The sequence below is a fragment of the Dama dama genome, chromosome 5 (genome assembly GCF_033118175.1).
Source record: "Dama dama isolate Ldn47 chromosome 5, ASM3311817v1, whole genome shotgun sequence".
NCBI lineage: Eukaryota > Metazoa > Chordata > Mammalia > Artiodactyla > Cervidae > Dama > Dama dama.
Window position 1 is genome coordinate 18,131,317 of NC_083685.1, and position 71,371 is coordinate 18,202,687.

The 71,371-nt window shown below is 45.9% G+C and overlaps 2 protein-coding genes across 3 annotated transcripts; one reads left to right on the top strand and one right to left on the bottom strand.

Moving 5' to 3' along the window:
- The first annotated feature begins 3,962 nt into the window (after positions 1–3,962).
- Positions 3,963–12,179, top strand: MYL2 (myosin light chain 2). Of its 2 annotated transcripts, XM_061140850.1 has the most exons (8): positions 3,963–4,160; positions 4,467–4,532; positions 5,808–5,897; positions 8,160–8,235; positions 9,318–9,422; positions 9,984–10,062; positions 10,167–10,215; positions 11,855–12,179. In XM_061140850.1, the coding sequence occupies exons 2-8, from the start codon at positions 4,530–4,532 to the stop codon at positions 11,951–11,953; spliced, it is 501 nt and encodes a 166-aa protein (XP_060996833.1). In that variant the 5' UTR covers positions 3,963–4,160; positions 4,467–4,529; the 3' UTR covers positions 11,954–12,179. The 2 variants fall into 2 exon arrangements, with proteins under 2 accessions (XP_060996833.1, XP_060996832.1); XM_061140849.1 differs by lacking the exon at positions 3,963–4,160 and having other exon boundaries at positions 4,420–4,532.
- A 1,347-nt stretch (positions 12,180–13,526) lies between these two features.
- Positions 13,527–43,119, bottom strand: CCDC63 (coiled-coil domain containing 63). Its single transcript, XM_061140851.1, has 10 exons — positions 43,045–43,119; positions 39,433–39,622; positions 32,725–32,844; positions 31,905–32,086; positions 30,639–30,820; positions 29,247–29,467; positions 24,766–24,840; positions 20,436–20,628; positions 16,083–16,286; positions 13,527–13,660 (listed from the first exon to the last, which is right to left on the bottom strand). The coding sequence occupies exons 1-10, from the start codon at positions 43,101–43,103 to the stop codon at positions 13,527–13,529; spliced, it is 1,560 nt and encodes a 519-aa protein (XP_060996834.1). The 5' UTR covers positions 43,104–43,119.
- Positions 43,120–71,371: the final 28,252 nt, after the last annotated feature.

Sequence of the window (71,371 nt, forward strand, 5' to 3'; positions counted from 1 at the left end):
TACCCAAACAAAGTTTTACTGACATACATCAAGCCCTGAGAACAGGACCCTGCACCAAGTGAGGCACCAATAAATATTTAAGTATTCATGTCCTTTGAAATTGGGGTTGATATCATTCTTGCTTTAAAACAATGTACATCCATAAGCACTACTTATGTTTTTTCCTCTCCTCATGCCTTCTTTTAAAATCATCAATGGGTAATTTTTAAAATTACCATTCGATAAAATTGACCTTTTTTCATGTACAGTTCCATGAATTTTAATACACTTAAGTTTTATTGTTGTAATTAATATTACTTAGCTGTTGCTCTGTTTCCTCGCGCTCTCACTAGATGTGGGGGGCAGTATAAACTCCTTGGAAATGTCCATGTCCCTGTAACGTGTGACTATGTTACCTTACAGGTAAGGGCGCCTGAAAAAGGGGACTTTGCAGAGGTGATGAAGAATCTGAAGTGAGGAGATGATTCCCTCACCGAGATTATCAGATTATCCAGGTGGGCCCAAATTAATCATGGGGGTCCTCAGAAGATGGAAAGAAGGCAAGAGGATCAGAGAGGTTGAAACCAAGAGTCTGGAGTGATGGTCCACGAGCCAAGGAGTGTGGGCAGGCCTTAGGAGCTGGAGAAGGCAAGGGATGGATTCTCCTTGAGACCTTCCAGAAGGAGTTAGCCCTGCATTTTCAATTGATTTCTGACCTCTAGAACCATGAAATGAATAAACTGGTGCTCTTTTAAGCCACCAAGTTTATGGTAATATTTATATAGATGCAATAAGAAACTAATCCACTAGATTCGTTTTCTGATTGTTCTGCCCGATGTTCTTCTCTCTGGCTTCTGTTCAGGTGGGCAGTTATTTTTTTCTTTGGCTCCATGGAACTTAGGTCTGGTTGCTGGACACTTCTTGACCATAGGAATCCCATCAGCAGGGGAAAGCTCTCAGGCCTGGTGGAGCTGCATTCTTAGGCAAGGTGCCTTACCCACACTAGCCTCAAGGACAGAGAAGCTTCAGCCCACTCATGAAGCTCCCTCCCCTGATATACCCTTGAGGTTGGGACTGAATCCTACCCCTGAATGTCTACACAGACCCAAACCCCAAGTCTTCTTAGACTGTCACTCCCAGGGCTCTGGGGGACTCTCCAGTGCCAGTCCAGCTCATCGACAAGAGGGGATATCTGGTTCTCCAACAACAGAACCTAAGGTCTAACACAGCCTGTGGGCACAAGTCCTGGTGGCCACATGGTGCCATAACCTACTCAAGGTGCCATGTTCCCAGGATTTTCCTGACACATATAATCTCACTTAATCCTCTCAACAGCCTTATGAAGGTGTGTGTACTATTATGGTCTCCATTTCCCAGATGAGGAAACTGAGGCCCTGAGAAACTTATCACCCTGACGGAGACCGCCCCCCCCACCCACCTTGAGTTAACAGAGCCGGAACTCTCTCCTCAGCACCTTCTCCCAAAGGCCCAGTTGAATAAAATATGTTCTTAGAGGGTCCAGCTGTACAGATGCCCATCTGGGAGGGCCTCAACCAGGGACTCTCTACCCCTACCATGCATTCTGCACATCTACTGTGGCTGCAACAAACTTTTTGTTTAGCCATTTATAGCTACCGACTGCTCACACAAGCGTTTTAATGGAAATCCATGGTGTGCCTATTAGCTCAGGAAACATTTGTTCTGGTATTGTCAGAGAATCTTGGACAGAAAAGCTCTTTTTGATCTGTCTGCGTGCAGGTACATATGTGTGTGTATGTGCACAGATGTGTGTTATTGTGTGCCTCTGTACATGTGCACAAGTGCATGGGTGGGTTTTGGCCATGTGGGCGGGCATGGGTGTGGGTGCATGTGCCCACTCAGGTGTGTGTCCCTGTGCCCGCACACATACAGGAAAATACATTTTTTGTTATTAACGATTCTCTAGAATCGGCTCCTGGGTAATTCTAACCCAGGTGTGACTGCAGAGAGGAAATAACTTACACTTTTTTTTTTTTTTTGGCCATGGCAATAAATGATTCTTGGGTTTGCACCCCCAAAAGTGAAATTATTTTTTACCTGAGAAAGGAAGTTCTGAGGACCTGCCTGGGCCTCATAGTTACTCACTCTGGAAAAATCTCATAAGGAAGGTCTTTTTATCGTTCCCACTTTATGTGCTCAGAGAGGTAAAGCCACTTGCCCGAGGTCACACAGAGCCCCCCTCAGTTCAAATGCAATTCTGTCTGACCTCCCAGCCTGAGGGCTCACTCATTCCACTCCACCGCCTCAAATTGCCTAAGGTTGAATGAAAACTTTATAACAATCCCTACTCAGGCCTTTGACAAGGGAAGCAAAGTCTGTGTTACTTGTTTCTTTAACTACCTTGTTCTTTCTTGGGGGCCAAGGATCTTCCAGTTTTCTCCAGCAATATCCACAGAGGTTTTAGCACATCAGAGCAACTGAGCACATATTGGTAGATTGATTTGGTTGATAGGATCTCCTTTGCTGGCCTTGCTCCAGTCAGAATGCCCCTGGCATGGGCAGCCTAGGCGCTGGTTCGACACAGTGTCTCCTGCTGGTGAACTCGTTATTACTCCCCTCGTTTCTGGTATGAAATTCCAAGGCCAAACCATGTGATCTGCCTTGCACACCTTGCTGTTGCCTCAACTTGTGCCCCTGGTTCCCTCACTCACTCACCTCCAGTCACATGCTCCTTCTGCTCCTCAAGATTCTCAATCTGTCCTCCTCTGAGGCTCCTGCTGTCCCCGGGGCCAGGAGCATTCTCCCCATCTCTGCTCAGCACTACAGCCTGGCACTGCCCATCTCTATTTCGTCCCTCTGTTGCATCTGTCACCACTTGAAATTCTCTGGGTTGGGCATTTGTTTCTTTTCATCCATCTACCCCTTGCACAGTTTCATGAGGGCATGCAGTTTGTTGCTAGGCAGCTGTCTCCCCTACACTGGCCCCACGCCTGGCATGCAGCGGGGCTCCATGAGAGGGTGACCACCCACCCAGCCATTGAGTCTGTTTCAAAACCACTGGGGCGGCTGAGGAGATGTTCTGCTTCTTGGACTCTGAAGCCCATCACCCACGGCCACTAAACAAGGCCAAGACTTTATTCCAAGCCTTCACTTCTTACTCCTTGGATCCCAACGCTGCCTGCAAGGCCACAGGAGGAAAACCATCCTGAGAGATTAACCACCACAGTGCCTTGAGTTCTGACAGCAAACCACCTTTCCCAAGGCCCTTTAAGAGCCTGGATTCTGGAAGCAAATGGGCCTCAGGTCCACTCCCAGCTTCTGTCTGATCCCAGGCATCTCATTTTGCCTCTCAGCCTCAGTTTCCTCATCTGTGAAATGGGGACACAGAAAACAAGGGGGTCTCTCCCACACAGGGTGATTAGATTTTAAATAGGAGCACAAAATGTATACACAGTTCCTGGCACACGGCAGGCAGTTGATGAGAGCTGTTCTTTCTTCAACCAGTTAACAGACTCGCTGAGCAGCTGCTGTGTGCTGGCCAGTCAAGAGCTTGGAGCCGAGGAGAGTGTGGTGAGGGTCTCCTGAGCGGCCCACCAAGAGTGAACAAAATAAGGGAATTGCACAGTATGTTGTTGTCCACTAGCTCAGTCGTGTCTGACTCTTTGTGACACCAAGGGCTGCAGCACGCCAGGCTTTCAGGAAGTGGTAAATGCTGGGGAGAAACACAAACCGAGAGAGGGCTCTGCAGGGCAGGGGCTCAATGGCTGTTTTTAAAAAATATTTATTTGGCTGCATCAGGTTAGTTGTGGCACTCGAGATCTTTGCATCATGCAGGATCTTTCCTCACAGTACGCAGACTCTTGAGTTACAGGAGCACTCTGTCTCTCTTGCTGTGGCCCATGGGCTCAGTAGTTGCTGCGAGCAGGCTTAGTTGCTCTGCAGCATGCAGAATCTTGGTTCCCTGACCAGGGATCGGACCCATGTCCCCTGCATTGCCAGGCAGATTCTTAACCACTGGACCTCCAGGGAAGTCCCTAAAGGGTTATTTTTAAAATAGCGTGCTGAGGAGGTCTCATTGAGAAGGTGAGCAAAGACCTGAAGAAGGTGAGGGACGGAGGTTCACAGATGTCAAATGGAAAAGCATTCCAGGCAGAGGAAACCACAGGTGCAAAGGCCCTGAGGTGGAACCCGTGACTGATAATGTAAGAGAATTTTTAAGTCTGCTCTCCCCGCCATTTTCCTCCTCAAAATTGACAAGCACAAGTGCTGACCGCCCGAGCGCTGCAGCAAGCGAGCAGCATCTCTCCCTGTGCACCAGCCGCCCGCCTCTTTAACCTTGAATGCCTTTCTGGGCCCCACGTGTCACCGGGTGGTGACTGAGCTGCCCTTACTTCAGAAGAACGGCATGGGGTGGGGGGGCCTTAGGTGGTGTCCGCCTCACCTACCACTGCCAAAAGTGGTCATGGGGTTATTTTTAAACTTAGGGAGGAAGTATTTATTGTTCCCAGGCTGAAGAGAGCCGGGCAGACTGTGGGATTCTTCTGGGAGAGCACTGCTGCGTCCTTTCCACCATGGTGAGTACTGAGGGCCCCCGGAGGAGGTAAGTGATGCTGGGTGGCAGGGAGGGGACACCACCTCCAAGCAAAGGACCAGAGGGGAGGAGGAGCACGGCAGCTCGCCGGGGCCCCAGATCCTGGAGGAAAAAGCACTGCTTGCTGCGTGCACACAGAGGAACCCCAATCAATGCCCCCGATAAGCCACAAATAACAGCAGCTCCCGGGGACTCGCAAAAACAAAATAAGAGAGTTGGCTTTTTTATGGCTTGTCTACTGACCTCTTGAGGAATCAATAACTCCCAGGGCTTGCAAAATGGGATTGAACGCTTTTAAGGATCAAATTGTAATTCTTTTCTCTTGTTCAGGCAGCTGGGGAAAAGAATCTTTTTGTTTTCACCTTTTGAACTTGCAAATTTAAAACCTCTCTCCCTCTGTTGTTTAGTTAGGTGTCCCTCTTCAGAAGCAGGAAGCCCCCAAAATCAAGATCAGTGTGAGGCTGTGGTTAGGGGCACAGGCTGTGGAGGCAGTCTGCCCAAGTTCGATACTGGCTCTGCCTTTTTGTGACTGTGTGACCTTGGGTAAGCGACCCAACCTCTCTGAGCCTCGGTTGCCTCCCCGGGAAAATGGCAATGGTAATAATAGCATCCACTTGACAGAGCAGTTATGAGGACTAAATGCAATAACATATGCAGTGTTCAAGCATTTGCTGTAACTCAAGTCAGAAGCGGGTGGGGAAATGTTAACTCACTCCCCTCGCTCTGTTTGCATGATGCAAGGACAGAACATTTAGAGAGGAGATGTTGCTGCCATTTGGATCAGGGGAAAATCGAGGGGGACAGAGCAGTTGGGTTTTAACACCCTGAAAATGTGTCATTTCATCTCGCATTCTTCATGGTTTAGTGAGCCTGACTTTTTTTTCGCCTCCAATCAATTCTCCTTCTGTGCATTACTGAACTTTTTGTGAAATGCATCAGAACAAAAGCAGCTGGGTCCTGCTGGGGCTGATCCGAAAGCCTGGCCTCCATCCCTGGAGACACACCTCTACCTCCCCTAGTTTGCAAAGGAGCTGCTGCAAGACCCACAGTCTTACAATCCACCAGAACCAGGCTGATTTTGGGAAGTCTTATTCCATGTCCTTTTATCTTTCCAGCACCTCCCTTTTGAGATGAGTGTCGGCACCATATCCCCATTTCACAGATGAGCGACTGAGGCTTACCCAGAGATGGAACCTGACCTCATTTTCTAATTCCCAGCCTCTGACTCTTTTAACTGATGTGTTTTTTTACCCTCTAGTCACCTAAGAAAGCCAAGAAGAGAGCAGAGGGAGCCAATTCCAATGTGTTCTCCATGTTTGAACAGACCCAGATCCAGGAATTTAAGGAGGTGGGTGCAGCTGGGTGGAGATTCCCACATGCTAGAAAGAGCCTTTCCCTCATTCCATATTCCCTGCAAGGACCTCTCAGTTATGTTGTCTTTGTTTTCATTCTGTTGTTGTTGGCTGTCCCATGCCACATGTGGTATCTTAGTTCCCCAACCAGGAATCGAACTCACACCCCTTGCAAAGGAAGTGCAGAGTCTTAACCCTTGGACCAGCAAGGAAGTCCTAGCTTGTCTTTATCCTCCCCAAAACACCCCAAATTTGGTCTGAACATGTGTGTGAATGACTTAAAGAAATTAACTTTTGCTGATCATCAAAACAAAGCCTAAGTCTTGTTGAAAATGTAGGAATGAATTTCAGAAATGCATGAAGAATAAAAATGACCTGACTTATAATTCCATGACCCAGAGATGATCAGTTAACATTTTGGTATATGCCCTGCCAGTGGTTTTTGTTATGCACGTATTTGCTAAACAAAGTGACCATCTTCTATGCACACTAATCTGTACCTGTTATTTTTCCTTGAGCAATTCAGCACCAACATTTTCCATCATTTATTTAAATCGCCTCCTATGGTTAGATGTTATGTTTAGAATGCTTTACTATTATAATTAACACCCTTTGCTTGTATCTCTGGTTATTTCCTTGGGGTAAATTCCTAAAAGCGGAACAGTTGGATCGAAGGAACATTTTTTTTTTTTTTTTTACAAAAGGAACTAAAACCAAGTACAACCACTGGTCCAAGCTGCCCTCCAGAAATCCTGTGTTCATTCTGACTCCCATCAGCCCCAAGAGGAGAAGGTGCCTTTCCTGCCACATCTCCATCAACACTGGGTGTTAACATCTCAAATATGATTTCTGCCAGTCGGAGAGATATCTGAGAGTATCTGAGATATTAATTTTTACCGTCTTAATTGTTGACTGCTAGCTGGGTCTGAAACCCTATCCCAGTCTATGGGGATGTGCCTTCATAAGCAAACCTAAGTACCAATTACGTAAAATTAAACCACTGCTGCAGACTCAGGATACACTGAATTAATTTTCCAGCCATCCTGATGGCTCACACTGAGTTATCTACTCTCTCACCTGGCCCTTCAGAGGAAAACACACTAAAGCTATGCTGGCGAGGCCACAGTATTTTACATGAAAGGAGAAACCACTGGGGGCTTTCAGTGGGACATGAAGACTTGCCCCTTCTGTCCCCACCAGCATTCAGATCACAGGAACATCACACCCCACAGGCTGCCAGGGAGAGAGGAATTCCTGGGATGAAATGTCACATCTGAACCTGAAATAGGTCTCTTCCCCGGAGAAGACTACATCCTCCCTCTCCCTCCCTCTGTCCCAACTTCTGGAATGAGATCAGCTGCTGGGGGCATGACCTGGGGGTGCAAATACTTTCAGGAACCAGTTGTTAAAAGAACTCAAGAAATGCAGATATGATATCTCATCGGTAAAATACCTGGGCATTCACAAAGGTCTTGGAGTTTCCCTCAGAGCCAGCTGGAAAAGATCACTGGCTTCATTTTACAGATAATGTGGGCTTGCGAGTTGGTGAGCAGACTCGTTTTTAACTCATTTTTTTTTCAACAACAGCTTGATAAAGTTATAATTCACATACCATGTATTCAGCCTTTTAAAGTAAGTGTACAATTCAGTGGTTATTTAATACAGTCACAGCATTTTGCAACCATCATCACTTATCTAATTTTAGAACATCTTCATCGCCCCCAAAAGAAACCTCATACCCATCAGCAGTCACTCCCCAGTCCCCCCTCCCCCCAGCCCCTGACAACCACTAATCTATTTTCTGTCTCTAAGGATTTGCCTGTTCTGAATGCTTCATAGAAATGGAATCGTACTCTATGTGGCCTTTTGTGTCTGGCTTCTTTCACTTAGTATCATGTTTCAGGGTTCATCCATGTTGTAGCATGTGTCGGAATTTCCTTTTTATCGTTGAATGGCATTCCACTGTGGGGAGAGACCACGTCTGTTTATCCATTTATCAGTTCGGAGCTACTGTGAATAGTGCTGATGGGGACGTTCACACACAGGTGTTTGTATGGTCACGTGTTCTCATTTCTCTTGGGAATACACGGAGGCTTGAAACTGCTGGGTCCTGTAGTAACTCCAGATCTAACACCTAATATCCCTCGATGCTCCTTGAAAACCCCAGAATCCCACTTCCCCCAGCCCTTGGCACAATCACTGGGACTCCTCCCCACAATTTCTCCTGGGCTGACCAGACAATCACCTTCCTTTCGCAGGCCTTCACCATCATGGATCAAAACAGGGATGGTTTCATCGACAAGAATGACCTGAGGGACACCTTTGCTGCTCTTGGTACGTCACCCCGCACCACCACCCAGCACCAGCTAGGAAGGTCTTCTTATCCCACTCCATGAGGGGCAGGAGGTGGGGCTATCAAAAAGGTCAAGAGCTTGTCATTTTGAAACAGCTCAACCAAGATTGGTCTTTAAGGCAAATTTCAGAGGACAGGAAAGAAGTGTTTAGTCTTTGAGTGTCTTAACGTATCTTTTTCTTTTAAAATCATTTTTATGTGGTTTTGAATACAATGGCAGTTTACAATAGAAAACTTGGAAAATTCAGAGACGTATAAAGGAGTAGACAATGTTGACCACTAGGGCATATTCTACTCTCAACATCTGAGCCTCTAATTTTTTTCCTAGGCATCTCGTGTGTGTGCATGCTTATTAGTTAGACTCATTCTATTTTGGATTCAGCTTTTAAAATTTAACATCTCAATAGGGTGATCATGAGTACATGGAACTGTTTCAAAATATAAGTGTCCAATCTGTCACCTCCTCCTCCATTCTTACCCCCAGAACTCAGGTCCATGAAGAGCTGGGCAGGTTTTGTACTGAGCAATTATACAGAGTACTATTCACATTTGTAGCCACTGTAGATTATTAATTTAAAACATAAGTTATCTCAATAAGGGGTGGCTTTTTCTCATTTATACAAATGTACTATATGGGCTTGTGACAGTGGCTAGGACAGGTATATCAGAATCTCCAAGGCTGTGTGGGTTAGAGCAGTTATAATTTGAAAAAGTTCCCTCAAATTCTGATCTGTCTCTCCCACCTCCAAGTGAGAAGGGCTAATTTTATAATATGAGGATTTCTTATTTGAGTAAAACATTAAAACATCTGTATAAAATGTTCCAGGTCCTGAAAGCACAGTTTTAAAAATAACTAAACCCTCTTTGGGTTGTTTCCAGTTGTCTGGTTATTATAAATAACACTTTTGAGAACATCTCACGTGAATCTCTGGCCCTGTCTACTCTGTCTCCGATTATTCCTAGACAAGATTCCTTGAAGTAGGATTACAAGGACAAATGCCAGTGTCCTGACAGCTGTTTCTGTCCCAGCTCAGAATCGCTGAGTGTCTGTCTCCTGCTCTAGGGCGTGTGAACGTGAAAAATGAGGAAATTGATGAAATGCTCAAGGAGGCTCCAGGTCCAATTAACTTTACTGTGTTCCTACAGATGTTTGGGGAGAAACTTAAGGGTAAGTTCATGTGTATTTCTGTTCATCTATGTCTGTATATGTATATATCTGTGTGTGTTGGTTTGTGCACCTATATGTGTCTGTCTGTGTGTGTCTTCATCTTTGGGCATCAATTAAAAGCACTAGGAGAACATACAGGAGTTGGCAGATGAAGGCAAGGTAACATAGGAGAGGGAGAGAATAAAAAGAGCAGTTAATAGTGCTCCAAGGTTTATCCTAATCCAGACCTCATACAAAGCACTTTAAATGCATTATATGCATCACCTTAGTCTAGACGTAGGTTCTCTTCTTATCCTCGTCTACAGAAGGGGAACTGAGACTCAGAGATGGAAAGTCACTTGCATGAAGCTACACGGCTAACAAATGCTGGAGTCAGGATTCAAATCCCAGTCTTTCTAAGTCTAGATCCATGCCTGACCTTGTGTTTGCTCCAGAAATAACTGGATTCTCAGCCCACGCTTTCAAAACACCAAGGCTCGGTGCTCAGAAGTGGTGAGGCCTTTCTTCCTTACCCAAGATTGTTAGCCTCCCATAGCACATCAACCCCATTTTCTGTTGCAGGAGCAGACCCCGAGGAGACCATTCTCAATGCGTTCAAAGTGTTTGACCCTGAAGGCAAAGGAGTGCTCAAGGCTGATTAGTGAGTGGGATGTGAGCGGTGGGAGGGGGGCCTGGGGGTTCCTTGCTTCTCCCCACAGCCCTCCCCACAAAGCTGGGGCAATATCTGCTTTTCTCTCTCTGCAGTGTCAAGGAGATGCTGACCACACAAGCGGAGAGGTTTTCCAAAGAGGAGGTAATAGGCCCCCTTCAGACACCCTCTGTACCCCAGTTACTGGCCTCACCTTTCTAGGGACTCCCTCTCCAGACTCTCTTACATAAAATAGCCCTGACCCCACACTGAGAGAGAATCTGCTCTCGTTTACTGAGCCCTCATCTCGTTTCATTCTCTCAATCACCCTGTGAGGTAGTGACTAGCACTATGGTCGTTTTACAGATGGTGAAACTGAGGCTCAGGGAGGCAAAGTTACTAGCTTAAAAGAACAACACTAATGGGAAATGCCGGGTCCTAGATCCAAACCTCTGTCTGACTCCAGGTTCTGCCTTCCTCATAACACACTGAGACCCGGTGACAGCATCAATTTCCTGATGGACTGAAGGTGTCATGCAGGGGGACCATGCATCGTTGTGTAGGTTGTACACTGCACAATCCACCTGGATGCCCTTAGTAATATATACTGCAGAGTATCTATTTGTTGCAAGTTTTTTCCAGCAGATGGCAGTCAAGTGTCTTGCTATAATTTTCTAAAAATCAGAACATAAGACTCTTTCTGGCAGGTGGCAGTAATATGCCTGGAAGAAGGGGCACTATTGCTATCAAAGGCCCTGTATGAACAAGCAACTGTCTTGTCAACATTGCTAATTAATCTTAATGAATCTATTTAAAATAGTCCCTTGCAGCCTCTCAGGCCTGATTCTGTGAAGTTTCACATTTTACTAAAAATTTTATTTGAATTTCCTCCTTAAAATTCAAGCAGTTGAAAGAGCCTACCTTTCAACTCCCACCATCTTCATGACTTCGGACAAGCTCCTTAACCTCACTGTGCCTCAATTTCCTCATCTGTATAGTGGGGACAATAATAGAATCTACTTCATAGTATACATGACGATTAAATGAGTTCAAATGTATAAAGTGCTGATACATGAAAAAGGTAATATGTGTTAGCTATTATTAACCCCAAATTAAAAAAACAATAATTAGCCAACATTCTTTAAGGACTTCCTGGTGGCTCAATGGTAAAGAATCCTGCCAATGCAGGAGACTCGAGTTTGATCCCTGAGTCAGGAAATCCCCTGGAGAAGGAAATGGTAACCCACTCCAATATTCTTGCCTGGGAAATCCCGTAGACAGAAGAGCCTGGTGGGCCACACTGCATAGGGTTGCAAAAGAGTCGGACACAACTTAGCAACTAAACAAACTAAAAATATTTTTAATGTAGAAATTACACATTAAAAAAAATTAAATTTCTAATTTCCCTCAAAGAATCTAATTCCTCAAGGAGTCTGACCTCCTTACCCACATGGCCACAATGGCTGGCCCTGAGGAGTTACAATCCCTGTAGACGGACTATGTCTCCATTTAACCACAGTCCCTACCAGGCCCATTGTGCTCGCCTACATAACCTGCCCGCCCCTTTGCACACACAGTTAAGTTTGCAATCCCTGCTTTCCCCATTGCAGGCTGGGTACCTAGGAACATCCCTGCAGGATGGCCCTTGGGGTCAGCACCTGGGGAAGAGCTAGGAAGGGCAAGGAAGCAGGAGGGCAGGGAGAGAGATGCCCATGACACCCCATATCCTCCAGGCCCCAGCTGCATCTCCACTTGGGCCGCCCTCCCCCCCAGATCCTCAGCATGTCTTGCTGGTTCGTTGCAGATTGACCAGATGTTTGCCGCCTTCCCCCCTGATGTGACTGGCAACTTGGACTATAAGAACCTGGTGCATATCATCACCCACGGAGAAGAGAAGGACTAAGAGAGTGGCTTGCTTTTGGGTGGGCAGATGGGGGCATCCTTGCCCTCTTCTCATTTTGCCCAGTAATGCACCACCCCCGACCCCGGCCAGTTGGTCATGTGGCTGCCTCATTTATCCACCTCCATCTTCTTTGCAGCCTGGGTGTCTTAGAGCTACCACATGACCACACAGCTGGCAGATGGAAATTCACCCAGAGTCTGTGTTCAAATAAAAAGGAGGCCGTGTATTTGTTCATGGTGTGTCCTTGAGTAAAGAAGACCCTTTGCTAGTTCCCATGAGGGCAGTCTATGAGTTAGGGACAGCCCTGCTGTCATTATTATTGAATCTTAGTGACTCTTCACTTAAAACAGATCTTTAGGGACTTGGGACTCTGCTGGTGGTCCAGTGGTCACCAGCAGTTCCTGGTTCTTGTCTATCTCTTCAGCAATCCTAGTGGAAAGAGGACACCTCTCTCTCTCTCTCTCTCTCTCTCTCTCTCTCTCTCTCTCTCTCCCCCTCTCTCCACCAGCTCCATACAAATCCCAAAACAGGGCCTATGCAATACCTGAACCAACCCTGAAACAGGTGCAGTACTCTGACTAGCAGACTTGCTCATATGATCAACCCTTGCGCGGGGGTTGAAATCAGTCCCTTCCAAACCTTACATGGCCTGAGGGTAGGAGGGGCCATTCCCAAAGGAAAGTCCAAATGTATTTTAGGAGGAAGGGGGAGTAGATGTCAGGTAGTCTAATTTTTCAAGGGAACCCCAAGAACCTGGAACCTAGCCAAAGCGAAAGATGTACTGGGAACAAAGAGATGAAGCTGGGATCAAAGTGGCAGCTGGGGTCACCTAGAGGGAATGAGAGGGTCTGGGTGGCTGGAGGAGCCAGAACTGGAGTGAGTCTTTAAGGTTCAAGAACAATAACAGAGACCCCCCGGAGGAGAAGCTCAGGGTCTGCTCCAATGACATCACCTGCTGGGAAATGGGATTCCTTTCAAGCCAGCTGAGAGGCAGGAACTCAGGACCCCCATGCCATGCCATGATGACCCTTCATGATCCACACCCTGTGATGACCCATGCCCCCCTCACATCCAGAGCCTGTGACCTGGGGCTCCTGCAGAGACAAGGCCAGGCCCAGGAGAGGCCCCAGCTCATGGCACTCAAATGGAGTTTGTATTTCAGGACAAGACATCCTGGACACAGCTCTACAGTGACACACTCATCCATGCGACCCTCCCACACACAGATATATACACAGGGTCTCCACGGCTCCCGGTTCCCACCTGTGAGTCTGCTGCACCCTATGTGGTTCAAGGACGTGAAATCAGTATTTTGGCTCCCATGTGGCCCCTACACTTCACCTGGTGAGCCGTGATGCGGGGGGTACCATCTCAAGGGTAGTCAAGGGCCACGGTGACCTCACACCACTCTTGCCACCTGTGCCAGCTTTGGATCTCCACCCTCCTGCTCCTCTACCCCATCCTGGGGAGCTGCCAGTGCCCCAGTCTCTTAGTAATGAGTGTGGAAGAGACACTGGGGCTACAGAACAAAGCATTTACTCTCTCTAGTTATGTACGAATGGCCAGAGCCGCCTTAGACTGTTACCTTCTTCTTGGACTTCACCTCGTCCCCTTTTTCAGGTATGCTGTCCCTGTTTCGAGACTCTCTTGTGGTGTAGTGGTTGAGCACCATTTGCCGAAGGCTGCTGTGGTCCAGGGGCTGCTCCACTGCACCAAAGACGGGACTCGGTGTGAGGAGTTCAAAAATCAAATCCAGCACAGCAGGGGGGTGCGCTTCCTTCCCCGGGCTAATGCCTCTTTGCCCTGTTCAAGGAACTCCAAGCCTGGTTTGGTGACCCTCCACAGCACTGGGGGTTGAAGTGTGAACATTCTCCAAGTTCAGGGAGAGGGAGGACAGGCAGAGATACACTGAGTATCCCAGAGATACTCAGGGATGGTCAGACAATAACTGTCTTTTTCTCCCAGACGAGCATGTGAAGGTGAGTTGGATTTAATATCAAAAAGACAGGGCCACCATGTGCAGTTGCTCAGGATGTAGACTGCACAAAGACACCTGTTTCTGCAGGGCTGAAACCCACCCCCCCACACACACTCACTTGATTGCCAAGCTACATGTATCCAGCAGAGGTGGCTTTTCCTAATTAATCTGCCTAGAGGGGCTTCCCTCTTCTAATTCACACATGCAAGCCATAGAGGCTAGTGGGCTAAGAGAACCCAATGTTTATCAATAGTCCCTTGAATAGAAATGAAGATATCATCTGTATATTCCTGACCTTGTGAGGACAGTGTTATCAATGGCTGTTCTCTGCCATCCTCCTCGTTTAAGAACTCAAAGGGTCAAGGGAAGCTGTGCTAAGGTGGCTGACACCAGCCCTGGTTTTCACTCCTGCTAAGTCTCAGTTGCCTTGAGTAAATCAAGCAGATGTGTGTACACCTGTGTTGCCTTGAGTAAATCAAGCAGATGTGTGTACACCTGTGCATCTCTGCATGCACACATATTGGCAGTTCTCTCCCTCCATTCTTGGCACACCTGCACACTTGAAATGCTGCTCACAGAAGAGGGGGAACTTTTCAAAAACCAATTTTTTCCCTCTGGTTACTCAAATCACACAAGGTCACTATAAAAGAAAATTCTAAGCAATGACAGAATTAATTCAGAAATACAAAGTTCTCTGCAACCCACCACCCAGAAATACCCACTGTAAGTCAGCATATACATCCTCTTCATTTTTATATGTATAATCAAGATATTTTCCTTCCCTTCCACCTCCTCCTCCTTCCTTTTCTCTCTCCCTTTCTCTCCTATGTACCAGGTTGTGAAAGGCTGTCTTGCGCACTGTAGGTTTTACATAGCATCCCTGGTCACTAGATGCCATATACACATATGTCAGTTCATAGCATTCTTTTTAGTGGCTGCATAGTATTCCATCACATGCACAGGTGAACTATAACTTATTTAACCAATCTCTAATGGGTGAGCATTTCAGTCATTTCCAGTTCGGCTGCCCTCCTACTTCCACCTTCAACCCCTGAGTAAGTTTGTCTCTGAAGGACCAATCCCCACAAGCAAGATTACAGACTCTACGCATGTATCTGAAACCCAGGGTAATTATTAGCTAAGCCCATTTCACCTGTAACCTGCCTTCACTAATCAAGATCATTTTATTGTTGGTACAAATGTCTCGCTTGTCCTCCAGACAACATGTAGCCTAAACAATGTGTCTGCCTGAGTTGTTTTCTAGGAGCTTGGGTCCAGCTGTGTCTAGTTCCAGCTGAGCAGGTTAACCTTGGATAGAATCACAATCCTTCCACTGAGCACATGCGAGAGTTGCTGGATGACATCTTGAACACACAGAAGCCCACACTGAGTTACACCTATACAGAACCAGGATCAGGGCACCATTTTCCAATCACCTTCCCCCACATGCTCCATGCCTCAGATCACCCAGCATCTTTAGTCTTTATCCTATAAACACCAGAGCCCCTTGCTTTCCGGGAGGCGGATTTTGGAGATTTGTCTCCCCGTCCCCTCTCCTTGGCTTTGCGAACTTGGGAATGAATCACCCTCTCTCTGCTGACACTTCCTGTCTTGGCCTGGCTTGCTTCGCATTGCAAAAACGCAACCTGGCTCAGTAACATAACCACTTCTCAACCTTCCCGAACATGTTGCCAAACTACCCACCAAACACCACGTGGGGCCAGACTTTACCCCCACCTTCAGAGAGAAGGGCTAGTTCCCTCAAGCCCCGCAAACAGCAGTACCACCAGCTTCTGCCTCCAAAAGCAAAGAAGGTCAATGTGCCTGTGCCCGCAGGGCCACAGTTAATCTCTGGTGTGAACCAAGTCTCAGCTGCTTCAATCATGGGGTGGGGGGACACAGATGCGGTTGGGGAAAGGAGGTCACACGTGGAGCGAGAGTCAAGAGCATACGGTGAGGGTAGGAGACGGGATCAGGGAAATCTCATCTGCTCATAACTTGCCAACTTGGAAATTTTGGCTATTTTAAGGTTCATGAAATGGTCACAGAGTAGTTGTAATTTTTTAAAGTATCTGAGATAACTAAACTTCAGAATCTGTGGCTTTGTCATCATGCTGTAGAAAGAAAATTCCAGGTAAGAAAAGAACTCACCTTCATCCAACTTGTCACTAAAGGGGTCAGCCCAGAACACTGGGGGGATGACCTTGATGGGTTCTGCAGGCTTGAGGAGGGCGGAGCCGCCCCAGAAGGGGTTGAGGAAGGATGGCTGGACCTCCGCCTCTGCCACTTCCATTTCCATAAGCCGCTTGTAGGATTCTAACACCAGCAAGTCATTGGTCTTCTTCTCAATGATGGCTGGAAAAAAGGCACAACCAAGAAGTTTGCCAGAGACCTGGGCCCTCGGGGAACTAGAGGTAGCGCTCCCTGCTGGAGAGGAAGGGAAGTAACAGGAAGCAGGCAGGTCATGAATGCCTATAAGGACAAGGGCTTTCTCTTGGGTTATATCACTCATTCCCTAGAGAGCACAATTTGGTTCTTGAGAGGCAAAACCAATCTGACTCTTTGATGTATAAGGCACGGATATACATAAAAAACATGAACAGTTATATGGTATATCAACTGTATGAAAATTCCATAAGGAAGAGCAGTTAGGAAAAGTATGTCTGAAAAGGCTCCATAGGGGACAATAATAAAAAGAAGGTTGAGGAATATTTTTTTAACACTAAAAACTGGGAGCCATGGGCAAACTCTGTCTTAAACTACTGATCTTTTCCTCAGTGCTCTGAGTTTGGGGGAACTGTCCTTCCCACTGTGTTTCATAGCCCCATGGAGTCACCAGAATAATTCATTCATTCATTCATTCATTCCACAAATGATTATTGGATGCTTATCAGACCAGGCATGGTGCCTGAGACGCCATGATGCATGGAGGGAAAACAATGACCATAAACAATAACAGAGATGCAAACCTTGTCCTGATGAAGCTCATAAGCTTCAGTGTGAATGGGAAGATGGACAGAAAGGCAAGTTCAGCAAATACACTTACTCCTCACTATCCAGATGCTTGTTATCTAAATTCAGTAACTATTGGATTTGTTTTTTTTTTTCAATTTCACATAACGCATACCGTTTCTCTTCTCTGTGAAAATCAGGGACCAAAAAGATTCACATCTGAAACTTGCTATTGGTTCTCAAGAACCTCCTCTCTTCACACAATGAGAATGACCTGTTTATAGAGACAAACTAGGCAAGGATTAAATAATAGAATTGCTATGAGAGTGAGTACCAGACCACCTGACCTGCCTCTTGAGAAATCTTTATGCAGGTCAGGAAGCAACAGTTAGAACTGGGCATGGAACAATAGGCTGGTTCCAAATAGGGAAAGGAGTATGTCAAGGGTGCTTATTTATTGTCACCCTGCTTATTTAACTTATATGCAGAGTACAGCATGAGAAAAGCTGGGCTGGATAAAGCACAAGCTGGAATCAAAATTGCCAGGAGAAATATCAATAACCTCAGATATGCAGATGACATCACCCTTATGGCAGAAAGTTAAGAACCAAAGAGCCTCTTGATGAAACTGAAAGAGGAGAGTGAAAAAGTTGGCTTAAAACTCAACATTCAGAAAACTAAGATCATGGCATCTGGTCCCATCACTTCATGGTAAATAGATGGGGAAACAATGGAAACAGTGAGAGACTTTATTTTGGGGGGCTCCAAAATCACTGCAGATGGTGACTGCAACCATGAAATTAAAAGATGCTTGCTCCTTGGAAGAAAAGCTATGACAAACCTAGACAGCATATTAAAAAGCAGAAACATTACTTTGCCAACAAAGGTCCGTCTAGTCAGAGCTATGGTTTTTCCAGTAGTCATGTATGGATGTGAGAATTGGACCATAAAGAAAGCTGAGCACTGAAGAATTGATGCTTTTGAACTGTGGTGTTAGAGAAGACTCTTGAGAGTCCCTTGGACAGCAAGGAGATCCAACCAGTCCATCCTAAAGGAAATCAGTACTGAATATTCATTAGAAGGACTGATGCTAAAGCTGAAACTCCAATACTTTGGCCACTTGATGGGAAGAGGTGACTCATTTGAAAAGTCCCTGATGCTGGGAAAGATTGAAGGCAGGAGGAGAAGGGGACGACAAAGGATGAGATAGTTGGATGGCATCACCGACTCAATGGACATGAGTTTGAATAAACTCTGGGAGTTGGTGATGGACAAGGAAGCCTGGTGTGCTGCAGTCCATGGGGTCACGAAGAGTCAGACACAACTGAGTGACTGAACTGAACTGATGAGAGTGAATAATAGTGGATACAGCAGGACCAGCCTCAGATGGAGCAGCGGAGGGGGACTTGCTGGAGAGAGGATATTTAAACTGAGATCTAAGAATGAGGAACTGGGTACGGGATGAGTATCCTAGGAACACCCCATGCAAAGGCCCTGAGGTAGAATTTGTTGGGGGAGAGATTTGGAAATACAAAGAGGAGAACAGAAAAAGTGTAAGCAAGGGGACTTCCCTGGTGGTCCACTGGTTAAGAACCCACCTGCCAATGCAGCAGACACCAGTTCGATCCCTAGTCCGGGAAGATCCTGCACGCTTGAGGCAACTCAGCCTGTGCACCACAACTACTGGGTCTGAACACCCTAGAGCCTGTGCCCCACAACAAGAGAAGCCATTGCAATGAGAAGCCCGTGTACTGCAGCTAAGAGTAGCTCCCTGCTCACCGCAAGAGGAAGCCTGCACACAGCAATGAAGACCCAGGGCAACCAAAAATAAATAATAAGTAGATGAATTTTAAAAAAATGTAAGCAGGGGCCAGGCTATAAAGAAGTTGATAGGCTGCAGGTAAGAAAGAGTTAATATGGCAAAGTTTGACTGCTCTCCTTGGAAAAGGTTGCTTAGCAGTTTGGTCCTTGGACAGTATCAGGGAACTTGGATTTCAGGAAGGTCCCCCCCACCATTAACTGTTAAGAGAGGCTCATCATGCCTTTGTTGTTCAGTCACTCAGTCATGTCCAACTCTTTGCGACCCCATGGACTGAATCACACTAGGCTTCCCCGTCCTTCACTATCTCCCAGAGTCTGCTCAAACTCATGTCCCCTGGGTCAGCGATGCCAGTATGCTTAATCTGTGTATTAAAAAATGTAGCTTATGCTATAAATACTTGCTATTCTTTCTGGGGTCTGGAACTGGGATATGTGCCAGGCTGGAGGTGTCTGTATGATCAGCCCCCATCCTAACCCTAAGCGATGAGTATCCAATGAGCTTTTCTGGTTGACACCATTTCACTTGTGTTGTCACAACTCATAGCTGGGGGAGATTAAGCACGTCCTGGGAGACGACCCTTGGAAGCTTGCTCTTGATTTCCTCCATGCTTTCCTCCAAGCTCCTTTTTCCTTTACTGATTTTGCTTTGTACCTTGTGGCTATAATAAATCATAGCCATGAGAATATAACGATATGCTGAATCCAGGAGCCCTCCTAGTGAATCCCTGAAACTGACGGGAGAGAGGCGTCTTGGGAACCTCCCAAGCACAGATGGTATTAAGAACCTTCGATTCTATTCTAAAAGCAGTGGAAGTCATTCATTCTAAACTGGCATGATCTCTGCGGGTACATCTCCCTCTCTCTCCTGAGCTCAAGGCCTAGAAATGTGTATTACAGTTAATAGGCATTTGCTACATGCCAGGCACTGCTCTGAGCACTTTCTTTCTTTCTTCCCAATCTGAATGCTTTTCATTTCCTTTTATTGCCTTACTGCATTATCGAGAACCACCAACATAATATTGAATAGGAGTTGTGAGAGCAGACATCCTTGCCTTGTTCCTGATCTTGGAAGAAAAATATTGCTTTTTTTCATCATTAACTATGAGGTTAGCTGCAGGTATTTCTGGAGATGCCTTTTATCAGGTAAGGAAGTTTCCTTCTAGTTCTAGTTTGTTGAGAGGTTTTTTTTATTATGAATGGATATTGAATTTTGTCAAATATTTCCTTCTGTATCTATTCACATGATCCTGTAACTACTTCTTTAAGAACTACTTATTTATTTAACCTTCCCAACATTTTTTAGATGAAAAAACTGAGGCACAGAGAGGTTCAGAAGATTGCCCAGAAAATTCCCTGATGGTCCAGTAGTTAAGCATCTGCTTTCCAATACAGGGGACGCAGGTTTGATGCCTGTTCGGGGAACTAGGATCCCACATGCCACGGGGCAACTAAGCACTACAACAAAGATCCCAATTGCCATAACTAAGACCCAATACAGCCAATAAAGAAATATGAAACACACAGACTTAAAAATCCATGTTTAAAAAAAAAAACAGTTGCCAAAAGTCACACAGCTAGTAAGAGTAGAACCACGGTTTGAACTCAAGCAGGTTGGCTTTAGTGCCAACAGGCTTCACCACCAGGCTCACTACCTCCAAAAGAGCAAGTCCTGGTGCCTGCTCACAGAAATCTCTGGAAATGGTTGCTAAGAGTCTAGTGGGCTTGACTCACCAAAGTACTGCGGGAAGTTGGTATCCGTGATTTTCCCCGTCTCCCCTAACTGCACCAGGATCTTGGTGGCATCACAATTTATCTTCTTAAACAGATTCTCCACTGAGGTCTTGAGATACTCCAAGGTCTTGCTGATCTCCCTGTAGTTGTTCTCGTACATGTCTGCCTCCTTCGTGGTCTTCTTCAGTTTCTCCTATGGCAGACCCCCAGTTCCCATCCAGGTCAGCCAGGTGGCCACTCTGGCTGGGCTCAGCCCTCACATGTGAGAGTCTGAAACCAGGGTCTCCAATTGCAGGTTTGCAAACCTCTAAGGGGCTTTCCTGGTGGCTCACCCAGTAAAGAATCCACCTGCGGTGCAGGAGACCCAGGTTCGACCCCTGAGTCGGGAAGATCCCCTGGAGAAGGGAATGGCAACCCACTCCAGTATTCTTACATGGAAAATTTCATGGACAGAGGAGCCTGGCAGGCTACAGTCCATGGGGTTGCAAAGAGTCAGACACGACTGAGAGACTGAACTGAACTGAACTGAGCGACTAACACTTTTCACACAAGGGGTTGCAAGAACAATTTAATGGGCCTCAATCCACATTTTTTAAGTGAAATAAAATAAATCAGAAAATAAAGGAAGAGAGGAGAAAATACTAGTATGCACTGGAAGTAGTGAGGATAGATACTGTCTAATGTAAAGATTTGTTTCACTTACATATGTGTATGTGTGTCTGCATGTCTACTGGATTGCAGCATTTTTAAAAATCTCTTGACTCTTTTTAAAAAATTAAGGCCCATGGGAAGAAATATATTTTACATTGCGGTCCAATACATTCACACACTGTTGTTCAGTCGCTAAGTTGTGTCCAACTCTTTGTGACCCCATGGACTGGAGCATATCAGGCTTCCCTGTCCTCCACCGCCTCCCAGAGTTTGCTCAAGTTCATGTGCATTGAGTCGGTGATGCCATCCAACTATCTCATCCTCTGCTGCCTTCTCCTTTTGCCTCCAATTTTACACGTGTGTATTTATAAACATTTATCTAATCAAATGAAATTAAAGTTTCACAAATCAATATTCTTATTGTGTGTTCTAACATTTTCCATTCTGTTCTGTTCTATTCCATCTTGTTATCTTTAAATGCTGGTGGCAATCCAACAAACCGATTTCATCATTCAGTTTAAATCATATTACTAGAGACCAGTGGTTCTCAAAGTGGCATCCCAGGACAAGCAGCATCAGCTCCATCAGGGAACTTGTCAGAAATGCAAGTTCCCAGGCTCCAGTCAAGACCAACTGAATCAGAGGCTCTAGGTGTAGGCTCAGCATCTGTGTTTAATGAACTTCCAGATGGTCTGATACATGGTAAAGTTTGAGAACCTCTGTGAGTCCACTGGATCACAATTTCAGTTTCACATTGGTATTACCTGGGAGCATTAAAACATTGGCTACCCAGACCCCAGCCTCAGACATTCAGACATCTTGGTCTGTAGTGCAGCCTCGGCACTGGAAACTTTAAAGCCTCCAAGGTGATTCTGACTTGCAGCCCAGACTGAGAATCGCTGCTCTAGGATAAATGCTTTGATGGTTTCCCACCTCTCTCCCTGGCACTCAGCTTGCAAAGGTGAACTGGGCCCTGGAAGGATCAGCCTTGTCCCTACCAGCTCCATATGGACCGTTCCAAATAAGGATCCCAGAGGGCCCTATTCACTCGCCCATTTCCAGGTGAGGGAACTGAGGTTCTGAGGCAAGGGAGAGGGAAGCCATGATTTGAACTGTCTCTCAACCACCATACCAGGCAGCTTCCTCTGTCCCAGTCACTGGAATATTCAGTTCCCAGGGCTGAATTTTCTCATATGTCAGCCAGAGCCCCTCCTCTCATTCTAAAGGTGCAGTAAAAGATCACATGGTTAAAAATGCTTTTTAATAGCCTGATGTGATGTTGATAACACATGTATGTGTGTGCATGCTCAGTCATGTCTGACTCTCTGTGATCCCCTAGATTGTAGCCCACCAGGCTCCTCTGTCTATGGAATTTTCCAGGCAAGAATACTGGAGTAGGTTGCCATTTCCTCCTCAGGGGATCTTCCCGACCCAGGCATCAAACCCTTGTCTTTTGTGACTCCTGCATTGGCAGGCAGATTCTTAACCACTGTGTCACCTGGAAAGCCTGATAACACATGTCCAGCATATAAAATGTTACAAGCACTTGACACACATCTTCTTAACTAATCCTCACGATTGTCCCAGTTTTCAGATGAGGAATACTGAAGTCAGAGAAGAAAAGTAAACTTGTGCTTACCTCATCTGTGTTGAGTTGTCTAAGAATCTGACTTGGGCTCTTTATTTAAGCAATTAATTAGTAACACGATGATGGTGACTTGAGGTTTTATTGACTTACAGGATAAACAACAATAATTTAGATAGTTATGTTTATAGCTCTCTGCCCTGCAGTATGCCAAGCGTGTACAGGCAGGATTTTATTCAATCTTCACAGCCCTACAAAGTGAGTGCAATTATTATTCCCATTTCACAGGTGAAACTGAGGTTCAGAGAGGTTAAATCAACTTTCTCAAAGTACTAACATCAGGAAGTAACTCTTCTGGGAATCATACCCAAGCCTTTGTTCCCAGGACCTGGATGCTTAATTTCTATGCTAAACCTCCTGTGAAAGGACTGATTCCACCACTTCCCTCAGAGGAGACAACAAATGGAAGGTAAATAGAAAGGTTCCAAGACTAAAGGAGATGGGCGTGATTTTTAGTAGGGGGTAAGAAAAGTGGGTTCTAGGTGAGCCCATTGCTATTAAGACAAATTATCTTGCTAAGAGTATCTGCATTTGAAAAGAGGCTCCAGGAAAACACAAGGAGCAAAGAGTTACTGGAGGACTTCAGACAGAGGTGGGGCCATGCTTGGGGTTGCCTGGTCAGCCTCCCCAAGCTGTATCCTCCATTAGGCCTTCAAAACCCCAAGATGCAGAGCAGCAACAGTCCCAACCCCAAGGAAGCATGTGGACACTGGGTGGCCAAGAGTCAAGGATGTGGGATGCCAAGCACTGTCCAACTTGAGGGGGGATCTCCTTGAACTTGGGCCTTGCCTGCAAGTCTACTTTCCCCATTCCCGAATCCTGGGAGAGGTTGCTGAGCCTGAGAGGTGCTTTGCTGCCCTCCAGTGGTGCATTAGAGAATGGCAGAGCCATCCCTGTCTACCACCTGCAATGCCAAGAACAGAAATCAGCTACTGAAAAATGAAGGGAAATGACCCATGAGCATGGTTCCTGGGACAGGAACTACTGGATTAGAACAGGGCTTTGCAATCAAACTCTGTAGTTCATATCTTTCTCAGACATTTGCTATCCATTCTCCCCTTATACCTTAATAACAAAATGGTTATTATTTTAGTGTAGCAATGTGCCAACTAAAAGTTGTATTTCCAACCATCCTTTGAAATAGGAGTGGCCAGTAAGACACAGATACAGATGCTATTGACTGAGAATTCAAGGAAAGAACTTTTAAGCTGACTAATCCAATTAGCAAGGCCTTTTTTTCCTTCCCTACTTTCTTTCTGCTTGGAATGTATATGCGATGGCTGGACCACAATACAAGCATGAGGCATCGTTGGGAATGTAAGCCACACACTAAAGATGGCAAAACTGGGAGGAGAAGCCTGATTTACTGATAACATCATGACCAGCCCTAAAGTGCTAATCTCCAGATTTACATTTTAACAAAGTAAATAAACTTCTATTGCATAGACCACTGTTATTTTGGGTCCCTATTATTAGCAGCTGAATGCAATGCAAAGCTCATACATTATCACAACTCCATGATGATGGGGATTGCTTCTCTGAACCTCAGTTTCTTCTTCTGTATAGTGGATCATACCACCTACTTCATAGTGTTGCTGTGAGGATTAAATGAGATAGTGCGAGCCAAGCTCTTAGCCCCGTGTCTTGTGCATAGTAATTGTTCAGGAAATATTCGTAATTACTATTATTGATTGAGAACAGGCCACAGCTAGGACAAGGGAGAGAGAGAAGTAAAGACAGAGGCAGAGATCTGTTTGGAACTCACCAGTCAGGGATGAAATTACAGGCACAAGGGCCTGGGATAGGCTTCCTGAAGTGGGAGAGTCTTTAAAATGGAAAAAGAAAGCCTTTGTCCTTTTTAGGAACAAAATTTTGCAGCAATGTCTGTAGCAGAGGCTGCCTGTGACAAGGGGTCAGAACATGTCAAGACATGACTCAGGCCAGTAGTCATAGGACAGGCATCTTACTCAACTGACAGGCCATCAGACAGACAACAGAGACTCCCATGTCCCCCCCTCCCCAGGCTGGTCTTACCTCCAGCTCTCTCAGGATGGAGTGGCTATCATCATGGGATGATTTCTGCTGGGATCGCAAGTGCAAGATCTCATTCTGCTCAGGAGAGAACCGACCATAAGGAAAAGCAGTGTCCCCCTTCCTAGCACACCTCAAAATAAGCCAGTGCCTTGAAGAGTTGATGAGGACTTATTTCATCTTTTAAAAATATCTAGAATACAATTTATTTTTAATTGGAGGATAATTGCTTTACAATTTTGTGTTTGTTTCTGCTGTATACAATGTGAATCAGCTATAAGTATATATATATATATTCCCTCCCTAGTGAGGATTTAAATTATCCATTTCAAGAAACCCCAGAACCCCTGGACCCCTCTTAGGTCCATAGAAGTTTTCTGATGCTTTTTAAATTAAAAGGAGGATGAGGGCATGAGTGGGTGGGTGGTTCATCCTTTCTGGAGAATTGTCTATAATCAATAGGATTTGCTGCAATGGTGGCCATGTTCTATCTGCACTGTCCAGTACCGCAGCCATTAGCCACACATAGGCACAGAACTCTTGCAATGCGGCTAGGACCAACGAGGAACTCATTTTCAGATTTAATTTAAATTGATTTAAATGAAACTCTCCCAAGTGGCTGGTGGCTACAGTAATGGACAGACAGCTCCAGAGCAGGGGTTCTACAACTCTACCATGAATCAGAATCACCTAGGGGTTTGTGAAAACACAGACATCTGGGCTCCACATCAGAGCTTCCGATTTAGTATGTCCGGATGAGGCCCTGTGCTATGCTATGCCTAGTCACTCAGTCATGTCCGACTCATTGCAACCCCATGGACTACAGCCTGCCAGACTCCTCTGTCCATGGGGATCCTCCAGGCAAGAATACTGAAGTGGGTTGCCATTTCCTCCTACAGCAGATCTTCCCAACCCAGGGATTGAACCCAGGTCTCCCACATTGCAGGTGGATTCTTTACTGTCTGAGCGACCAGGGAAGCCCAGGAATATGGAGTGGATGGTCTGTCCCTTCTTCAGGGGAACTTCCTGACCCAGGAATCGAACTGAGATCTCCTGCATTGCAGGTGGACTCTTTACCAGCTGAGCTACCTGGGAAGCCTGGGTGAGGCCCTAGAATGCACATTTCTCACAAGTTCCTAGGAGATGCTGCCACAGTGGTGGCCCAGGGGCCAGATCTGAGAACTCCAGGGCTAGAACAGTGTGTCCAAATGTAAAAGGCATGCACTTTTTGATGGGGCAATACCATTTCCAGGAATCTGTCCCAAGGAAATAGTAGGACACGTGGGCCAAGGTGGCCAATCAAGGCTATCCCTTGAGTTATTATTCATTATCTCCATTAGGAACAACCTGAATGTCTACTGGTTGGTGATTGGTTAAGTAAATAATGGTACATTTATATCATGGGGGGAAAGGGTCTCAAATTAAGACACAATTTAAATGCATATTCCAGGCTTATTTTCAGAGAATCTAGGTTTGCAGGTATGAGATAGGGCCTGAGGAATCTGCTTTTTTAAGAAGCATCTTGTGGTATTATTACTACAGAGCATCTAGGGAGCATCTAGGGGCCCCAGAAGCCACTACAAAGAACATAGGAATAAAAAGTTTTAAAAGATTATGTAAATTTACTTAAAATACCAGAGGAGAAAACCATAGATGATGTTGGGCAAAACTGTTGGAGGAAAAAAGTTTTTAAAACAGCAAGAACTATTTTGTTCGCTGCCACATTACCAGTGTCCTTTGGCCTTCAAAAACCTTCCCTGCGATACTGAAGATGGCCACCAGAGGGAAGTGGTGAAGCGCCTAAACAGGAGGGGGCACACTCAGAGGCCAACTGGGTTCCTCTTGCTTGAGACTGGCCTGGTCTCCTCAGAGCAAATGAGACCCCCGCTCCTCTCAGCAAAGGAGAGAGAGTGTGGTCTGACCAGTTTATAGGGGCAGTGCACTCAGCTACCTGTGAGAATGTGGACTGGAGTTGTCAGGTCTGATTTTCCTAGAGAAAGCAGAAATCCACATTTTCATGTGGAATATCCTGATTTTTAAATGTTGGCAACTCACTAATTTTAAAATTTGTGTATGAAGGAGGCCAAATAACAGAACAATGAAGGCTGCATTCATCAGTTTATGACCTGTGACCCCAGCCCTCTAGGTAAGAGTGAAGTCAGATGTTAGAATCCCAAATGTTTTTTACTTAAATCTGAACCCTACTTTGGGCAGAGCTGCCACAAGAGGGCAAAGAGATAAGGTCTCAAACACCCCCTCCAATAACTTATCTCACCTCCACCCCCTTCATCCAGAACCACTCCATTTCATCTGTTTTATATACTGATGTTTCCCCATACCCTAGTTTAAACAAAAATTTTGGTAGCTTTTAAACGAAAGCTTGGAAACTACTGCTCCAATCTAAATATGTCATTCTTGGTGGGGAAACTGAGGCCCAGAGAAGGCGAGAGTTTGGCCATCTTTCCTCAGACACACTTGTCTTCACAACAGAGACAGGCTGTGTGGCTGAAGAAGAAAGGAGAGTGCCCTCAAGGTGACTGGGAAGGTCAAGGTCAGTTACTGTTGGAGAACCACTGCTCGGGGCTTCCCACTGTGTGCAGGGCAGTCCTGGGCTTTGGGGATGAAGAGGGTACACACAATGGCCTGTCCTCTGAAAGACTGGCCTCCAGAAGAGAAACATAGGGCCATTCAAGCGCCTCTCCCCTTCGCTCTCTGGGTCACCCAGCCAAAGAGAGACCCCAGCTGCACAGTGGAAGGACAGCGAGATAGGGGGTGCTTGCCCACCCTCATGGCAGGTCATTCGTTTGGCCACTTGCCACCAGGAAAGACACACACACAGCCTTCTCCACATTCCTGTCTCCTGGTTCCAGAAGCTGCTCCCGTACCTCACCCATTCTGGAGCTCAGCTATGCTATTCTGCACATTCCCTCCTTAATTTATTTAGACCTTTGTAAAGTCTCTTTTTTAAAAGCTCACCTCTATTTACCCATTTTGGGCATGCCATCTGTTTCCTGTGACAGCCCACCTCCGTTTCCACGTGTCACCTGTACTATTATTATCTATTAGTAGCTTTCTTTAAATTGACCAAATTTTGTGTAGTTTGTTTATCATTATTTGCTTACTGTTATTATTACTACCTGGGCTTCCCAGGTGGTGCAGTGGTAAAGAACCCACCTGCCAATGCAGGAGACTCAAGAGGGGCAGGTTCAATTCCTTGATCAGGAAGATCCCTTTGCCTGAAAAATCCCATGGACAGAGGAGCCTGGCGGGCTACAATCCACAGGATCGCAAAGAGCTGGACATGACTGAGCAACTGAGCATGCACATACATTACTACTACTTACCACCCTAAGGAATCCTCTCTATAGAATCGCAATGCTCTGCAAGCTGTTCTTTCTAATCCTCATTAAAATTAAGTTCATCACTCATTTTGAAAAAATTAAAATGTTTTCCCCCGTCTTCTAGCTACTATCTACTTGCATGTGGCCCCACGTTCAGTAAATGGTGACAATGCAAAAGGAAGGGCTCCCCTAGGTTCCCACCCAGCACAGGCACCTCAGAGGGAAGAGTAATGAGTTCTCAGAGGAGGTGACATTTGTCAGGACTAATGAGTGGTATTGCATCAGAAGAAAAGTGAGAGGGGTGGGCAACAGCATGAGGAAAGTTTCAGAGAAGGGAGACACAGGGGACAGCTGGGACTGGCAGCTGACGGGAGTGCCTTGAGGGTCGTGATGAGAGCTGAGCCTGCAGGGGAAGATTGAAGCCAAATTCTGAAAGGACTGGAGTGTCATGCTAAGTTTAGACTCTCTCTGTGCACAGAGTCCCAAAAGCTGTTTATGTGTGTTCTGGGGAGTCAGCAGCTCAGGGAGTCAAGTTTGGAAAATTACAGGTTCAACAAAGGTAGTTTTTTTTACTGCAGGACTTATCAGAGCCTTTACTATGCTCACGTACATCAATTCTCTCCAAGATCAATTTACCATCTTTCCTCAATTCTACAAAGCTGCTTATTGACAGGGGTCAGCCAGCTTTTAAGGCAAAGGGCCACACAGTCAATATTTTGGGTTTTGCAAGCCACATATGGTCTGTCTTGCATATTTTTTTCCCTTACAACCCTTTAAAAATGTAAAAATCATTCTCAGCTCATGGGCTGTGCAAAAATAGGTCAAAGGCCATATTTGGCTGTGGCTATAGTTTACTGAACTCTGGATTATAAGACATATCATGCTTATTAAATGTCACTTACCGGGGTGAGGGGACATGAACCTATTAAGTGTATGTGTCAACTGAAAGATAACTACCAGTTTCAAGAAGGTTAAAATGTAGAGGGGAGAACACTGGGGGAATATAGTATTTCCCAAACTTTTTTTGACTTGAAGTCCTTTTTCTGCAGAGCAGCTCAAAGAGTGTTCTGAGGAACCTGCTTTGGGGAAGGCTACTGTGGGAACAGATGGGCCCCTGGCCTGGGAAAGGAGAGGTGCCCCGACCTGGATTCTCTCGATCTTCTTGTGCATCATCTCCATGTCGTTGTTGAGCTCTGTGACATATGTGAACCGAGCAAAGTTCTTCTCCTCCTTGGCCAGAAACTCCTCGATGAGCTGATTCAGGTTCCCAGTCTTCGTCAGTTTCAGCAGCCGGAGGTGAGCCATCTCGTAGCTCTCAAAACTCTCGCCCTTGCTCTTCTTCCCAAACTTCTTTGCCTTGAGAACTAGATAAGGAAAAAGCAGCAACTGTGAGTCTGAAAGGGAAACCATTCAGAGCAGAGCTTGGCAGAGGAAAGAGCTCCATAACATTATCACTGTGCCCCAGGGAGGGGGCTAGACTTTCCCAGGACAGGGAGGGGGAAAGTGAGAGATGGGAGCTTCTCAGAAACACACTTCTAGCCATACAGTTGCAAATGAGAAGGTAGAAAGGGACAGAAAGGGACAGATTTGACAAAATCAAATGCAGCTACACAGGGGGCTCTCTGAAGAGCTCAAATCTTTCAACATGTTCAGGAGACAGTTAACATAGCAGCCCTGAGACTGCTCTGCTTAGAAAGGTCTGTTTGCAAGGCTGGCCCTTCACCTTCATCTGGGAACTTGAATGGTGAACATTTCCCTACACTGATATAAAATTGTCCGCAAATGGTTAAGAGCGGCTCCTGTGCCCTGACTGTATGAACAGTGTGGCCTATGCTGACATCTGCCTTCCTGCTGAGAGGCTGGAATCTTGGGATGTGCTGGGGAGAGAGGGCCTTACACGACTAGCCCCCAGGAAGAATCTTGGGCATCAAGTCTCTAATGAGCTCCCCAAGTAGATGACTCTTCACATGTGTTGTCAGAATTAGAGGCTGGAGGAATCAAGCATAAGCTGTGTGACTCCACTGGGAGAAGATCCGGGGAGCTGGGCCTGGTTTCGTCTGGACCTCGCCCCATGCATCTTTTCTCCCTGCTCATGTGTCTGCATCACAGCCATATTTGCAATGATATGCTGAGTCCTGTCAGTCCTCCTTCAGAATTTCCAAACATAGATAGGGCTGCGGCAACCTCCAATAAAACAAGTTCCTCCTCTAAATAATGGAAGCAGAGCCACAAGGTGAGAACCCATCCTGTAGGTTAGCGATGGCGGATAAAATCCAACTCATCTAGTTAAATTTGAATTTCAGACAAACAATGTATTTTTAAAAGTATAAATATGTCTCAATTGGAGATAAACCACAAATAATTCTTTAGTGTAAGTATCTTTCAAATATTGCATGGGACTAAAATTTTATTCTTTATCTGCAATTGAAATTTAATGGTGTCTTGTATTTTTATTTGCTAAATTTGGCAACCTTGGTACGAGGAGACTTGGGCAGCTTCAGTTGAGAGAAAGAGGTATTCAGTGGAGAGAGATACCTTCTTCCTTTTTGGACTGCTCCTCGAATTCAAGACGGTCATTCAGCTTGACGAGCAAGAAGGACTTGAGCTTGGTTTCGTGGTCGTAGACGCGCTCCAGCTCTCGGATCTCCAGGTTGTATTGAGAGATGTCCTTCTGCTGGCGGTCCTTCATGGCGGCCATTCGGGCCATGGCTTCCAGCCTGGGTGGGGCGGGGAGCACAACACAGTCTGAGTGTCCAGAGGCTCCTTCCTTCTCCCCCCACCTTCTCCCTACCAGTCCAGCCAGACTTCATTCCTGGTCAGTGATCACCCCTTCTTTTAATCATGGAGATTTCTGGGAGTAGAGGAACCACCTTCCTCACCTGAATGACAGGAGCTCACAACCCTAGACCACCCTCAGGAAATGATTTTCTATCATCCTCTCTGTCACCATCCTTATCATCATCGTCACCATCACCACCACCATCAGCCTCATCAAACATCACCATTATCACGATTACCATCATCATCACCACTTGTCAAGTATAATACTATGCCTCAGCCACTCCCTTATATACTCATATTTTTTAATATTTATTTATTTTGGCTGCACCAGGTCTTAGTTGCCACATGCAGGATCTTCGATCTTCATGCAGGATCTTCTGAGCAGCAGCAAGCAAACTGTTAGTCTTGGCATATGGGATCTAGTTCCCTCACCAGGGATTGAACCTGGCTCCCTGCACTGGGAGTGTCTTAGCCACCAGGGAATTCCCTATACTAATGTTATTTAATCCTCACTTCCACCCAAAGAAGTCCTACAATAAATTAGTGGTGATGGAGCCAGGATTCAAACCCAGATCTCTCTGGCTCCAAAACCTGCACTCTTCACATGTAAACTGCATGCCTTTTGCCCCTCCGGGGGTGAAGCCAGGAAACAGTCCAGACTGAGAGGGGTCCCTACGACTAGAGGCAGGGACACCTGGGGGAGATGATACAGAATAGGGGTTTAAATCTCAGCTCCACCACATCTGCCACTTACCAGCATCTCAGGTAAGCATTTTGACATCTCTAAGCCTCCATTCCCTGGCCTGTAAAATTGAGATAATAACTCCTAGGGCTGTGGTGAGGGTTGATATACTACCCAGAGCACCTAGCATCATGCTTGGCAGACACACAACCAGGGCTCGGAGTCACGATGATGATGGTTTCAGGTTTCTCCACACATAAGCACAGTGGGTAGAGGAATAAGAAGCCCAACAGGTGGCTGAGACATCTTTGCCCTCAAGAGTCTCTCCCCCAGCCTACCTCTGCTCGTAGGCCTGCGCAGACTGCTCGATGGCCACATTCATTGTTTTCTTCTGCATCAACAGGCGCCGATGAAGATGCTGGTAGACATTGTCATAAGCAGCCTTCTCACACCTCAAGTCCTCGATCTCCTTCCGGAGCTTCGCGTTGGTGGTCAGCATCTGGTCAAAGTGTACAGTGACCTGCAAGGAGGGCTGTGCTTCAAAACAAGGCTCACTCCTGGGGCATGAGACAAGCTTCCAGAAGGCAGCCAGAGGGTTGAAGGTCTTCCCCTCCCCTCCCACCCCAGGCCCCCCAGAACCACGGTTGGAGCGCTGCCTGGCCTGCATGTACACCATCGTTCACCTTCTCCTGACTCAACCAATGAAATGTACGCCTGCTAATGGCTTCACAGACATCATTCTTTCCTCCTCCGAAGGGAGGGAGAGCTGTCTGCAGAGATTTTGTTTGGCCGCATTGCACTCTGTGGGATCTTAGTTCCCCATGTGTTCCAGGTGCATTCATGCACACGTGCTCAGGTGTGTCCGACTCTGTGCAACCCTATGGACCACAGTCCACCAGGCTCCTCTGTCCATGGGATTTCCAAGGCAAGAATACTGGGAAATACTGGGGTGGGTTGCAAGTTACTTCTCCAGGGGATCTTCCGGACCTAGGAATCGAACGCATGTCTCTTGCACTATAGGTGGGTTCTTTACCGCTGAGCCACAGGGAAACCACTTAGTTTCTCAACCAGGGATCAAACCCGTGCCCCCTGCAGTGGAAGCAGGGAGTCCGAACCATTGGACAGCCAGAGAATTCCCCCAGAAGACACCTTACATACAAGATTCAAACGGGTTTCCAAAACATGGATCTGTTTCTGCAATTTCCGGGGGTTATTGGCCTCCTGTATTTTTGTGAAGATCTGTCTTTGGGTTACAATTTTTTTCTCCATCTGAACAATCTGAAAAAAAGAGAGAGAGGGGAAAACCCAGCTGTGTTAACGTCTGTATGGGGACAAATGCAATAGTTCACTAACTCAAGCATGCTAAAACAGAAACTACCATGTTATTTCTTTTCCTATGAATAGAATTTTAATTTCTCTCTTGGATGTGGACTCAACTTAATCTTAGTTTGGGACAAAATGAGCAACTAAAAGTTTTTATTCTCACTTGTGTGTGTAAATTTCACTCACATAAGGGCAAAAATTTCACTTGACCCTAAAGCCACTGTTTTCCTTGAGAAATGGCATTGATCCCCCAAGAAGCCTTCTGTAACCTTGTTTTTGTTTGGTTGGCAGGTTTTTTGTTTGTTTCTTTTTCTGACTCTTACAATAATGGGGATGCTAGCGACCCTTAAAGAGCAAGTCAGGAGGTGTCACACACCCTGCAACATGTAAGACAGCACCAGACATCCAAAAATTGACCCCCATCCCTTGTGACTGTCCAGTGCGCCTTGAATGTCAGGCAAGGGAAAATCCTCTATAATCTTCTGTGCCTAGAATCAAAATGTCTTTTACATATACACACACAGCATTTTTCATTCTTTTTTTTAATTTTTGGCTGTGCTGGATCTTTGCTGCTGTGCATGGGCTTTCTCTAGTTGCAGAAAGCAGGGGCTGCTCTCTAGTTGCAGTGCACAGGCTTCTCACTGCTGTGACTTCTGCTCTGACTTCTCAGAGCACAGGCTCTAGAGTGCATGTGCTTCAGCAGTTGTGGCTCCTGGGCTGAAGAGCACAGGCTCAATAATTGAGGAGCATGGGCTTAGCTGCTCCGCAGCATGTGGGATCTTTTCCAGCCAGGGGTGAAGCCCACGTCTCCTGCGTTGGCAGGTGGATTCTTTACCACTGGACCACCAGGGAAGTCCTTTCATTCCATTTTCATAGACAAGTATCCAGGAATGGAGTCACTGTATAAATCAAGAGAATATTCATTGATTTGTCTGGAACTTAACCAAGACTTGACCATCATTTTGGAAATCTTGACACCAGCACAACCTGGAACATCTTGTGGTTTTTGTTTGGCCACGCTGGGAGGCTTGTGGGCCTTTTAGTTCCCTGACCATGGATTGAACCTGGGCCACTGAAGTGAACACAGCAACTCCTAACCACTGGATGGCCAGGGAATTCCCATGGATCATCTTCTTTGAGTTGTGGACACAAGCCCAAATCAGTCTGCAGTGTGGAATCTGGCCTACTGCCTGTTCCCATAAAGTCTTACTGGCACACAGCCATGCCCATTCTTTGCATTGTCTATGACTGCTTTCAGGCTATGAAGGCAGAATGGAAGAGCTGCAACACAGACCACACGGCCTGTAAAGCCAAAATATTTACTATCAGGCCCTCTGTGGAGCAGTTCGCCAGCCCCGTTCTAGATAAGTCAGGCCAAAACATGAACATATCGAAATACATATAATTTTAGTATAAATAGCTTTATGTTTCCTTTATATTATAGTTATAGCATCATATTGATTTAAAAGAAGAAGGGTAAAGGATTATACCATCTATGAATTTTAATTCAGGATTGTAAAGGAGGTATTATAAAATATTTGCTGTTAAAAACAGGTGCTGGCAGTTGAGTGATTCATAATTTCAAGTGTCAATGACTAGAAAATGATTAAGTTCATTTAGGCTCAGGACTTGTTAAAAATATGCTTTCCTCAGAACTTTCTCTGCTTTTATGGGCACAGATCTCAGCAGCCTCTCTTAAGGGGTAGCAGCTTGTATCAATTAGGAACACATGCAACAACAAATTACAGAAAGCCTGGCTAAATAGTGGTTTAAACAAATTATGGTTTATCTTTCTCTCATAATACATTGATGGCTTACGTTCAGTAACTGAAGGATGTGAGGACAAGATCTGTATAATTCACCTGACTTCTCCCTCAAAACATGGCTGCCATAGCACCAGCTTTCACAGTTATGTTCATGGAGGGAAACAGAGGAAGAAATATGGATGAAGGGTAGGACCTATATCTAAGACGCTTGCTCCTTCGAAGAAAAGCTATGAAAAATCTAGATATTATATTCAAAAGCAGAGACATCACTTTGCCAGCAAAAGTCTGTCTAGTCAAAGCTATGGTTTTTCCAGTAGTCATGTATGGATGTGAGAGCTGGACCATAAGGAAGGCTGAGCATGAAGAACTGATGCTTTCAAACTGTGGTGCTGGAGAAGACTCTTGAGAGTCCCTTGTACAGCAAAGAGATCAAACCAGTCATCCTAAAGGAAATCAACCCTGAATATTCATTAGAAGGACAGATGCTGAAGCTGAAGCTCCAATACTTTGGCCACCTGATGCAAAGAGCCGACAATGGAAAAGACCTTGATGCCAGGAAATATTGAGGGCAGGAGAAGGGGATGACAGAGGATGAGAAGGTTGGATGGCATCATCAACTCAGTGGACATGAGTTTGAGCAAGCTCTGGGAGATGGTGAAGGACAGGGAAGCCTGGTGTGCTTGCAGTCCATGGGGTTGCAAAGAGTTGGACACAACTGAGTGACTAAACAACAGCAAACCAGTTGGAGTCTCTGAGCTGGAGGGGCATCTGGTAGGGAAACGTCCGGAAAACGTTTCCTTATTCCTAAAGGAGAGTCATAGGAAGAGATGGTCTGTCTTCTCTTGAAGATGTTGTTCCACATGGATGTGGTGCCTGGAATTGCTGCTGCAGTCCTGCCCACAAAGGACAAATAACTTTGATAACCTAACTGAGCTGCTGAATCAACCATCCTGAAGCATGTATTATTTTTATACTTCCTGTTGGTTTTAGTCACTAAGTCGCGTCCAACTCTTTGCAACCCCATGGACTGTAGCCCTCCAGGCTCCTCTGTCCATGGGATTTCCCGGGCAAGAATGGTGGAGCATGTTGCCATTTCCTTCTCCAGGGGATCTTCCCAACCCAGAGATCAAACCCATGTTTCCTTCATTAACAAGCAGATTCTTTACAACTGAGCCACGAGGGAAGCCTGCTACTTCCTGTTAAATGAGATAAAAACATTTTCCTGTTGCCAGTACTTTACTCAGGGAAGGTGGGCTCTGCCCCCAGGCCCAAGGGATAAATCATCATCCATCTAAACCAGAGGCTGGGAATATTTTCCTAAAAGGCCAAAACAGTAAATATTTTAGGCTTCAAGGACCAAGAGACTCACATAACTCTTTTAGAGTATGTAGATACTCACATAACCATTTAAAAAGCAAACATTTAAGATGTAAAAAACATTCTTCACTGGAGGACCATAAACAAATAGACAAGACTTGGTGCTTGCACCATAATCTGCTGCCCCTGGTATACCCCAAACCAATTCTGGAAATTCCATAATTTCCCTTTACCAGTGATTGGCAAAGGAATGGACCTATACCCCAACCCTGGCCAATCAGAGAAAATCTGCTGGAGGGATTTTGTGAGTTATTCTCCCTTTCATAAGAAGAGAATATCATGGAGGAAAAACTCCCATCCATTCTTTATATTTTTGAATGCAATTAGATGAAATATTATACCAGCTAATGTATATTATATCATCATACAAGATGGCTATTTGGCAGCCATAAGGCCAAGAGAGTCTCAGAGAAAAATAAAAATCCATCATTGTAGAGCTGCTAAACCATCCCTAGGATGGCCTATTTCCAGTCAGACATCTTATTATGTGAGAAAAACAAACCTCTATTTTCCCAACTGCGTTCAGTCAGGAATTGCATTACTTGCAGCCCAACACATTTCTCAAGCAAGATGGTGGCTCAGAAGATCGGACATCAAGGGAACCAGTGGATCTCACACAAAACTGGCAAGGTATAGAAATGCTGCTTATGATTGACATCAGCCAGGTTTTGGACTTTAGCTGGAACACACTGTCTCTCTCCCCCACAAATTCCCTCAGAGCAAAATCAAATTGCTTCATTAGTGCTGACAAAGTCAGGTTCAAGTCAAGCCAGATTCCTTTTCCACTTGGCTCTCCTTTCCTGTTCTATGCACAAGGCAACATCCTCAACACAAACCCCCTCCAGCTCTCTTCTGAAATAAAACAAATAACTTGTTTTGATTTATGGGAGGGTAGCATCCTCCCCCATATATCAGGTGTGGCCTCTGCTGCTCTGAAGGGCTGCCTGTCCCTGCCTGAGCTGACCCCTAGAGTCCTCAGGCTCCAGCTCCTTGCCAAAGGAAGTTATGGCATCAGCTCTTGTGACTAAATTCAGAGCTGTATTCCCTTTGGCACCTTTATGTCAGACACTGCTTTCATGATGCTGAAAGTAATTAGGCTTCAGCCCAATGGGAGACATTACCCAAGCCTGTAGCTGAAGGGGAAATGCACGGCCTACACGAGATGCCCAGCAGGAAGGCATCAGCTTATTAATTATTCTGTGAGGCCAAGCAGGGCCCAGTGGTATCCTTGCCTCCAGTGACCCCTTGAAAGGACAAAGTTCTGGGCACTGTGCGGTGGACACAGCAGGAGGGGATCCTGGGAGCTGGGATGGAATTAGACCAAGAAGGTTTTTGTTCTGGGCAGTGAGTGCCATACTCTTTGGAGGATTAGCAAACTAAATCGCCTTTTCTAATGTTTCTGAGAATCCACATCCCTGTTTCTTTTTTCAATTTTTCTTTGTTCACTTTTTAAAGCTTTTTTTTTTCCCCTTTGATGTGCACCATTTTTAAAGTCTTTATTGAATTTGTTACAATATTATGGTTTTTTTTAATGTTTTGGTTTTTTGACCGCAAGGCATGTGGGATTTTAGCTCCCCAACCAGGGATCAAACCTGCACCATCTGCGTTGAAAAGCGAAGTTTTAATCACCGGACCACCAGGGAAGTTCCCTCTTTGTTCACATATATTGCCTTCTTCTCATACATTCATATATTCATTCATTCACTCATTCATCAATGTTTATCAAGCCACTGCTTGATGCCAGACAACAGGGGCACCAGACAGAGTGGCCCCTGCCCTCAGACAACCTACAGTCTAGGACTGGAAACAACCCAGGAAGCCTGTTGAGTTCTAGCAGAGGGGAGATAGAAGATAATCTGGACACACACAGTAGGGGCACATAGCAGAGAAAAATGAAGGGACAGCTATCCTGCATAAACAGCATTTGAGCTGAGACCCAAAGGATGAATAAGACTCCCCCAAGCAGAGAGGATGGGGCCCAGCACTCCAGGCAGAGGGAACAGCATGCGCAAAGGCAGAGATGAGAGACAGCAGTGTGGATCCATAAAGGCAGCCAGTGTGGATGGAGCACAGAGGGCAACGGGGGGGCATTTACTCCAGGATCCAGAGTGCCCTACTTCTCTGAGTACCCCAACTGAGTGTGCTATTTGTTCCTGGCCAGAAACCTAATACCAGGGGGATATACTTTAAACTGGACAGAGGCCATAGAGAAGGCCTCCCTGAGACCTGAGAAAGTCACCTTTAGGCTGAGAAACGGAGAAGGCAATGGCAGCCCACTCCGGTACTCTTGCCCGGAAAATCCCATGGACGGAGGAGCCTGGTAGGCTTCAGTCCATGGGGTCACTAAGAGTCGGACACGACTGAGCGACTTCATTTTCACTTTTCACTTTCATACACTGGAGAAGGAAATGGCAACCCACTCCAGTGTTCTTGCCTGGAGAATCCCAGAGACGCGGAGCCTGGTGGGCTGCCGCCTATGGAGTCGCACAGAGTCAGACACGACTGAAGCGACTTAGCAGCAGCAGCAGCAACAGCAGGCTGAGAAAAAGATAAGCAACTAGGGTGAGGCATTTGGGGGCAGCATATGCAAAGGCCTTGAGGTGAGAAAAGACAGCATTATTTGGGGAGGGGGGGGGGCGGAGAGAAAGTCTTTTGCAGCTGGAGTGAGAAGACTTAAGGAAGGAATAACATGGGATGATCCTAGAGGGGTAGGCAGGGGCTAGATCACATAGTGACTTTCGAACCACAGTAAGGGATGAATGCTGTCCAGCAAATGTCTCTAGCTTTTTGTTTTCTGGATCCATGAGGACTGCACTTCCTAGGCCCTTTTGTGAATGGGTAGAGTTGACTATTTTTGGATGGGTATCGGCACTGGGGGTATTTATGGGTTCTGTAGACTGTCTTGAGTCAATGGGTCATGAGCAGATGTGAGGGTGAGACCCTCACATCAATTGCCAGAGTGAGACCCTCAGGATCTCATTTTTTTCTACCTCAACCCCTGGCAGTGTCCAAGATGGGAGCTATCCCATCAGCCTGGCCCCAGGATGAGAGGATTTAAGAGCCCCTAGCCAATCTACAATAGACCATAAATCATGTATGAAAAAGAAACCTCTGTTGTTTTAAACCACTGAGTTGGGGAGAGGGAGTGTTTGTTACTGCAGCATACCTAACCTCTCCTGACTGATACAGTAAGGACTTGGACATTTATTCTAAGTATAATAGGGAGGCACTGGAGACCACAGTGGGGAAATGGATCAATAGAACTGAGAGACTGGGGTTACAATGGTGGTAGAGACAGGTTTAGAAAAGCCAGCAGTGCAGGGTATGGTGGGGAGTACACCTCCCCCACTCCTTCCCCTTGCTCAGTGTTCTGGTTAACCCTTTAAGAGAAAGACCACACCTTCTCATCCAGTTCAGCCAACAGCAGTTTCATTGATTTAATCAGGGCCTCGTAGTCCTCCTTAGTTTGCAGCAGGAAACGCAGTTCCACGTAGTTTTTCTCATTGAGATCCAGGTTCCTGGAGGACTTGATGAGATTCAAAAGCAGGGTGATCTCATCTTGCTCCTCCTGCAGGGTCTTGATTTCCTTGCTGTTGGGAAAGCAGCACATGATTAACCCTGAACCCCTGGCTTTGCCTGGATCGGACACTCCAGGCCCCTTGACCCTGAAAGGAGACTCAGAGAGGTACTTCCCAACCCAGAGAGTTGGAAGGGACTCACTCAAGGTCTCTAGTCCAGGTCCTGAACTTACATCACCTCTGACCCAGTTCACTGCAACTTCCACTGCTCTGCACCCTTCTCTGAGTGATATTTTTTTTTTTTCTCCTCAGAACAATTTGCAGCTGTGCCTGTCAAAACCCATTACCTAGACATGGTGGAAGCCCCCAAGTTTTCTTTTGCCAGCAGCTCACTGGCATCTGTCTGATTTTGCAGACTTTCTTTTCCAGCTTTCCAGCCAATTATCTCTGGTAATGACAGGCAAACCCATCAGACAGGATCTTTCGACTGTGCATCACCACAGAGCTGCAGAGGAACCTGTAACCCCCACCAGCTCCTCTATTTGGGGGCTAATGATTTATGAAATTGGCTGACATGAGTCGTCTTTCTCTCCCTTGTCTACTCTGGAGAAGAGAGGAGGTCGAGAACGTGGGCAAATGGAGATTTTGAAAAGAAAAGAAGGCTCGGGCGACTGTACAGCAATTGAACAAGGTGAAATTGGCACAGAGGCCAAACTTCTTGCAAAGTTCTTGCAGCCTATTCCCACTGCTCAGTGCGATTTGCAGGCTTGCGGCCTCAACACCCTTTGGAAGCTTGGAGAAATGCAGCACTTCAGGTCCTGACCCAGGACGTGCTGAATCAGAATCTGCTTTGCAATAAGATGCTCAAGTGACCTCTACGCACTTTAAAGTTTTGGAAGCACCACTCTAGAACAGTAAAGAACATTCAAGGGCAGGGGTCTGCAAAGACTTTTCTATAAACAGTAAAGAGTAAACATTTTAGGTTTTGTGGGCCAGAGGACCTCTGTTGCATCTATTCAACAGAGCAACCATATGAAACACAAAAATGAATAGGTGTGGCTATGTGCCAGTAAAACTTCATAAAAACAGGCCGCCAGTAAGACTTGGCTCATTAGCCACTACTGCTCTAAAGCAGCACTGTCCAGTAGATTACTCTGCAGTGATGGAAATGTTCTCTAGTTGCTCTGTCTGATAGCATCCACCAGGCACATGTGGCTACAGAGCACCTGAAATGTGGCTGGTGAAACTGAAGAACTGAATTTCTAATTTTATTTTTTGTAACTAATTACCAATGTAAATGGCCACATGCAGCTAGGGGCCACTGAGAGCACATCTAGTTCCAGAGCATCTTGTCTTCTAAACCTGGCCCTTGGGACTTCTCTGCCCCTCTTAAGCCCCTCATGGGAGGGGTCTTTGTAAAGGTACAGAGGAAAAAGAGAGAGAGCAGGATAATCCATCAAAGACAGGCTTTCAGGGTGTAGTGAGGTCAGAGAAAAGCAAAAGGAAGGTTTGCCCATCTTTAGGCAGGGCTGGGACTGCAGTGAGGGGAGTGAAGTACTTCAAAAATTAAGGAAATCTTCACTCTCAGGGTGGTATAGGTGCGAGGTCAGCACTGGGAAAAAGCACTTCCTTAAATATTGTACCCTAACTACCTCACTTACCTCAGCCCAGTTTTCCTCCTATTTGGGGGTGTTTATGTCTACTCTTCCACTCCCCTTCCCCGCTTCAGTTCCATCACAGTGAAACCAGATCAAATGGACCAGGGTAGGGCAGAGTAGGATGCAGAAGAGTAAGAAAGATTCAAGAAAAACTGAAGACACACCAAGAAGTAGGCATTTCCTGATGCCCACACCAAGGATAGGCTGTGAATCAAGATCTCCAGGCACAGAAGTGCAGGTTGTGGACTGCACAGCCCAAGGGAGCACCATCTACTTGAAAACATATCACCGATTTGCTGATTTATTGTACTTTTCTGAGAGACAGTTCAGTTCAGTTCAGTTCAGTCCAGTCGCTCAGTCATGTTAGACTCTTTGCAACCCTACGAACCACAGCACTCCAGGCCTCCCTGTCCATCACCAACTCCCGAAGTCCATCCAAACGTCCATTGAATTGGTGATGCTGTCCAACCATCTCATCCTCTGTCATCCCCTTCTCCTCCTGCCCTCAATCCTTCCCAGGATCAGGGTCTTTCCAAATGAGTCAGCTCTTCGCATAAGGTGGCCAAAGTATTGGAGTTTCAGCTTCAGCATCAGTCTTTCCAATGAATATTCAGGACTGATTTCCTTTAGGATGGACTGGTTGGATCTCCTTGCAGTACAAGGGACTCTCAAGAGCCTTCTCCAACACCACAGTTCAAAAGCATCAATTCTTCGGCACTCAGCTTTCTTTATAGTCCAACTCTCACATCCATACATGACCACTGGAAAAACCATAGCCTTGAATAGACGGACCTTTGTTGACAAAATAATGTCTCTGCTTTTCAATATGCTGTCTAGGTTGGTCATAACTTTCCTTCCAAGGAGTAAGTGTCTTTGGCCGTGTTTTAACAAAATCTCTACATAAAAATGATGTTTCCAACAGATGGCAGTAAAGAATCTTGAGAAAAGGGTGTCTTTTTCTAATTCACATAGTGATTCCATATTGACTAGCAGTGGCTCTGAGTAAGCCAATCCACGGAAAATCTAAAGAACTCCTCTAGCCTCTGAACTTCACACATCATCTAACAGTCAAATTTTCTTTTTAATAACAGGCAGTTACTGCCTGTATAAACATTTTAGATGTAAAGGAATCACCTTTCCTTGGACGGAATCTAAGAATGCCTGTTTAACGTTTGTTTCTTCAACCCCCGAGAACACCTTTCTGTTGCCCAAGGAAAACTATATATAATTTCTAGGGCAACTCAATTTCAAATATTCAGTCTTGAAGACCCCAAAAGGTCACACAAGCAGGAAATGTCCTTTGGGGTATCCACTGCCAGGTGATTTCCCCTTCTCTGGGAACTCCCCACCTTCATTGCTAGAACCACTGGGGATACCCATAGCTATTTTTTGTCCTATAGTTCAACCCCTAGGCCACAGCTGATTGGAACAGAAGCAGACACCAGACCCAAGCTGAGACAATCAGATTCTCCCTCTCCTGAGAATTCTGGGATGGATTCTCAGAATTCTGGAATTGATTAAGGACAGTCTCTCTGTGTGGCCCTTGGTAGCTCAAGAATTAGAGGAAGCCATCTCCCACCAGCCACAGCTGAGACTCAAGAGAAGAACAAAACTCATGTGTTGAAAGAAACAGGAACCAGAAATGGCTTCTAGTTTGGGTCCTTTCCTGAAACATGGGTGCTCTGCTCCCCTCAGGGTCCCTGAGACACCCTGAACTCTGAGAATTTATCTCCTTTCCCCACTGAAGCTATCCCAAATGGGTTCATGCCCCAGAGGCCACATCAGAAGGCAAGCCCCATGAAACCAAACCCCAAATTTTCTCTGACCATCACTTACTGCTGGTTTGTGATCTTCCGCTGGGAGCGGAAGTTAAAGGACTTCCGACTGTCCACCATCTTCCGGAATTGCTGCCTCAGCTTCCGAAGCTCCCCCTCAACCAGCTGCTCTTTGGTCTTCTCTGAAGGTTCCTGGGAACTTTCAGGGTCTTTTCTCCTGTACTTCTTCTGGGTGAGACAGGGTGGGTATTAAGCAACAGGTTAGGTGACTAGAAAAGCCCACATTTCAACTCAAGGATGGAAGGCAAGAAGGGTGCTTGGGGCAGAGCTAGAGTTGAAAGACCACACTTGGGTGATGTCAACTGCTTGTGTGTTATATGGAAAACCTGCCCTGGGTTGCTGGGGTGGAGAGGAGACTGGACTTCATTATTACATACTGAAGAGGTGGCCTTGCTGTGTGACCTTGGGTGAGTCACTTAACATCTCTGAGTCTCCAGTCTTTCATCTATAAAACGGGTACACACAGATTTGCTGTCAAGATTCCATGAGCTAATATGTATTTAGTGGACAGCACAATGCCTAACTCCACAGTAAAACCCTCTATACATAGGAGCTATTATTACCCACCATTGGCATCTTGAAGGAATTGTGCTTTTCCTGTGCTCAGACACCGTACCCAGGGAGGTCAAAGCCAGCAAGTCCTCTTCTCTCTCTCTGCAATGCCCTGTCCACAGTGGCAAAACAAAGAAAACTTAGGAGCCACCCCTGCTGGTGGTGCCGGACCCAGCAGCACCCTCTCCCTTCTCCACCCCCCGCAGACCTCCCTCCTCCCACAGTTTGGCACCAGAGGAGGACATGACAGATGGCTGCCCGGGTGTGAAAAGAGGCTTTTTTTTTTTTTTTTTTTAAAGCAATGTTTTCCTGAAACCTGTTCCTCTCCCAATTTATTATTAGGAGCCAGGCAGATGGTTCTGGCATGTTGGTTACCCTCTTGCTCCCTGTGTTCCCAAAGAAGAGGGGCAAAATGGCATCAAGGCAGTGTGTCCTCTGATGGGGTTACATTGAAATTCACCCAGCTTCAGCTGTGAGGACAACCTCCCCTCGCTTTTAAAAGCAGAAGCCAGCTGTACTGAGATGCATTAGGTATTCAGAGGTGCGAACAATACTAACTCTATGAACTCCATGGGGCTGTAAGATCCACTGCACCCCAACTTCCAGACTTCAGGAACTAAATCCCTAAACTAGAAACTCTGAGCTCTGCCACCCACTGAAGGGTCCTACAGTGCAGCGGTTTAAAGCATTGCTGTAGCAACCATCAAATGTCAGCAAAAATTCCTCCTTGGCCACTTGTTAACTTTGGACAAGTTATTTCAGTTTTCTGGGCCTTGATTTCCTCATCTGGAAAATAGGAGAAATTCTAGAAGCCATTTCAGGTTGTTCAGCAGGTAAGGCACTAAACCAAGCACAAAGTAAGAACTCAGTAAATGGGAGCTGTTATGATATGCTGTTATATGGGTCTTTTCATATGATGACAGTTTAGCATTAAAAAAATTTATGTGGGCTTATGGGGCATCCAGCATTCCTCTGTCTCCTGTAGCAATACCTGGAATTTCCAGTAGGAAGCTACCCTCTCTCTCTCTCACTCCTGGTCATTTCTGGATTGGAACCTGTGACTCTGGATGGGCCAATCATAGTGCCAGAACCCTGGCCAATCTGCATAATCTCAGGGCCCTGGCCCAAGTGATCAATTCTGTGATAGGTCCGTGACCCCCAGCAGAGTAAATGGTGGAATTTAAGCTTGCACAGTCAGGAAGAGAGAAATTCTGTTTCCCGCTGCACTTTAACCTGTGAATGGGGTTGGGAGTGGCTGGCAACCATCTTGCCTCTTCAGGGAGCCTAAGAATAACGCTGTCTTGGAGAACAGAAGACAAACTCAAGAGAAATTTAACCTTGGGGGAATCATCTGAGGCCCTGGATATAGCCAAGCCTGAAGATATTCTGGGTCATGTCCAATTACATGAATCGGCATACTCACTTAAAGTAATCCAAGATGAGTTTTCTGTTGCTTGCAATCAAATGAGTTCTCATGCCTGCAGTACCTAAATCTCTTTAGCACACAAACTAAGAGGCTACTGTGTGCTAAACATTGTAAGGAATTCAGGTGTAAGTCAACCTTCAAGGTGCTATGAACCCTGCCCTAGGTAAAATAGTGGGAAAAGGTGCACAAAGAAGATGATTTTCAATTTGGGTTTTGAAGGATTAATAGGAGTTCACCATGCAGAGAAGAAAAGTGGGGAAGAAATTGGGGGTAAAGACTTTCGCCCATGGCAGAATTAAGCCTAGCCTATACCAGCCTCCAGTAAACCTGCCTTATCTGCATGCAAGATGGACACGATCTGTGTTCCAATGGTATGACTATGTTGCTGCCTTGTTTATCATACTGCTTTGTGGGCCCTGCTTCCTACAATGCCTCGTGAATTTTGTAACCCAGAGGTTGATAGCATTCTCTCATGTGGGTGGCAGGAGGGCTAAGGTACAATATATCTCAATAAATGATGCTCGTTATGGAAACTAAGAGCATCAAGGGGGGGAATGAAGAAGGAATTCATAGGGCCTGGACTCCATCTCAGGCCTGTCTGTGCTGATCGTGCGCGGCCACCTCTCCAGTGGACTCTGAACTCTCTGCTTAGTGCCTGTGGGAATGACAATGGAAGGATAAGACCCCCCTCTGGGCAGGGGAATGTTGAAGAAGAGAAAACAGACACTAATCACCCCTGCCTCCCGACACTATCTATCAGAATGTAAGCACAGGCTTATCGGTTATTAACTATTTGGAATGTAACTGCGGGCTTATTGATTATTGACTGTTTGAACACATAACACGTGATTGATGGGGTTATTGTAGTTGTATTTACCCTTCCTTTGTTTATGTAAGTCTCAAGGTAGTGGGTTTGGACGCGTACACATGGGGTATAAAAGATTTTCACAAATGCTGGTCGGGGCCCTTGGCTAAGAGGAGACCCTGCCTTGGGCCCGCCAGTGTAATAAACTGCACTCCGCTATCTGCAAAAAAAAAAAAAAAAAAAGAAATTGGGGGTTAAGAGAACTGTCTGGGCAAAGGCTCAGTGGCAAGTGAATAAAAGGAGTGTTCAGAGACAAGTGTGTGCTGTAGTATAGATCGCAGCACCCACTGGGAATAGCCAAGAGGTTTGGAAAAGTCAGGATGTTCCTTAAAAGCAGGGATGTAAGATCACCCTTTAAGAGATGAGGTGATTGTCTCCCAACAACCACTTCTCCTTCATGAAGAGTTGTTGCCACAGTAGCTGCCTGACCAGGGCTTATACTTCCCAACTCCTCCTGAATCTACGCAGGCCTATGAATTCTCACCCATGGGATGTGAGCAGAGAGATGTGTTCCTTCCAGACCATGACTTTAAGAAGTGGATGTGACATTTCCATCTTCTCTTCCCTGCTCTGACATTTCTGGGAAGTGCAACCACAGATGGGCAGAGCCACAAGACAGGTTCCCTAAACCAACTTGTGGAAGAAGTCACCTGCCAACCATGAGCATCCTCATTGGACTGTTAACCAAAAAAAGAAAGTAATTTCTATTATATTAAGCCAATGAAATGTGGGAATATCTTGGTTATAGAAGCTAGCTATAACATGTTATAACTAGCATGACTCTTAGAACACCCTAAGTTCTTAACAGGACTCTGATTTTGTCCCTCCTCAATGTGCCCAGTTCTAGAGGATGAATCATGATTGGTTCCCACTAATCCTAGTAACCCTATTTCCCTTTGTCAATGATTGGTCAAAAGATGAGCATGTGACCCAGATCTGGCCAATGGAACTTCAGGAGAAGTCTATTCCTATTCCTTTATGACAAAAAGAGCTTGTCCCTAGTCCCCTTTCTTTTGCTTTTGGAGATTATTGTGAAAGAATGATAGTTGATGCTGGAGCAACCATCCTATGATCATGAGGAGAAATATCACTGTCACACTAAAGAGAGTGAAGAAGAAATATGGGGGGAAATTTAGGTCCTCACTGACACTGTTTGCCACTGCCCCATTCTTAGAACAGCCTACCTCTTGGCTTCTTGTTAAGTGAAATAGTTAAGTGTCACTACTGTTTAAGGTACCCTTATCAAGTATTTTCTTCATTGCAGCCTACAGCATTCCTGCCTTACATGACCCACTACCTTGAAAATGATTCTCAAGTTGCTGGGTGACAGGACAGTCACTGAGGCGATAGGACCTTTGACATTTCCCTAACATGTTCTAGGGGGTTTCTAGAGGGTTTGGAGACTAACTGAATTTTGGTAAATCACATCTGAAGGAAAATATCTATTTCTGGAAAATTTCCACAGACAGGGAAGTAGAGTAAAGACTAAAGTTCTATAGCTTGTTTATTTCTGGAAAAGCCCTCAACGTAGGCCTAGAGGCTATAGCAGGATTTATTAGACTGAAAAAATTTGGGCAAAGGATACTCACTTTAGGACCTCTTTAAATTATAGAATTTTGTGCAGCTCCAATTTCATATGGTCCAGGAGCTTTTCTATATCTAAAGACTCTTTTGATCCTAAGTGGATCTGTAATGCACCTTTCTAAAAGTATGACTAAAGGATATATGACATTCACTGACAATGTGATTTCTCCCTCTGATCTTCAGTCTCCTCATCTGTCGAATGGAGATACTCACCCACATCCTCAGTACAAAATAATGTATATAAAGCTCTTTGCGCAGAAGCCTAGCACATAATAGGTGCCTGATGAATGTAACTTGTCTGTGAATCAAGATTTTTAAGTATCAGTTTATCTTGCCCTTGAGCTAATTGGTTGTGTTGTATGTTTTCCCCCAAGAACTGGAGACTCCATCAACTTTTACCTTGTTGCTTGATACACATACATACACACAGAGAAAGAACCAGGCTCCTCCTGGGACACTGGCTTTTCTCCAGCTTCTAGACACCAACACAGACCCTTCTGAGCCCTCTGGGCTGGGCCCACTCTGTTCCCTGGGAAGAGATCCACCCTCATTCACACAGCTTGGACTTCAGAGAGCCCTGCAGGGTGTCCTGGCCCCTGGCACACCACCCTCTTGGTCAGGGTTCTCAAACTCAAGGCCCAAGGGGCAAATTCAACCTGCCTTCAGTTCTGGTTAGCAGGCAGTGTTTTAAAATGTGAATGTGGGTCATGCTGTCTCTCTCCTGACTACAGGCTCTATTCCTCCCCATTGCCTAACTTCTCCTCCCCTCCATTCCCACATTTCCTGTATTGGGAGCCAGCAAGAATTTGAGTATGCAATTCTTGGGAGGAATCTCAAAGCTGCCCATGCAATGGAAAGTGTTAAGAAATCCAGAGGTCCGGGTCAGGGAGCATCATGAAAGTGCCTCCAGCTCCCTGGACCTCCCGCTACCTACTACAGTATCGGTAATCCTGGGCACATGATTAGCTCTTAGCAAATACTATTGGAATGAATGAAGTCTCCTAGTGGGTGGAGACTTTATTGTCTAATATTTAATTAGTTGAGGTAGAGGGGGCAGGCTCCTCCTCTGCTGCTGAATTTTAACAATCTGCCCTTAAAAGAAAATCCTGACCCCCGGAAGGGCTCTGCAGGGCCCCTGGGACAGTTTACTATGTGGATTATAAAGGCCAAGTCTGAAAGAGAAGGATCCTACCAAAATTAAGTCAAGGCTGCATAACCTGGTGGAATGTTAAAACATGCTTGCAGCGCTAAGCGGGGCGCAGAACACAAATTTTTAAAAATTGGGATAGTTTCGGGGGGGAGTGAAAGTTTGTTGGGCTTCCTTGGAGTTATTTGACACACTGTAATTTATTTATGTTTAATTGAGGGGGGTCAGGATATTTTCCAAGTTGAGGGGCAGCTAAACCTCTGACGTCGGGGACCAGGGGCAGCCACCAGGTATTTGATTTCCCCAGCAGGGGGCGCTGTGACGCAGCAGGCGCGGCTGCAAGCGCAGAGACACTCACCAGCGGCGGCCTGCAGGACCGCTCCCACCGCGTGTCCGACGTCGGCCGCAGCTGCGTGTCGGACGGCGCTGGGAGAACTGCTAGCTGCACCGCTGTGCTGGCCCGCGCCGACCCCAAGCCCCAGGTCCGGGCGTTCTCGGGCCCCTGGAACGGCGCCTTTGTGACTCGCACAGACGGACGTTCTCCCCTGGAAGGTGCTGGGAGGGTGCAGAGCCCTGAAGTGAGAAGCAGAACAGCCCATCAGAAGAAGGGGTTTTTTCCGGAGGGCAAGAGAGGTAGCGACACTCTCCTCGGAGACACCCCTGACAGACTAATTGAACCCTCACAGCACTGCTTGACTCAATGACCGTTATCCTTCCGTGACTTGGCCACTCACACCGCCATTCAGGCTCCAATGTCCTCTCTTATTCACACGAATCTCCTCCCGCCTCACATTCGAGGTCCTTACAGCAATCCTACTGGGTGCATAATTTACATACACAAATGCAAAGGAACCCAGATCTTCCTGCTTTGGAAACAAATACCCACAAGTGCAGGGGAATTTGTCCATCAGTTTTCTTCAGGAGCACCCACCCTCATCCTCTGTGAGCTTAACATGGGGCACCCCAGTCTGATCCTGTTTACCTATGACCAGCACCATAGGTGGTCAGCATTTTTCACTGGCCTAACTGTGTTTGATTGTTTAAAGATAAACATTTCTTCATACAAATGGCCCTGAAATACAAGCCAACCACTTCCTCTGAGGCTAAACTCAAGAAGCAGCCACACTGCTGAAGGGAACAGATTACTGGTTTTCTAGGGTAATTTTGATGCTTGTGATTTCCACCTTACCTCCAGCCACTTGAATGAATGGTAGCTCAGTCTCACTAAGCTCTCCATTCTCTTATCCCTAAACTCTTGGGACAAGATGTGTTTTAGAAGTTACTGTGTTTGGGGTTTCAGAAAGGTGCTTTGGTGCACAAGGAAGCATGTTGCCCCTGATGTTGCTGGCAACCATGTAACAGTGAGGGAAGTTAGTGGGACAGTGTATATTACAAATGAGATTTGGGCAACATGTCAAAATGAAACACACTGACATTTCTGCAAGAAAACATGAATATTAATAAGAAGTAGAATAAATAAAGATCATAAGCAGCTTCATGTCAGGCCTTGATGACTCACACAAAGTGTTTTGGGACAAGTGTTACCAGTCTCATTTTACAGATGAGGAAGCTGAGGCTCAGAGAAACAGAATGACTTTTACAGTTAGTGGAGGATCCAGGATTTGAACCCAGAGCTGCCTCTAGAGACTCATGCTTCATCACAATTCTGAGTGAATCCACAGCTCCAAGCCTGAGAAGTTCTGGTAGCTGGTATCTACCATCTCTCTGATATTTAAAGGGCTGCTCTAGCCCTCAGCTCCATATATAGCCCAATGACTCATAATTTCAAGTGTCAACGACTGAAAAATGATTAAGTTCAATTAGGTTCAGGACTTGTTAAAAATAGGCTTCCCTCAGAAGAATTTACTCTCTCTGCCTTTATGGGCACAGATTTCAGCAGCCTCCATGCAGAGAAGTGCAAGGCTTTTTAAATTAGAACATGCCAGAATCAATTCTGCTAAAGGGATCTTCAGCTCCGTCAGCGGGGCTTGGAGCAGAGTGAGATGCCAACTTGCCAAAATGATGAGCCAGCGGTGAGAAGTGTTGGTGATAGCAGCATCTACAGAATGGAGGAGGAAATTAGAATCAGGCTACAGAGGGGCTAGGCAAAGGCATTTGGCCACAGACCAGGAAGCTGATTGTCCAAATGACTCTTTGACAAGGGATCAGAAACCCACCTGAAATAACTCAAAATGATATTTTTTTCTCTCCAGCATCTGCTCCCCTTCCGCCTTCCCAACAGATCCCAATTTGTTCAGGTAACCATCCCTCTCCCATTCAGCCTATGTGACCAGGAGAAATTGATTTTCGCACACATCTCCAGAATCACTCTCAATTACTCTTAGCCCGTCACAGCTATCCCATCCTCCTTGCCAATGATTGGACCTGGAAGCTAATTTTAAGCCAGTTTGTGCATAGCATTCTCCTGGAGATTGCAACTGGCCCAGGAATTGGCACATAACTGATAGTGGCCTAGTCAGACAGAAAGGAAGAATTTACAGGCCAGGGCTTTTTTTCTAGCTCCACAGATGGGAACAAGGAAGCACGTTGCCCTGCTGTTGCTGGCAGCCCTCCTGTAACCATAAGGGAAGGAAATGTGAGATCAAAGCCAACATGTTATACAGGGGGGAGCCTAAAGAGAATGGCAGAACAATGTGGCTGGAACTCCAATCATACCATACCTGAAATCTACCTTGGTTCCACACGTCTTGTTTTTGGTGTTTTTTTTTTTTTTTCTTTTTGGCCATCCCAAAAGGCATGTGGGATCTTAGTTCCCTAACCAAGGATCAAACCTGTGCCCCCGTCCTGGGAGCTCAGAGTCTTAACCACTGGACCATCATGGAAGTGCCACACTTCTTGTTAAAGAGGTTAACACATTTTTTTGTTTAAGCCAATCCAGATTTCTATTTCTTCTAGCCAAAAGTATACTAAACTATATGAATATCATGGTTATAGCATGTAAACCGGAGGCAGATCCCCATGAGGAACAAGAACCAAGAACTAGAAAGCTGTCAGAAATCAAAATAGCTCCTCTCTCCAGCCCTCTCTCTCTTTTGAATCACCTGATCTCTCAACTTGGTCTCTTATTTTTAAAGACAAATTTCTCCTCCCCTCAGCTTGCTTCTTATGAATTCCCATTTTAAAGTCCACATTAAAAGAAATCAAGGTCTTCTGAATTTCAACTTCCCAGAAAAAAGAACCCAAATCCAAACCCAGTCTGGATTTGGTGTCCACTGTTGTGGCCAGGGGGCCACTATCAGGTGACAAAACTGCCCTTCCCCAGGGACTGTGAAAATAATTCTCAAAACAGGTGAGGGCACAGTCATAAAATGGAGAGAACTCTGGACCAGGTGTTACGATATCCAGATTCTAGTCCTAGCTCTGCCATTGAAGTGTGGTATGCTCTTAGGAAAGTCAGTTGACCTCTCTGAGCCTTAATTTCTTCAGAAATTAAGAGGTTACCCCCTCCAGCCCAGCACTGCTGAGCAGCCTAATGGCCATGCTGGTGACATGTGGTGTCACCCAACCCTGCCTTCTGCTATGACGGACTGGACAAGAACCCCTCGCCCAAGTTAGACAGGATTTACACCCAAAAAAGTCCCTGGGAAACAAAAGACTGATGAATAGGGGGTGCGAGAGCCAGGAGACTGTGTGAAGTCAGGGCTGGAGCAGCCAGTTTTCCCCAAGTGTATGCACTTCTCACAAAGAGTCGGACACAACTGAAGTGACTTAGTGTGTGCGTGTGTGTGCAAGCACGCACACACACACACACACACACACACACTGCTCAGAGGCTGACTACACACAAAGCCCTTCCCTCATGTCTTCCTTGCTGACAAAATCCTGATTTGTATTCTAGAATTGAGTATAGAACACTGAATCTACAGAAGGTGAGCCCACTGAAATCTTGGGGGCAGCCAATGAGATGTGAGGGAGAGTCCACTGGGAGGTTTGGGACAGATCCAAATGCTAGCTGAACCTCCACTGCACAGAGGTGTGAGCTGAAGTGCCGGGCCCAGGGGCAGAGGGATCTGAATTGTATTCCGGCCGCAGACCTGTAAACCCACCCAAGACTCCACGACTGCCCAAATGCCTGTAATAATCTCCATGTCTCCACACACCAGCTTCTGTCATTTGCAGTCAGAAACATCATCTATCAAGAGAGTGGGCATTATTGGTATTTAAAATCTTCAGATTATTCGCTAATGGGATCCAGAACTGCCCCACTCCTGGCCTCCCTTTCACTGAAGCCAGAGTTGCCAATTATTATCTCAGTGGCAGACTTCTGAGATAAGAAACCTGTACACTCTACAGAAAGTAATGCAGTCTTATACAGCAAGACTGATAAACATGTTTATACTCTTCAACCCAGGAAACCTAAACCTGAAGATTCATCCTAAGAAAACAAGCCAATGGCAAAAAAAAAGAAAAAAAAAAATTTAAAGAAAAATCCATAGACACAAAGATGCCCATTGTAACATTATCTCTACAGGAGAATGAACCTGTGCTTTTGGGGTCAGAATCCAGGCTCTTTGGTGAAGGAGAGTTGAGCAGTGATAACTGGAAGGGGACTCAAGAGGCTTCTGGAGTGCTGGGAAAATTCTGTTTCTTGATCTGGTTACATGGATAAGCTCCCTTGTGAAAATTCATCAAGCTGTGCACTTCTGACATGTCCCTTTTATATATGTATGAAAGTGAAAGTTGCTCAGTCTATCTGACTCTTTGCAACCCTATGGACTATACAGCCCACAGAATTCTCCAGGCCAGAATACTGGAGAGGGTAGCCTTTCACTTCTCCAGGGGATCTTCCCAACCCAGAGATCGAACCGGGGTCTCCTGCCTTGCAGGCAGATTCTTTACCAGCTAAGCCACAAGGGAAACCCAAGAATACTGGAGTGGGTAGCCTATCCCTTCTCCAGCAGATCTTCCTGACCCAGGAATTGAACCAGGGTCTCCTGCATTGTAGGCGGATTCTTTACCAACTGAGCTATCTCGGAAGCCCCAATATATATGTATATTGCACTTCAGTGGGCTTCCCTGATGGCTCAGCGGGTAAAGAATCTGCCTGCAATGCAGGACACACAGGAGATTTGGGTTCAATCATCACTGGTTGGGAAGATCCCCTGGAGGAGGAAATGGCAACCCACTCCAGTATTCTGGCCTGAAAAATCCCACAGACAGAGGAGCTTGGCGGGCTACAATCCAAAGGGTTGCAAAGAGTCAGACATGACTGAGCACACACACATACACATACATACATAAACACTTCAATAAAACAGCTCTCTACAAAGAAGAACAACAGGAGGATTTTTTTGTGAGGGGAGGTGGTGACCACACCAGTTCCTTGTCTGGTTTCTTCCTGCCTTTCTGTAGTAATGGTTTCCCTCTGATGCTAATCTCTCAGAGCTTCTACCTCCCTTCTCTGGTCCCCTAACCCTGAACACTCTGACAGTAGTCCCTTCTTTAAAGTCCCTTGAGCATCTGAACTGGTTTCAGTTTTCTTGCAGGACTCTGTTGCAGCCCCCTGCCCCATCCCCTGTGACAAGGAAGTGACCTTCCTGGATGCAATGCTGCAGAAAGTTTGCCCTCCAGAGAGGATGGGAACCAGCCCAGGAGTGAAGCCAGCATTAATTTCAATTTGGCACTAGGAGCTGTGCCAAACCTTTCTATCTTTTTGAAAAAGTGAATAACTGGGCTCTCCCTGCTTCCCATATGTGCTCTCATCCTCTCCCTGCCATGGTCCCACCCCTGTGGGTGAGGCACTGAACAGGTAGGAGGCATGCTGAGCTAGGAGAGAGACACAGAGGGAAAGAGAACACGGGATGCCACTACGTTACGCTGGTGCCCCAGCAGCATACACACCCACCATGTCACTCAACTGCTCTAAGGAAAGATCATCTCTGTCTGGTCTCATCTTCATGGGGAAACTGAAGCTTCACTGTGGGAGACACTGACGTTTCCTTCCCCTTTATCTACTCTTTCTCCTTCCTTCCATTTCTACTTTTTTTAAACAAATTTTTATTTATTTACCTCTGGCTGTGCTGGGTCTTCGTTGGCTTTCGCTAGTTGCAGTGAGTAGAAGCTACTCTCTATTTACGGTGCTCAGTAGTTGGGCTACACAACTTAGTTGCCCCAAGGCATGCATGTGGAATCATCCCGGACCAGGGATCGAACTCTTGTCCCTTGCATTGGCAGGTGGATTCCTAACCAGTGGACCACCAGGGAAGTCCTCCTTCCTTCCTTTTCTTACTTTTAATGGGATAACAGCTCCCCTTGAATAGGAGTTGAGTTTGTGACTTGATTTGATCCATAGAATGCCACAGAGTGATACTGTTCCAGTTCTAGGGATAGGCCTTAAGAAGGCCTGGCAGCCTCCACTTTTACCCTGGAAGGTGTGAAAGACACTTGGTCACTCAGAGATCACCATGCTGTGAGGAAGCCCAAGCTAGCCACATGAAGAGGTCACACAGAAGAGCATCAAGGCCCTAGACATGTGAGTGAAGCTTTCTTGGATCTGCCATCCTGGTTGATCTGCCAGCTGACTGCAATAATATTGTACAGAAGATACAAAAGACACAGTTCAGCACTCTAAATAGGGCTTATATTCTAATTAGGGAAATTGATGTCTGCTGGGACAAGACTCAAGTGGTTTGCTCCAAGCACAGCCCAGTGCCCCCTTAATGTCAAGGGTGACACAGCCCTGGGTGAGCTCAGGGTCACAGGTTCCCAGACCCTGGGCATTGTCTCTCCTCCTGAGAATGCTCTCTGGGCAGATCCTGAGCCAGCCTGGGGCTGGCTGGGGTGCAGGGTGAGGCAACTAGAAGGTGAAAACCAAATGCCAAAGTCAGCAGTAGGACTGGCCAGAGAAGTGGGCTCCTGGGGCAGAATCTGGGGTTTTTTCCCAGACTGCTGAGCTCCAGAACTGGGCTGCCCTCCAGAGAGCCTGCAACCTTGAGTGGGAGGCAAGGTTTCCCAGTAAAAGCGGCTGAGCCATTTTAAATACCTGCTTTTCCTTATCTGCCCCACCTTGAGTTTCTGGAACAGGAGCAAGAAAGGCCAGCCCACAGGGTACATGGGTGGTAAATTTGGGCTTCAATCTGACAGGATCAAGTGCAAATCTCAACTTTGCCTCTTACAGCTCTATAACGTGAGGCAAGTCCCATCCCCTCTCTGAGCCTCAGTTTCTCTTCTGAGAAACAGGAGTAATAACTATACCTACCCATGGACTCTCTGAAAAGCATGCCTTAGGTTAGCACATAGTAAATGCACAATAACTTGCTAGATATTATTATTCAAGAAAATCTAGTTAAGGACCTGATAAGGGTTGACAGTGGGGAAGGAGAGCTGAGTATAGTTTTTGGGTCTTTCCAAGGACACACCAGTAGATTGTACAACTGGCCATAAATATTCACTGCCCATCCCATGTTGAACTCAGATGTGGTCATGCGACTTACTTTGGCCTATGAAATCTGGACAGAAGTGACGCATTATGTCTGGGCCGAAGCTTTAAGAGCTGGTATGTGGTCTACCAGGCTCTCTCGCCTCTGCCACAACACCTGGTGGGCTCCACCACAACTTCCAGGTGGGCTGCTCCCTTACTCTGGATCTCAGAGTAGGCATGGAGTGTGTGATCAGGGTGGCTGACAGAAAAACAGAAACCACAGCAGCCATTTTAACAGAATTAGAATGGATGTTGAAGGACAAAAAAAAAAGCAAAGGAGCGCAACTAGACAACACAGAGATGCTGACTGCAGGAAGCAGACACTCTCCCCGGGGCTGGCAGACAAAGGGTAGAGATTGGAGTGTCAGAACCCAGAGCCTTGGAGGAGAGGCCCCCTCGAGGCTGTAACTCAGACCGCCGAGTGGGGAGTGCCTGACACTTGTGGAGACATAAGGAGGCCGGTTCTAGAGGTATGTGTATAAAACCAGAGACTGGAACCACTAGCCACTGCCAGGATGCAGAAGTGTTGCTTGGATGACCTTGACCTGAACAGACAATAGAAGGAAGGAGCAAGTCACTTCTCTTTCCTCCAGCCTGCCCCCTATTGGGAGAACCTACCAGGAGCAGCTGACAAGGAAGGAAGGTGGCTGGTCTCAGCCCCAGCATCACAAAGCAAAGCATGGGAGGGGAAATTTAGAGCTGAGAGACAGCAGCTTAATAACTAACATGTGGAGTGAGAGTGAGAAATAAACACTTGTTTTAAGCCACTGAGTTCATGGGGCTCTTTGTTACTCAGCAGAGCCTAGTCCCTCCTGATTATCCTGTAGCCTAGCCCCCAAGCCTGAATCCTAAATTCCCTCCAAGTGCAATGTGGGGGCTTCCCTTCTTACTTCTTTACCTCCTCACCTGCCTCATATCAAATGTCTTCCCTTTCTAAGAAGTTCTAGAAGCCTCCAGGCTGTATACTGTCATCCTGCTTATTTAACTTATATGCAGAGTACATCATGTGAAATGCCAGACTGGATGAAGCACAAGCTGGAATCAAGATTGCCGGGAGGAATATCAATAACCTCAGATACGCAGATGACACCATCCTTATGGCAGAAAGTGAAGAACTAAAGAGCCTCTTGATGAAAGTGAAAGAGAAGAGTGAAAAAGTTGGCTTAAAACTCAACATTCAAAAAATGAAGATCATGGCATCCAGTCCCATCACTTCATGGCAAATAGATGGGGAAACAATGGAAACAGTGACAGACTTTATTTTCTTGGGCTCCAAAATCACTGCAGATGGTGACTGCAGCCATGAAATCAAAAGATGCTTGCTCCGTGGAAGAAAAGCTATGACCAATCTAGACAGCATATTAAAAAGCAGAGACATCATTTTACCAACAAAGGTTTGTCTAGTCAAAGCTATGATTTTTCCAGTATTCATGTATGGATGTGAGAGTTGGACTATAAAGAAAGCTGAGCTACTACCAAATGCAATCTACAGATTTAATGCAATCCCTATCAAATTACCAATGGCATTTTTCACAGAACTAGAACAAAAAATTTCACAATTCATATGGAAACACAAAAGACCCCAAATAGCCAAAGCAGTCTTGAGAAAGAAGAATGGAGCTGAAGGAATCAAGCTTCCTGACTTAAGGTTATACTACAAAGCTACAGTCATCAAGACAGTATGGTACTGGCACAAAAACAGAAATATAGACCAATGGAACAAGACAGGAAGCCCAGAAATAAACCCATGCACCTATGGGTACCTTATTTTTGACAAAGAAGGCAAGAATATAAAATGGGGCAAAGACAGCCTTTTCAATAAATGGTGCTGGGAAAACTGGAAAGCTACATGTAAAAGAATGAAACTAGAACACTTCCTAACACCATACACAAAGATAAATTCAAAATGGATTAAAGACCTAAATGTAAGACCAGAAACTATAAAACTCTTAAGAGGAAAACATAGGCAGAACACTCAATGACATAAATCAAAGCAAGATCCTCTATGACCCACCTCCTAGAGTTAAGAAAATAAAAACAATAGTAAACAAGTGGGACCTAATTAAACTTAAAAGCTTTTGCACAGCAAAGGAAACCATAAGCAAGGTGAAAAGAAAACCCTCAGAATGGGAGAAAATAATAGCAAACGAAACAACTGACAAAGGATTAATTTCCAAAATATACAAGCAGCTCATACAACTCAATACCAGAAAAACAAACAACCCAATCAAAAAGTGGGGGGAAAAAACCTAAACAGACATTTCTCCAAAGACATAAAGATGGCTAACAAACACATGAAAAGATGCTCACCATCGCTCATTATTAGAGAAATGCAAATCAAAACTACAAGATATGACCTCACACTGGTCAGAATGCCCCTCATCAAGAAGTCTACAAACAATAAATGCTGGAAAGGGTGTGGAGAAAAGGAACACTCTTGCACTGTTGGTGTGAGTGTAAATTGATACAGCCACTATGAAAGACGTTATGGAGATTCCTTAAAAAACTAGGAATAAAACCACCATATGACCCAGCAATCCCACTCTTAGGCATATTCCCTGAGGAAACCAAAATTGCAAGAGGCACATTGTTCATTGCAGTACTATTTACAATAGCTAGAACATGGAAGAAACCTAGATGTCCATCGACAGATGAATGGATAAAGAAGTTGTGGTATATATACACAATGGAATATTACTCAGCCATAAAAAGGAACGCATTTGAGTCAGTTCTAATGAGGTGGGTGAACCTAGAACCTATTATACAGAGTGAAGTGAGTCAGAAAGAGAAAGATAAATACCATATTCTAACACATATATATGGAATCTAGAAAAATGGTACTGAAGAATTTACTTACAGGGCAACAGTGGAGAAACAGACATAGAGAATAGATTTCTGGACATGGCGAGAGGGGAGGAGAGGATGAGATGTGTGGAAAGAGTAACATGGAAACTTACATCACCATATGTAAAACAGATAGCCAATTTGCTGCATGGCCCAGGAAACTCAATCAGGGGCTCTGTATCAACCTAGAGGGGTGGGATGGGGAAGGACACGAGAGGGAGCTTCAAAAGGGAGGGAATATATGTATACATATGGCTGATTCATGTTGAGGTTTGACAGAAAAACAGCAAAATTCTGTAAAGCAATTAACCTTCAATAAAAAATAAATTTAAAAGAAAACTGAGCGCTGAAGAATTGATGCTTTTGTACTGTGGTGTTGGAGAAGACTCTTGAGAGTCCCTTGACTGCAAGGAGATCCAACCTGTCAATCCTAAAGGAAATCAGTCCTGAATATCCATTGAAGGACTGGATGCTGAAGCTGAAACTGCAATACTTTGGCCACCTGATGCAAAGAACTGACTCATTGGAAAAGACCCTGATGCTGGGAAAGATTGAAGGTGGGAGGAGAAGGGGACGACAGAGGATGAGATGGTTGGATGGCATCACCGATGAAATGGACACGAGTTTGAGTAGGCTTCGGGAGTTGGTGATGGACAGGGAAGCCTGGCGTGCTGAAGTCCATGGGGTCACAAAGAGTCAGACACTTCTGAGCAATTGAACTGAACTGAACTGAGAAGCCTCTAAACCTCTAAACATTAAACCTTGGAGAGAGACAGAACTCCTGGCTCTTTACAAAGGAAAGGGAGGTGAAGAAACTTTTTCAAGGTCACACAGTGCACTTTGTACTCCTTAGACTTGACCCAGGATCCCTGACTCCCAAACCTGGTTGCCTAAGGAACTTGGTATTAAAAACAACAGCAACAACCACCACAGATGCCCAGACCTCAAGCCAGGAGATTCAGACTCAGGAAGTCTGAGGAGGATCTTGATGATAATCTGTTTAACAACAACAATAATACATGCAAAGATGTATATAGCATTTTCATCATACCAGGCATTGTTCTAAGTGCCTTAAGTACATGAACTCATTTGTACTTAAGGAATTCTCACCACAACCCTATGAGATCTCTATTTCTCTTTTTCCATTCTACAGATGAAGAAACAGGCATTTCTCTATAACAAGTAGGAAATGTGATGCAAAGGAATATCAGATTCTTTCATCAACTGCAAATTGTTTGGCCCACAGTGGCCAGCATTTAAAAACCAGGAGCATTCATGCAAAAGGAAATAGAGTATGGGTTCTAAGAGCAGAATATTGGAACTAGGACTGACCAGGTTTGAAGCTAGGATGATCAACAGTCCTGGTTCTCCCAGACTGAAGAGTTTCCTGGGATGTGGGCCTTCTAGTACTAAAACAAGGACAGTTGGTCACCCTACATTCCAATTCTAATATTTTCTAGTATGTAACTTTAGGGCAAATCATGTGACCCCTCAGTTTCCCCATTGGTAAAAAGGAGATAATGACAATATCTACCTTACAACATTAAGTCAACATTTAAGGTGTTTCTAACTGCCTGAGTGTTTGCCATTGATATGATTATTAAAACTTGCATTTCCAGACTTAGTTCCCTTGAAAGATTGGAAGACATGACAACTAAGAACCTATATTCTAATTTACCTATTTAGCACACATTTAATATACAGTGATTTTCACTACATACCAGGCACTGTTCTAGGCATTTACAAATGTTCATTCATTCAGAACATCTCTAAGAAATGAGTTTTTATTATTGTTCAATTTCACCAATGAGGAAACTGAGCCACAGGGAGAGGAAGTGACTTCCCCAATGTCACACAGTGAGTGGGAGGCAGAGCCAGGATCCAAATCCAGCCAGTCTGGCTCCATTCAGTGACCAACTAGCACTGGGTCTTAACTGCCCTCCGGAGAAGGGCATGAGCTCCCCGGATTTTCTATCTCCCTGGTTTTCTATCTCCATTCCTCCCAGACCTCTTTGAGTTCTGTTTTCCAGCCCCACATCCCTGGGGGTCTCAACCACAGTGGCAGCTTTTCTAAATGATCTAAGGGAAAGAGTCTGAGGTCTCTAAGTCCAGCTTTCATTTTCTGGGTCCCAGGGTTTCTTGAAAAACGTCCTCTCCTCCAAGAGATTTAGATTTAGATTAATCTTCTTAGCCAGTGGCTCAGGATCAGGCAGACAGTCGGGTCACCTGCTACAGCCTGGCCAGACCCAATTACCTGCCGTGACCCCAAAATTCACTCATGCACACCTGCTCCTGAGACATTTGCTGATTAATAACAGCAGGGGCTTTGGGGATGGTATGTTCCTCACCTTCTGGCAAACTCTTCAGCTTGAACACGGAGGCTGGCTGATGGAGGGCTGTAGATAAACACGCAGCTCTTCACCCCTCATCCTCAATCCCCCCAGCTACCCGCCCTGAATCTGCATCATTGAAAGCTCCACCAGATTCCATGTAATTTAATGTCCCAGAAAATAAAAGCTGATTGAGTCAACGGTCATCAAATTAAAGACTTTGAGAGCTGACAGAATATTCAGAAATCATCCTGGTCAGGGTCACATGATGAACGTCTGTCGAGTTTTCCTGCCTCCTTGTGGTAAGGGCATCCCAGTTTCCCTTTGCAGGTTTATCCCTTGACCCCTCTGTCTGTGAGGTTGGGGTGGGGGTGGGGGGTGCTGCCCTCATGCTGTCTGGATGCAGGCAGCCTGAATGCAGGCTGCGTCTCCCTACGTAGAGCCTGGCTCCTCAAAGCGACAGCTCTCACCAGATTCCCTCAGGCCCCAGGCTCCCTGCTCCTGCAGGTCCCACCCACTGCTGGTTCCCTTTCTCCTGCTCACAGCTGTTACAAGCCCTTCACTAATGCTCATCAGTTACCCTGTGTCCCCTGGGGGACCTTAATTGATTGATGCCCCCGCAGATGGATACACCAGTAGCCCTTTTGAGAGCTGAGTACTGCTCTCATCCCCAGGTCTATTTCCCCAGGCCCCAGGACTCATCTGCTTCCTTCTAACTAGACCTTTACTGCCACTCTCTTTAAGGTTGCTCTTCTCACACTTAGTTTCAGAGTGGGAGTCAATCTCCCAGCAGCCCTCAAGCTCACTGCCCAGAGTTACTTTCACTGGGCACCAGGCACTGTGCTCAGGATTTTCAAAGGCATGAAAATGAGTTCATTTGCTATCGATCCCTGCAGGAAAATCCATGTGAGGAAGTTACACAACTTCAGCAATCATCATACATGCTGAACTGTTTTCCAGATTTGGCAAATTGGTCATGGGCAGGAGGTCACACTGGTTACAGGCTTGGGTTGTATAGTCAGACAGACCTGAATTCAAATCCCACCTCTGCTATGAACTAGCTGTGTGATCTGGACAAACGACTTACCCTCTCTGGGCCTCTGTTCCTTCATCCAGGCAGCCAGGTGACACAGCTTGGAGAGGCAGTCACTCACATTATCACACCAGAGGGTGACAGTTTTCACAGGCTATGGAGTGAACGCTAACCCCGGAGCCCAGAAAGGAGCAGCAATGACAACACGACCTCCCTGGATTATTCTTGTCAGCAGTCACTATGGCAAGAACAAGCACTCAGCAATCCACCCAATAACCTTCCCCCATGTCACGGAAGAGGAAACCGAGGTTCAGAGAGGATAAACAATGTGTCCTAAGTCACACATTAAATAAGTGACTGAGTCAGGATTTGAATTCAGATTTCTTTTCATCCAGAGCCTGCACCTCTTTAAGTCCTCCTAAGACCTCCAGCCTGGGAAGCTACACCACACACCTTGTTCAGAGTCACAGTCCACCTCTTTCCCTTCTGGGCACCTCTACCATCTCCAACAGAAGTTTCTCTGAAGTGCAAATGGTTGTCTCCCATTTCTCCTTCCCCAACCCCAGCAGAGTTTCGTGCAGACCCTCACTTTGTTCTTAGTAGTCCACCTCTGGAATCTCAAAGGCCATTCCAAACTCCACCTTTGGCGTCCCTGACTCCAAACACAGCAAATAATGAGTTCCTCACATTGGATCCTGCAGCAGACATCACTAATCAATCCTGGAACTCTTTCCCTGCAGATCCAGGATGCCCGCAGTCCAGGCAGGCAGCCACTACCAGCTGATTCAGCATTGTCAAGAAAAAAACCACATTTGCTATTCCTCTTAGAGATTATAATCTCCTTGAGAGCAGCAGTAGAGTCTTAATCAGCTCTGCCCACTTCCTGCCCCAAAATAGTTATGTTTTCCTATATTAAGAACTCAGGAAGGTTTAATACCTTCATGTTTCTAACGTCAAATGTAAATGGAAGCTCCAAAAAATGAAGGGCCTTGTCCAAGGTCACACTGCTAGTAAGAAGGGGAACAAAATCATGTCAGAAACAAGGTCTTCACTCTGTATCATTGGACGTGTGGATCTGCGTAAAATTCTTGGCATACTGCTTGGCACCTGGTATGAAATCAATAACATCAAACTTATTTTGTATAAAAAGAAACTGGCTCTGTTCCGAGGCCACCGCCTTGTATAAACTGTTCTCAAGTGCTCTCTGGCCAGAATCTTTCCTTGATAAGAGAACACAGAAGACTCCAGAAAGCCCAGGTTATCGGCACACAGACTTATGAGAATGTACTCTCTGGAATACTGGGGCAGATCCCTGGGCTAGATTCAGGACCTGTGAGATCTTATTCTTGAGACCCCATTTACCAGCAGAGAAGCTGAGGTTGGAATGCTGATCCCAAAAGTTCCCTCTGACATTTAAAGCTGCCTTCTCCTGCTCCCTCCCCATCTCCCAAAGCAAGTGGGTAGGCAGCAATGATCTTCCCAGCCTGTTGTGCAACTCTGGGCTGCCACACAGCTGCAGGGAAGATGGGACCCACGTGGCTGGGTCTGGCTCTGAACAGGTCACAACTTCCTGTGGGACCTGACTGTCCAGGGAAGGCACAACCAGATCACTGATGGACTCTCTTTTTATTTGTTTTCTTTCTCCCTCCTTTACTCCCTTTCTTCCTTCTCTCTCTTCTTCACTTCCACCTTTCTAACTTTTCTTTTTTCCCTTCCTCCCTGCCTCTCTTCCCCTTTCTTCCTTTCTTTTCTTTTTGTTTCTGTTTCTCTTTCTTCCTTTCTCTCTCTCTCCCTCCCTTTCTTTCTTATTCTCTTTCTCTTTCTTTCTTTTCTTCCTTCTTCCTAACCTGCTCATAACCTACTTACTGAAAACATGGACCCTGGAGCCAAGGGATCAAATCCTGGCTCCATCAGTTACCAGCTCTGTGACCTTAGGCAAGTTGCTCACACTCTCTGTGCCTCAGTCTCCTCATCTGTAAAATGAGCCAACAAAAATGCTGACTCTCACAGTACAGCTTTACAGTCCTTGGGCTCTGTGAATCCACAGCCTAGGAGGGGAGATCAGCATTAAATAAATAATCATACAATTAACTGATCATTTTTCTTGCCAAAGGGCAGAGCAATCAGGGAATGTTTCCATACAATTGTAGCTTGTCTATTCATTTATTGTCTCTTCCACTAGCTTGGAAACTCCAAGAACGCTGGGGTCATGTGCATTTTGTTTACTAATGTTTACCTGGCATTCAGAGTCACTAATTAACTAGGTTTGGATCAATGGATGAATGAATATAGTGATGTTCTATTGGAGACCAGAAGGATAAGCTGAAGTAAGGAAGTGAAGAGAGTAGGTGGAAGGGCATCCTAGGCAGAAGGAATAGCATGTGCAAAGTCCCTGTGGCTGAAAGGAGATTGGAGTGTTTGAGGAAATGAAGCCAGGATGGCATGTCTGGAGCAAGCAGAGTGACAGAGTGGGGCAGGCTCCCCAGGGCCTTGGGAGTCCCATGGTGGATTTTCTCCAACAAGTGCGCAGCCAGGGCTGTAAGAGCGGCTGAGCTGGGGTGTCTGAAAGACACCCTGGCTTCAAGTCCCAGCTTCCCCACTTTCTGGATGCATGACAAGTCAACCTCCATGAGCCCTGGATCCTCATTTGCACAAGGGGCATAATAATAGTAACCTATTGCATGGGGTTTGGAAAGGATCATAGACTGTAAAGCACTTAGCACCGTGCCTGGCACACAGGTAGTGCTCCCGAAATATAGCTGTGGTCGTAAGAACATTATCACGATTGATGCAGGTTTCCTAGTTCTCTTTCACTATCCCTGAAGCTGAGTCTTCTCCCCTTAAGGAGGGTCTCCATCTCCAAACCCTCTGGGGGACATAGTTGTTCCTGCTTTCCCCACACCCCACTCCCTCAGGCCCTCCTGGGGCTGTTCTTGAAGTTCCTACAGCCAAGACTGAGGAAATGCTTCCCTTGGCTCAGGGCAAAATCTGTACCCATGTTGCTAAGCAACCAACCCCTATCCAGATGCCAGCTGCAGCCTGGGCAGAGGGATGAACGTCAGCACTCTGGGGAGGGCCTCCTGGGGTGCTGCCAGGACCACAGGCTACAACCAGCACTGAGGCAGGAGAGTGCCAAGGCAGATGGCTCACTGAGAGTCAACACACAGCAGTGGAAAGCCCATGGGGTCAAGGGCAAATCCAAATGCATTCGGACTCCAGTTTTACAGTTTACTAGTTGTGCAGTCTTGATCAAGTCAGTGAACCTCTCTAGGCCTCAGATTATTCATCTCAACAATGGGATGCAGAAGTGAAGCGAAAGTGAAAGTCACTCAGCCATGTCCGGCTCTGTGACCCCATGAACTGTAGCCTGCCAGGCTCCTCTGTCCTGGAATTCTCCAGGCAAGAATACTGAAGTGGGTAGTCATTCCCTTCTCCTAGGGATCTTCCTGACCTAGGGTTCGAACCCGGGTTTCCTGCCTTGCAGACAGATTCTTTACCATCTGAGCCACCAGGGAACCCCAATGATATGCAGACCTAACTACAAATTCATCATGAGGATTACATGGGCTGATGTATATGAAAATGCCCAGCACATGGTAGGTGCTCAAAGAATCTTGAACTATGGATGGATATACAGGGGTAAGTCCAGTAATCTTGTCACCCATCAGTGTTAATAAAATTCAAACTACTTAGCCTCCCCTTCATGGTTCCTTAACCTGATCCTCCCACTTTCTTCTGTCATCTTATTTACCTACGAGTTCAGTGTCTCGCAACCTTGGCACTACTAACGTAAAAAAACAACAACAGAAAAACAGATTTATTGGCATAATTCCTATATCTCACAATTCACCCTTTTAAAGTGTACAATTCAATGCTTTTCAGTATATCCATAGAGTTGTATAACCGATACCACAATCAATTTTAGAACATTTATATCACCCAGAAAGAAACGCCGTACCCATTAGTGGTCACTACTCATACCCTCATCCCCTAGCCCCTGGCAACCACTCATCTGCTTTCTGTCTCTATGGATTTGCCTATTCTAAAGAAGTCATATAAATGGAATCATATAGTGTGTGGTTTCCGTACCTGGCTTCTTTCCCTTAGCATAATGTATTCAAGGTTCATTCATCCTGTGATGTGTATCAGTAAGTACTTCATTCTTCTTTATGACTGAATGATATTCCATTGTAGGGATAGACTGCATTTTGTTTGTTCTTTCGTCAGTTGCTGGCCACTGGGGTTGTTCCTACTTTTTGGCCATTGTGAATAATGCTGCTGTGAACATTCATGTACACGTTTTTGCGTGGACTAGTGACACTTTCAACTGGACAGTTCTTTGTTGTGGGTGCTGCCCTGTGCACTGTAGGATGTCTAGAAGCTTCCCTGTCTTCCATCCACCAGATGCCAGAAGCACTGAAACCCCCAGGTTGTGACAACCAAAAATTTCTCCACTGTTCCCTGGGTGGCTGCATCACCCTGGTCAAGAACTACTGCCCTAGAACTGTCCCTTAGCAGTTTCCAAAGTTGTTTTATAAGCAGAAATACCAGGAGATTCTCTGAGGGAAATAACCTTCTGTGGTCAACCCAGTTTAGGAAGACACACAGTCCACCTCCCTTGCTTCTGTCCCTAGAAATTCACGGGGCATTTTAGCATTCTCAAGGCTCCCTGGGTGTTTCCAACAGCAGCAACAAACTATGGGACATTGTGCAACTCAACCTCTGTCAAGCTGACTCGACCAAAGAACCCTTTTCTAATCTTCACGGAACACCCATGACAGCAACTCTGGGCAACGCTTCTCAGACACTTCCTCCCCTCTGACCACACTGGTTTGCTTACTGCTTTCTTGAACAGATTTTGCACATTTCGGTCACAGAAACTCTACTTATGTCATGTCCCCAGTGTTGTGGAACTGTCCCCAGTACCCACTCCCCTCCAGCTTGCTCACTAGAGGAAACTCAATTTTGTTTGGGTGGCAATGTGTCCAACCTCAGGGGACCAATCACGATTAGTCAAAGCCACATGTGTCGATCTTATTTCTCTTTGCCAACAACTAGCATAGGTGTGGACACATGGCCAGTCCTGGCCAGAGAACTATAGCTGGCCCAATTGGGACTGGAAGACCTAGTGGTCCCCAAGATTCATAGGTCCAGCAGTTGACTTGATGACCATGCATCCCTTATCATCCAGCAGGCTAGCCTAGCCCCACCCCACAGTGGCAACTGCAGGGTTCCCACCAGCTAACAGCAACAAACTCCAAAGCACAAACGCTTTTCAAGCCTTTGCTTGTATCATATTTACTAGCACCCAACAGGCCAAAGCCCCTCCCACAGCCAAGTTCAGCTTTGAGGGCTGGAGAAATGGACTCCACTTCTTGATTGAAAGGACAGCAATGCCACCATGACAGGGGTGAGCATACAGGGATGGGAGGGACTTGTGGCCTCGCTGCAGGCCCTTGTACCTCTGATCTGGAAGGCTCTAGTGTTTAACATGGAGCTGACACACGGTGGGCTCTCAGTAAACATCTGTGGAATAAATGAGTGAATTCCCTCAGTCCCTACTCCCCATGGCCTCAAATCCTCCCTGGAGGCCTTTCTTCTGACCCAGAGTCCACAGCAGACCGACCAGGCAGAGAAGGCCTACGGGGGGTGACCTGGGATTTGGTTCCCAATTCTGCCACACTGGTGGCACCTGTCCTAGACAGCTATATGACACACCCCCACAATTACAATTAAGTTGGTTAAGAGTCACACAGATATAGGTTCAAATCCTAGCTCTGCCAGCCACTGTGTTTGACACTGAAGTCAGCTCAATAAATAAATATTGTTTAAGACTCACAGAGAATTAACTTATGGTTACCAGGGAAGGAAGGATAGGGAAAACAGATAGTTAGGGAGTTTGGGATGGACAGGTACACACTGCTATATTTAAAATGGACAACCAACAAGGACCTACTGTATAGCACAGGGAACTCTGCTCCATGTTATATGGAAGCCTGGATGGGAAGGGAATTTGGGGGAGAATGAATACATGTATGACTGAGTCCCTTTGCTGTCCACATGAGACTATTACAACATTGTTAACTGGCTACACTCCAAAATGAAAGAAAAAGTTTTTAAAAATAAGAACAAAAATAGTTTAAAGAAGAAAGATGTTCTTTTCACTCTGCTGAAAACGTCCAGACCAGGCCTGGTTATGGTCATCAAGCGTGTAAGGGACCTAGGGTTCTCCCAGCCAAATGTACCTTCAAACAGGGCCCTACTTCATAGCCCAAGATGATGGCGTCTGTGTTCCAGACAGCAGGTGAAAGAGGAACAAAGTAACAACAAAGCAAGTGCATCTACATGTCTTAGTAAGAGTTCTCCAGAACCCTCACATCCTTAAGCCATAATTCAGTTCCATGTCCACATCTACCCGCAAAGGAGGCTGGGAAATTCTCTGCTAAAAACTGGATTACTTTTACTTTAGATGAAGGAAACTTTAGAATGGATGTTGGGGGACACACAGCAGTCTTTGTTACAGCTCTCCAGGCCTCAATTTCCTCTTCTGTGAGTTTAGGATAATAATAGTTTTGCCTCATAAGGTCCTTGTGAGATTAATTAATGGGTATCAAGAGCTTAGTAAATTGGCAATAGATGTTAGTGATTATTATGATGATTAGCAAAATATCCTGGTACTAAGTACAGAGGGAAAAAAGAAGTCAGTGTTTTCTGTGCCAAACAGGGGTGTGCCTGGGTTCAATCAGGTTCACCAACTGGGTGAATGACAGGGAGCTGCCTAGAAAAAACTTCAGACCTGCTTTACCACCCAGGAACATTCAGAGGTGAATTCATGCCTCCCTTTTCCTCTAGGAAGCAAGCCAAAGTCTCCAGGAACAATTTGTGTTCCTAGGAGGCCAAAGGTAGCCCTTGAACGTTTTTATTGGAAGGGGGCGATTTTTATTTTCTGATTTTAAAATTAGCAAATCCTCTTGGATCCAAACAAACTAGCAATATCCAACAGGACCAGGAGTTCCCTGGCATTTCACTGGGGGTTTCGATTTATACTGGATTCAGTGCATGATGTTTTTATTGCAAGTGCTAAGTAGGAAAAGTCCTGGGAGTCAGTGGCAGTTTATAAGTGGGTGTCTGACCTAGTTATGGAAGGCTTCCTGGAGGAAGAGACTTTTGAGCTTAGATGAAGAATGAGTGTTACTGAGGCAGGAAGGATATTCCCAGCAGGTAGGAGTTGGGCAGCCTGGTTGGCCAAGTCCCACATGGGAGAGTATGTGACTGGAGCTGAGGCTGGAGGCAGGAGGAACTGGAAAAGGCAGGTCAGATGGACTACAGGGAAGGATTTTGGTCCTCATCCTCGCTGCAGGGGGATACAAATGAGGGATGTGATCATATCTGGAAAAAATACACACTAGCCACAATGTGGAGGACAGATAGGAGGAGGGGCAGAATTACTAACAGGAAACCCCCTAGAAATGATGGCATCGTCAGCAACAAATTCTCAGGGATTCAACTTGCTGTCCCATGTATCCCAGAACATACCACAGCATCAAGGGAAAGGTACTTCCTGGAGCCTAAAATTCTCATACACCACACCCCCTGCCCCTTCCCAGTCACTCTCTAGCCCTTTTCTCTGCTTTGCCTTTGTTTTTAGTTTCATTGTCATTTTCTTTGCTATTATATGTTCGTTTGTTGTTTACTTGCCAGGTATTTGTCACCCCCTCTAGCACATGAGCTTCAGTGAGGGCAGGGACCTTGTCTCCTATCTTCCTTGATACAATACAGCCCCTGCACCCTGCACCATGACTGGCACACAGTAGGTGTTCAATAAAGGCACAGAGTGTGTGTGTGTGTGTGTGTGTGTGTGTGTGTGTGTGTCAGTGAATGAGAAATTGGGGTGTTAGGACAGCTTATCAAAGTGAGCTGGACCCAGGCTGACCCTCCAGGACCCTCCAGGCAATTAACAAGAACTCTCGACTCCATCCTGAAATAAAAAATCTTGGCATTCTCAAGGCCACAGAGGGTTAACTTCCTTCTGCGGGGATCTGAAGGCCAGGGAGTTGGGGCAAGGTCTCCATTTGGCCTGTGAGGACAAAGAAGTAAAGTGACTCAGCAGAGACCAGCTCAAAGCCAGGCAGCAGGGCGAAGAGTAAATTCATTAAAGATGACTGGTTTTCTCAGCTCCACACACTCATAGGTTTGCAACAGATAATGAAATGATGATGATAATGAAGACGATGGTTAACGTTAATGTAAAGCACAGTGGCGTTTACCAGATACTGTTCTGAGCATTTTACTATATTAACTCATGTAATCCTTACAACTATCCTTTGAGGTGGGTGATGTGGTTATCCCCATTTTACAGCAGGGAAAGTCGAGGCATAACTCGCCACACTGACAAGACTCAGAAGTGGCGGAGCAGAGACTGGAGCAGGTGATCCTGGGCCTTGTGTCAGAGCAAAATACCTCGCTACCATCCTGCCCCCCAGCCAGACACAGTGCCCAGAGGCTTCTGGTCCCAAGCCCAGGGTCTAGCTGACCCACTCCCACCCTCCTGCTTCATGAATTCACATTCAGACCACAAATTTCCCTTCGGTGCCTCATTCTCTGATGAGTGAGATGCTCTAATGTTTAAGTAACCACAAGCTACAGAGTCAGATGTACATAGATTCAAATCCCAACTCAGCCACTTCCAAACTAAGCAGTGAAGAATAAGTGATGTTACCTTTCTCAACCTCAATCACCCATCTGCCAAACGGACCTAATGATGTTTCACCCTGGAAATGGCTATGGGGACTGAGCGAGTCCTCCAGAGCTTGCTTGCACATGGTGCATGTGGAGGAGAGAGAGTTACTGTTTTTCTACTTGCCAAGGCTTGACCCCTCTGTCTCCTTAACCAGCCCACCTCCCCCCACACACACACCAGCAGCCTGCTCACTGACCTTGCCAGAATTCAAAGCTGGGAGAAATTAAAAGCCCAGTGGGATCCCTTCAGATTCCACCAGTTTAGCAACTCAGGCAATTAAAGAATCTCTTAGATTTGAGTTCTGAGCAAATCGGATCTTTAAAAAAAAAAAGTCCCAAACTCTAAACCCCTCTAAAGAGCTAAGTC

What these genes read in the sequence shown, in the direction of transcription:
- MYL2 (XM_061140850.1), top strand. An exon ending in AGATCCAGGAATTTAAGGAG is followed by an intron (nt 5,898 to 8,159) that starts GTGGGTGCAGCT and finishes TTCCTTTCGCAG; the next exon opens with GCCTTCACCATCATGGATCA. An exon ending in AGAGGTTTTCCAAAGAGGAG is followed by an intron (nt 10,216 to 11,854) that starts GTAATAGGCCCC and finishes GGTTCGTTGCAG; the next exon opens with ATTGACCAGATGTTTGCCGC.
- CCDC63 (XM_061140851.1), bottom strand. Translation starts at nt 43,103, where the DNA reads ATGGTGGACAGTCGGAAGTCCTTTAACTTCCGCTCCCAGCGGAAGATC. An exon ending in TGGAAACCCGTTTGAATCTT is followed by an intron (nt 32,087 to 32,724) that starts GTATGTAAGGTG and finishes CCCTCCTTGCAG; the next exon opens with GTCACTGTACACTTTGACCA. An exon ending in GCAGTCCAAAAAGGAAGAAG is followed by an intron (nt 29,468 to 30,638) that starts GTATCTCTCTCC and finishes TTCCTTATCTAG; the next exon opens with TTCTCAAGGCAAAGAAGTTT.